This window comes from Mesoplodon mirus, assembly GCF_964341445.2.
Source record: "Mesoplodon mirus genome assembly, chromosome: 11".
Classification (NCBI taxonomy): domain Eukaryota; kingdom Metazoa; phylum Chordata; class Mammalia; order Artiodactyla; family Ziphiidae; genus Mesoplodon; species Mesoplodon mirus.
In genome coordinates, this window is record NC_138987.1 from 70,007,148 (window position 1) to 70,079,236 (window position 72,089).

At 37.5% G+C, this 72,089-nt stretch overlaps 1 protein-coding gene across 1 annotated transcript; it reads left to right on the forward strand.

The window, feature by feature from the left end:
- Nucleotides 1-238: 238 nt before the first annotated feature.
- Nucleotides 239-43,466, forward strand: CAND1 (cullin associated and neddylation dissociated 1). Its single transcript, XM_082635782.1, has 15 exons — nt 239-625; nt 15,623-15,766; nt 24,554-24,708; nt 26,525-26,648; nt 27,954-28,210; nt 28,291-28,396; nt 29,623-29,768; nt 32,961-33,253; nt 34,875-35,016; nt 35,370-36,863; nt 37,976-38,071; nt 40,471-40,640; nt 40,719-40,883; nt 42,015-42,122; nt 42,905-43,466. Exons 1-15 carry the CDS (start codon nt 558-560, stop codon nt 43,127-43,129), a joined length of 3,693 nt encoding a protein of 1,230 aa, XP_082491908.1. The 5' UTR covers nt 239-557; the 3' UTR covers nt 43,130-43,466.
- The last annotated feature ends 28,623 nt before the right edge of the window (nt 43,467-72,089 follow it).

A 72,089-nucleotide genomic window follows, 5' to 3' on the forward strand; every position in this document is an offset into this window, starting at 1 on the left:
TCTCGCGACAACAGCCCCTTTTGGCCGTTGTCATGCCTCCTGAAGGGCGGGTCACGCGAAGATTGATACAGGCTTTAGCCAACAGGGTTGTCCTTTACTAGCGTCTCCGCAGCGTGCGTGGGGAGACTTCCTTGAACCCTGACCTCAGCTTTCCGTAAAGTCCCGCGTTTGCCGCGCCCTCCCCCGGAGCGAAGGAGGCGGGTTTTGGCCTCTTGCCTTAGGGAGCGAGTGCGGAGGGAGTGGGAGTGGGACGGCCCCGAGTGGAAGTGTCTGCTTCTCCGGAGAGAGCCTGCTGTACTCCTCGCTGCTCATGAGTTCGTTTTCCGGTGAGCAGCGCCGTCGTTAGCCCGGCCCCATAGCCTCTGCTTCCCCCGGGACAGGCCCACGCCTCGCCGGGGAGGGGGCAGCCCGTCGAGGCGCCTCCCTTGTCAGCGTCTGCGTCGCGCTGCGACCCTGGAAGCGGGAGCCGCGGCGAGCGAGAGGAGGAGCCCCAACGGCGGCGGCGGCGGCGGGCAGCAGCACGAGCAGCGCCGGCGGGCGGGATCGAGGCCGGCAACATGGCGAGCGCCTCGTACCACATTTCCAATTTGCTGGAAAAAATGACATCCAGCGACAAGGACTTCAGGTGAGGCCGAAATCCGACCCTCAGCTCCCCTCGGGGTCCCCCATCCGCGGCCCTGGCCCTCACACAGGCCTTGCCCCACCCCTTTGGCCTTAACTGGTTGCTCGGCTTTGCGGAGGTCTCCAGGCCACCCTCCGCTCCCCGATTCCGGCAGGTCCCTTTCCTCGCCCACCTTCTAACCCCCTTCCCCCATTCTTTCCTCTAGGCCGTTGCCCGTCTCCGGTCCTAGGCCTCTTCTGCGTCCCCCACCGCATGTTCTGTCCTCCCAGGACGTGACTTTCGCGTCCCAGGTAGCGTGAAGGGGCGAGATCACGCACCATTGTGGGCAACGGAGTCGCTCTAGGCTCGGAGACCCGGAGGCCAGGCCTACCCGCCGGCCTGCCCGAGGCGCTAGGCCGCCCTGCTCCCGGGGCCAGAGCTGCTGCTGCTGCCCACTCGGGGTCCCAGCTGCCGCCTCCTTTCCCGCAGATGTGAGCGGGCCTAGGTGCATTCAGCTCGAACGATTTACTTTCTTTTCCAGCCCTTCGGGGATTGGGCTATAAACTTTTTCTTTGGATTATCCCTTTCGTCAAGGTGGGAAGAAGGTGGAGGGGGAGCCAGGAGGGTGGAAACTTGACTCGTAGGCTTTTCCCGCCAGCATTTCTTGTCATTTTCCCTCGTCAGGCAAAAACCCAAGCAGGATCTCGGGGTTTCAGTCTCATTTCCTTATATCCAAAATTACTGCCAGAAAGGTGAATTGCTGAACCTGAAACAAAAAGGTGCAACAAGCAAATGGGTCTTATTGAAAGGGGTTTTCTAATATGGGGATGGTGAATGTGAAGGTTTGTTATAAAGTTCTGTTCCAGGAGACTTGTACGGTTGTTTCCAAACCTTGGCCACATGCATATTGAAGAATTGTTATATTTTCAGGGGTAATCTTGGTTTCTCTCCCTCTTTTTTTTTTTTTTTTTTTTGCACTACGGTAATTGTTACATTCCTTCCTTCCCGCCTTCTATCCTATCACAAAATCAGTCAACTCCCGATCTAATTAGCTTTTTACGGCTTTGATACTTGTTTTGTTCTCTAGTGGTTTTATTTTCTGTGCATTTTAAAGGGAAGAACAAATAGTCTTCAATTTAAATTGTGGCTGACGGGCTTATTTGTTTGTTTTTTTTTTGTATGAACGGTACGTTTTAACACCCGAAAACACGCCCAAACCTTATGTACTGGGGAAACATTTTTTGATTTGTGAAAGGAGAACCAAGAAAAATGTAATAATCTGTTCCTAATTAAATTAATATGCTGGCATATTAAAATGGCCAATGAAATACATTTTGGTTCTGTGACTTCATAGCCAGAAATGATTCTCAAAAAGTTTTGCTATCTAGGGAGATTTTAAGTATTGTATTCAAAAGTTTTAAAATTAGTTTGCTAATAATAAAGGTTCGAGTGTTCGTTTTTGGAAGAGACGTGTTTATTTTGGGCATTAATATTTTTAGATTTGTGAGTTCTAGGGTCAAAATCAAGATTAAAATAAATAAAAGGTTTTGTTTGTTTTTTAAGGGATTAGAATGCTGTTTACTTCCCTTTGGAACTTTGCTTGCTCCCAATGCAAGCCACTAAAATTCAAATAAATATTTGAATGGAACATACATAAAAAACTTTAAGTAGTGTAGAATGTGTGGTGTGATTTTACCCCCTCCCATTTCTGTCAGTTTGGCTCATTCTGTAAAAGTACTGAGTTTCATTATGATTGTGTTCAGTTTTAGTCTAAAGATAGGACTTTCCCTATAATAGTACAGTTTTGTTCCACTAGTCAGACTTGTGTATGGATAATATGTTTAGAATAAAGAAGTCAAGTCATGTGATAATACTGCATATGTGATTATTGACTGAAGCTTCCTTTCTTAAATTTCTTCTAAAGGAAAAGGTAATACATACATGCTTGAGGAGTTTTTTGTTTTTTCTAATTATATGGAAGAGTAATGCTCTGATGTTAAGGTATACTAGTGTTGAACTTGATAAGGATTATCTACCAATTTGGGCTTGAATAAGTTAAAACATTGCTTGGAGGATTACTCCTAAAAATGTGATACTGATAATATTTTTAATAGTTGGTGAATATTATAGAAGATATGCCTAAGAACAGTAAGTGACTTCCAGTAATTTGTCATTAAGATATTTTTAACAACTAAGTTTTTAAGACTCAATACGCTCAGACCATTCAGTAATAGACAAGTCTTGGGAACCAAAGAACTATATATATTAAATTACTGACATTTAAGATATTAATTAAAATAGCGTTTGCAGTCAAGTGTTTTGAAGATTTTTCCGTATTTGAATACGTGTTCTATTTTTAAATGATGCTTTCTAATTTCTCATTAGAAATTTATTTACTTGTTTATTTTGCTCTAAATATCATAGTTATTGTTACATGTTTTAAAATACCTAGTGCTAGAAGGATCTTGAGGACAAGATTAATTAACATTATAGAAAATCTAACGTGCAGACCACTCTACCTTGTGCTAAGGGGAGAAGATAGTACATCCAAAAGGAAGAAAAAAACATTTTTCTCATGGTGGAATCCAAAGGGAATATGACCTACCAGTTACAAATATGGGTTCTAGTCCTGTAGGTTTCTTTGCTGTGAACTATCTGATATCTTGGGCAGGCTACTTAGTTTGGGATTAAATTCACTTTTGAGAGACTTGTACATGGGTGATTACAAAAGATCCCTTATAGGCCCAAATTTTCAGGTCTCTGAATAACTAAATAGTTTTTTTAATGTAAAGAAGGGAAAGAAATGGATGCAGACTTCAAAATTTTGGAATGTCAACGTTTTAAAAAAAATTTTTTTTGGTAAGACTTAAATTATAGGCTCAATTTATTGGGGGGAAAAAACCTAGGGTCCTTTTTTCTTTCATGTTTTAGTGTTCTGTGTTCTTCGAAGGTAGGATACTATGGTTTAGTGGCAGTAAGTAGTGATTCTGTAGATAACAGAATGAAAACTTTAATGTGTATAAACAAAGTGAATGCTGCACCTATAAATATTAATACTGAATATTCAGTGGGTTGAGGTAACTAATAAGGTTCTGCCTTTATTTTCATATGCTTCATCACCAGCTTTTATTTTCATATGTTTCATCACCAGCTGAATTCCAGTATTCCAAGGAATCAAGAGCTAAAAAAAAACTTTTACCATTCTTTTATTTCTCTGTACATAATTGTTAATGCTTACTGTGGACTTTATACACTTGATCCTTACAACTTTAGTAAAGTGGATACTAGCAATCTCTGTTTCAGCTGAGGAAACTTCAATCTGGTGATGCTGAGTGCTTGCCCAAGGCCGGTTAAACAGTAGTAGATCAGGGATTTCCAGATACCCCCAGAGCATGAACTCTAAACTACTATATTCTACTTTTGCAAGATTTTGACTAGGGGACATTAAGAGTAAGACCTTAAATTTCAGTTCCCTCTAAGTTAGGCTTAGGGAGTATTTTGTGCTAGAAGATTAAATAATTCACTGAGAGGGACTACAAAAAGTTGAAGATAGGGCTTGCCTTCAGTATTCTCTGCATGCTTGTTGAGTGGTTAAGGCATTTGTAAAAACATAAATAACCCAGGGCAGTATGTAGTGTTCAGGCTTAAGTGTCAGAGAAGATGAAAGCAAGGAGATTCGTTCATGTTCAAGGAGTGATCTGAGCTAGGTCTTGAAGTTCTGGGTAGGTGTGAAAGCACACAATACAAACACCACTCTCAGGGGTGGGGATAGGAACGGGTAGGGACCTTGTCTTACTGAACTGAATCCTTCACTTTATTTAGTGCCTTGGCCATGTGGGTTCTCAATAGATAACTTGTTTTAGTTGAATTTGATTTTAATTCCAGAGTTAAAAAAGCATGTAAGGATTGGGGAAGTTTAAGAAGTCATTGTAAAATCTACCAATCTATTTTTTTTAAATACCATTTGATACAATCTTAAAATAACTCACTGCATTGTAGAATTTCCTAGCTTGATTATGGTTTATGTCACCAAATATATTTATGTGTTTTGACTATTGGAAGGCATTTGCCCTTGGAAACTGTTTAAAATGCTAATAAAAATCTCGGGCCTGTTACAGAATCAGTTTTCAGAGTTGGAAGGGAGCTTAGAGATCCTATAACATAGCTGAAAGTACTGTGTGGGCATTTACAATAATGTAACAGGAAAGACTACATTATCTGGACTGCTTGTGCTTGAAGAAAAGTAAGTTTAATCAGAAGAAATAGATTTGTAGAGATTAAGAAGGTGATTTCTGAGCATTTTCTAAGTTCTTTGTGCATTGATGGATGGCATTAAGTTACACGATTTCACTTGTGATTTGGTGGGGAGGGATGCAGGTATAGTACTGCTAACATCATCATCAGCAATGATGAGGGCTCACTACTGAAAAAGAGGAGAAGGGGCCTCACTGAGGACACTGTGAAGAAAGATGACTGAACATTAGTTTTATGTACGTGAACAATATTAAGACTGTCCCACGTTAATTCATAACTCCAAGAGAATAACTGAGAAAAAGCGAGACAGCAGTGGGGTGTGAACAAGATACATGAAGGATAAGTGGTTCACTGGGTGATGCAGTTGGCCGATAGCATTCAGAGTTCTGTTGGAAACAAGGGTAAAATTGCGTTTATATATTAGGGGAAGGGTTTTGGAAACCACTCATTGTGCAGTACAAAGTATCTGTTTCTACCATTAGTTTTGCTTCTCTAATTGGATTTACTAAAGATGAATAAGTTCTCCCCTCAGTGAACTTTCAGTTGCCAAGTGTGTGTGTTGCAGTCTGACTGTCTTGCTCATAACTTTGCAGAGCCTGGCACAGTTTCTAATGATGGTACCCCCAAAATACTTGAATAAATGAATGAGATGGCACTGCCTGTAGGTTAATCCACCTGGGACTCCCATAGAAGTCTGAAAGTTAACATCTTAACTTCCTCCTCTCCCACCTTAAATCTTTTTTATTCTTATTTTGTTGTGTTATATTACCATCCACCAATGTCCCAGTTGGAAAGCTTGATGTCACCCTTTCCTCTTTACCTTAGTTCCCTGATGAGTATTTCTCAAATAAGTCTATCTCAGGCCTCTTTTTAATCCAATCTTTTGTTAATTCTTCCATTAGAATTTTCTCCCTAAATATCACAGCTGATCATTGCCTTCTGCACTAATTCCCATAGACTATGAGATAAACTCTAAACTTAGAGGTTGCCCGCCTAGGCTTACTGAAATTACTCTACCTCAAATCCCTAATAATCTCCAGGTAACTAATTTAGTGGGTGTTTTCTTTGCTCTTTTATTTGATATGTAATGATATGTAATGTAAGCACTGTTTACCACTTTTTTCTTCTTGATATTCTCTTATATGTATAGATGTCCCTCACACAGGTTTGGTTTGTTACCATTTAGTGAGGGAGAACACATACTATGGGATATCTCAGTAAGAGGGTGTTAGAACCTATTTGGGTAATTTTGGGAAGGAAGCAGAGGTTTGCTTTAGATTGGATGTTGTCAGAAAGGGGCAATTCTTTTTAAATTTTTTTATTATTACTTTTTATACAGCACATTCTTATTAGTCATCAATTTTATACACATCAGTGTATACATGTCAATTCCAGTCACCCAATTCAGCACACCACCAGCCCCACCCCCCCGGGATTTTCCCCCCTTGGTGTCCATACGTTTGTTCTCTACATCTGTGTCTCAACTTCTGCCCTGCAAACTGGTTCATCTGTACCATTTTTCTAGGTTCCACATACATGCGTTAATATACGATATTTGTTTTTCTCTTTCTGACTTACTTCCCTCTGTATGACAGTCTCTAGGTCCATCCACTTCTCAACAAATGACTCAGTTTCGTTCCTTTTTATGGCTAGGTAATATTCCATTGTATATATTTACCACATCTTTATCCATTCATCTGTCGATGGGCATTTAGGTTGCTTCCATGACCTGGCTATTGTAAACAGTGCTGCAGTGGACATTGAGGTGCATGTCTCTTTTTGAATTACGGTTTTCTCTGGGTATATGCCCAGTAGTGGTATTGCTGGATCATATGGTAATTCTATTTTTACTTTTTTAAAGAACCTCTGTACTGTTCTCCATAGTGGCTGTATCAATTTACATTCCCACCAACAGTGCAAGAGGGTTCTCTTTTCTCCACACCCTCTCCAGCATTTGTTGTTTGTAGATTTTCTGATGATGCCCATTCTAACTGGTGTGAGGTGGTACCTCATTGTAGTTTTGATTTGCATTTCTCTAATAATTAGTGATGTTGAGCAGCTTTTCATGTGCTTCTTGGCCATCTGTATGTCTTCTTTGGAGAAATGTCTATTTAGGTCTTCTCCCCATTTTTGGATTGGGTTGTTTAGTTTTATATTTTGGAGATTAATCCTTTGTCCGTTGTTTCGTTTGCAAATATTTTCTCCCATTCTGAGGGTTGTCTTTTCATCTTGTTTGTAGTTTCCTTTGCTGTGCAAAAACTTTTAAGTTTCATTAGGTCCCATTTGTTTATTTTTGTTTTTATTTCCATTACTCTAGGAGGTGGATCAAAAAGATCTTGCTGTGATTTATGTCAAAGAGTGTTCTTCCTATGTTTTTCTCTAAGAGTTTTGTAGTGTCTGTTCTTACATTTAGGTCTCTAATCCATTTTGAGTTTATTTTTGTGTATGGTGTTAGGGAGTGTTCTAATTTCATTCATTTACAGATAGCTGTCCAGTTTTCCCAGCACCACTTACTGAAGAGACTGTCTTTTCTCCATTGTATATCCTTGCCTCCTTTGTCATAGATTAGTTGGCCATAGGTGCGTGGGTTTATCTCTGGGCTTTCTATCTTGTTCCACTGATCTATGTTTCTGTTTTTGTTCCAGTACCATATTGTCTTGATTACTGTAACTTTGTAATATAGTCTGAAGTCAGGGAGTCTGATTCCTCCAGCTCTGTTTTATTCCCTCAAGACTGCTTTGGCTATTTGGGGTCTTTTGTATCTCCATACAAATTTTAAGATTATTTGTTTTAGTTCTGTGAAAGATGCCAGTGGTAGCTTGATAGGGATTGAATTGACTCTGTAGATTGCTTTGGGTAGTATAGTCATTTTCACCATATTGATTCTTCCAATTCAAGAACATGGTATATCTTTCCATATCTTGGTATCATCTTTAATTTCTTTCATCACTGTCTTATAGTTTTCTGCATACAGGTCTTTTGTCTCCCTAGGTAGGTTTATTCCTAGGTATTTTATTCTTTTTGTTGCAGTGGTAAATGGGAGTGTTTCCTTAATTTCTCTTTCAGATCTTTCATCATTAGTGTATAGGAATGCAAGAGATTTCTGTGCATTAATTTTGTATCCTGCAACTTTACCAAACTCATTGATTAGCTCTAGTAGTTTTCTAGTGGCATCTTTAGGATTCTCTATGTATAGTATCATATTATCTGCAAACAGTGACAGTTTTACTTCTTCTTTTCCAATTTGGATTCCTTTTATTTCTTTTTCTTCTCTGATTGCCATGGCTAGGACTTCCAAGACTATGTTGAGTAATAGTGGTGAGAGTGGATATCCTTGTCTCGTTCCTGATCTTAGAGGAAAAGCTTTTAGTTTTTCACCATTGAGAATGTTTGCTGTGGGTTTGTTATATATGGCCTTTACTATGTTGAGGTAGGTTCCCTCTATGCCCACTTTCTGGAGAGTTTTTATAAATGGGTGTTGAATTTTGTCAAAAGCTTTTTCTGCATCTTTTGAGATGATCACATGGTTTTTATTCTTCAATTTGTTAATATGGTGTATCACATTGATTTGCGTATGTTGAAGAGTCCCAGTCCTTGCATCCCTGGGATAAATCCCATTTGATCATAGTGTATGATCCTTTTAATGTGTTGTTGGATTCTGTTTGCTAGTATTTTGTTGAGGATTTTTTGGGTTTTTTTTGCAATACACGGGCCTCTCACTGTTGTGGCCTCTCCCGTTGCGGAGCACAGGCTCCGGATGCACAGGCTCAGTGGCCATGGCTCACGGGCCCTGCCTCTCCGCTGCATGTGGGATCTTCCCGGACCGGGGCACAAACCTGTGTCCCTTGCATCGACAAGTGGACTCTCAACCACTGCGCCACCAGGGAAGCCCTTGCTGAGGATTTTTGCATCTATATTCATCAGTGATTTTGGTCTGTGATTTTCTTTTTTTGTAGTATCTTTGTCTGGTTTTGGTATCAGGGTGATGGTGGCCTCATAGAATGAGTTTGGGAGTGTTCCTTCCTCTGCAATTTTTTGGAAGAGTTTGAGAAGGATAGGTGTTAGCTCTTCTCTAAATGTTTGATAGAATTCACCTGTGAAGCCATCTGGTCCTGGACTTTTGTTTGTTGGAAGACTTTTAATCACAGTTTCAATTTCATTACTTGTGATTGGTCTGTTCATATTCTCTATTTCTTCCTGGTTCAGTCTTGGAAGGTTATACCTTTCTAAGAATTTGTCCATTTCTTCCCGGTTGTCCATTTTACTGGCATAGAGTTGCTTGTAGTAGTCTCTTAGGATGCTTTGTATTTCTGCGGTGTCTGTTGTAACTTCTCCTTTTTCATTTCTAATTTTATTGATTTGAGTCCTCTCCCTCTTTTTCTTGATGAGTCTGGCTAATGGTTTATCAATTTTGTTTATCTTCTTAAAGAACCAGCTTTTAGTTTTATTGATCTTTGCTATTGTTTTCTTTGTTTGTATTTCATTTATTTCTGCTCTGATCTTTATGATTTCTTTCCTTCTGCTAACTTTTGGTTTTGTTTGTTCTTCTTTCTCTAGTTCCTTTAGGTGTAAGGTTAGATTTTTTATTTGAGATATTTCTTGTTTCTTGAGGTAGGCTGGTATAGCTATAAACTTCCCTCTTAGAACTGCTTTTGCTGCATCCCATTTGGATCGTTGTGTTTTCATCGTCATTTGTCTCTAGGTGTTTTTTGATTTCCTCTTTGATTTCTTCAGTGATCTCTTGGTTATTTAGTAATGTATTGTTTAGCTTCCATGTGTTTGTGTTTTTTACATTTTTTTCCCTGTAATTCATTTCTAATCTCATAGTGTTGTAGTCAGAACAGATGTTTGATATGATTTCAGTTTTCTTAAATGTACTGAGGCTTGATTTGTGACCCAAGATGTGATCTCTCCTGGACAATGTTCCATGCGCACTTGAGAAGAAAGCGTAATCTGCTGTTTTTGGATGGAATGTCCTATAAATATCAATTCCATCTTGTTCAATGTGTCATTAAAAGCTTGTATTTCCTTATTTATTTTCATTTTGGATGATCTGTCCATTGGTGTAAGAGAAGTGTTAAAGTGTCCCAGTATTATTGTGATACTGTCAATTTCCTCTTTTATAGCTGTTAGCAGTTGCCTTATGTATTGAGGTGCTCCTATGTTGGGTGCATATGTAGTTATAATTGTTATATTTTCTTCTTGGATTGATCCATTGATCATTATATAGTGTCCTTCCTTGTCTCTTGTAACATTCTTTAAAGTCTATTTTATCTGATATGAGTATGGCCACTCCAGCTTTCTTTTGATTTCCATTTGCATGGAATATCTTTTTCCATCCCCTCACTTTCATTCTGTATGTGTCCCTAGGTCTGAAGTGGGTCTCTTGTAGACAGCATATATATGGGTCTTGTTTTTGTATCCATTCAGCAAGCCTGTGTCTTTTGGTTGGAGCATTTAATCCATTCACGTTTAAGGCAGTTATCGATATGTATGTTCCTATGACCATTTTCCTAACTGTTTTGGGTTTGTTTTTGTAGGTCCTTTTCTTCTCTTGTGTTTCCCACTTAGAGAAGTTCCTTTAGCATTTGTTGTAGAGCTGGTTTGGTGGTGCTGAATTCTCTTAGCTTTTGCTTGTCTGTAAAGCTTTTGATTTCTCCATCGAATCTGAATGAGATCCTTGCCGGGTAGAGTAATCTTGGTTGTAGTTTCTTCCCTTTCATCACTTTAAGTCTATCATGCCACTCCCTTCTGGCTTGTAGAGTTTCTGCTGAGAAATCAGCTGTTAATCTTATGGGAGTTCCCTTGTATGTTATTTGTTGTTTTTCCCTTGCTGCTTTTAATAATTTTTCTTTGTCTTTAGTTTTTGCCCATTTGATTACTATGTGTCTTGGCGTGTTTCTCCTTGGGTTTATCCTGTATGGGACCTGCTGCGCTTCCTGGACTTGGGTGGTTATTTCCTTATTATAGTTTTCAACTATAATCTCTTCAAATATTTTCTCTGGTCCTTTCTCTCTCTCTTCTCCTTCTGGGACCCCTATAACGCGAATGTTGTTGCATTTAATGTTGTCCCAGAGGTCTCTTAGGTTGTCTTCATTGCTTTTCATTCTTTTTTCTTTATTCTGTTCTGCAGCAGTGAATTCCACCATTCTGTCTTCCAGGTCACTTATCCGTTCTTCTGCCTCAGTTATTCTGCTATTGATTCCTTCTAGTGTAGTTTTCACTTCAGTTATTGTATTGTTCATCTCTGTTTGTTTGTTCTTTAATTCTTCTAGGTCTTTGTTAAACATTTCTTGCATCTTCTCGATCTTTGCCTCCATTCCTTTTCCGAAGTCCTGGATCATCTTCACTATCATTATTCTGAATTCTTTTTTCTGGAAGGTTGCCTCTCTCCACTTCATTTAGTTGTTTTTCTGGGGTTTTTTCTTGTTCCTTCATCTGGTACATAGCCCTCTGCCTTTTCATCTCGTCTATCTTTCTGTGAATGTCAGAAAGGGGCAATTTTGTCATTAGACATCTTAATAAATGTTATAAGGAGGGCATAGTAAAGCAGAGGAAAAGCTATAATTGGTAAAGAAGTAGCCGTCACTCATTTAGTTAGGAGGATGTTTGGTATTTTATGTTGCTAAGTGAACTTACCTGAAATGGATGTTTTGTGTGTTTATGCCCAGGAAAAAAATATGCTTTCCCTGAAAGCATCAGATCTGTTTGGGTTATTCATTTGGATGTTATCATTGAAGTTTAGGTATGAGCCTCAGAACAGTTCCTGGACTGTAGGGGCTGCTGGGTCACCCCCACCCCCTCGCCAGTCCTTACTTTTGGCCAAGGGCAGACAAAGTTGGTCTGCAGGGCACTAAGTCACGTTGTTGATGTCTTCACTTTGGCTGCGATTTTGCTGATTAGGATCAGAGGAGTGGCCATTCAGTATAGTCTGTAGTTGAACCAGGCTTGTTAAATCTCTCTTCCTGTGTTGTAAGATCAGTGGTTGAACCGTCTAATGTGTGACAGTGGTTATTCAATAATACTAAGACTGGACAGGACGTATACCGACTATAACACCCAAGTCCTGTGGTTTCCCTTCTACTTCTTTGTCCTTTTCCTAACTCATCCTTCACCATCCCCATATCTAATCCATTTCAAAGACCTATAAACTTTAATCGTGTAAATCTCAAATAGGGTTTGTTCTCATTATATTATTCGCAGTAGTTACTTATCTAACATGTATTTTTTCTGGAAGACACATCATGGCCTTCTTGTATTTAGGAACACTAGGTAGCACTTCAGCACCATGCTTGGGGGTCATTTTAAACAGCAAAATTACCAACAGAAAGCACAAACATGCAAAAAAACAAAACAAAAAAACATGTGGCACCAGATAGACTGAGAAGAGGGTGCTTGTTTACAGTATGAGAGCTGAAATAGGCAGAGTGTCACCTGGTGCAGTGTCAGCTGGGAGTGTGTGCAGAATGTGTGCTTTGGGTGATTCAAATATTTCCTGGTTCTTCACATGTCTGCAAATGTCATGAAAGCGCTGGAGAATTGATTTGGGGGTTACAACAAATTTCACTCTGCTAATAATGAGACTTGACTGTGTGTCCATTTTTTCCATCTCCATTTACTGTCATAACCCTACTTCTGGCTGCATCATTTCTCACTTAGACTGCTGCCATAGCTCTCCTAACCGTTCTCTATCCAGTCTGCTAAATGAAGTTTGGTTCTCTCAAACTGTTTTCCACAGTGTAGATGGAGTAATACTTCTGAAATGTAAATCTGATCATTCCATTTACTCCCCATCTCTACCTCAGATGAGTAGCTTTCCATCACTTTTATTTTATTATTATTTTTTAATTTTAAAAAATTGTCTGGCCACGCTGCACAGCATGTGGGATCTTAGTTCCCGGACCAGGGATCGAACCTGCTCCACCTGCATTGGAAGCGTGGAGTGTTAACCACTGGACTGCCAGGGAAGTCCCTCCCATCACTTTTATTTATTTATTTTAAAACATCTTTATTGGAGTATAACTGCTTTACGTTCTTATGTTAGTTTCTGCTGTATAACAAAGTGAATCAGCCATACATATACATATATCCCCTTATCCCCTCCCTCTTGCGTCTCCCTATCCCACCCCTCTAGGTGGTCACAAAGCACCGAGCTGATCTCCCTGTGTATGTGGCTGCTTCCCACTAGCTATCTATTTTACGTTTGGTAGTGTATATATGTCCATGCCACTCTCTCACTTCGTCCCAGCTTATCCTTCCCCCTCCCCATGTCCTCAAGTCCATTCTCTGCGACTGCGTCTTTATTCCTGCCCTGCCCCTAGGTTCTTCAGAACCATCCTCCCATCACTTTTAGAATAAAGACCAGAATCCTAGTAAGATCTTCAAATCTCTTTAATCTTTTGGCCCCTGCCTACTTGGCCATAACCTCTCCACTCCCCACACACAGTTCCTTTTCATGCTTAGGATCTCAGTCTTCCCTGATACACAACTTTCATTCCAGTCTAGGTCATGTTACTTTGTTATCCCATTATCTTTTCTTTGTGCCACATTCCTTTCCTTCATAGCATTTATCTCAGTTCATAACTACATGTGTAAGTACTCATATATGTAGTTTTAAAAAAATCAATATGCCTCTATTCAACTGTTATGTAAGTTCCAAGATAGCAGGAAGCAACTGTGTTTGCTTTTGCCAGCCCTAGTATCCATAGTACCTAGCATAGTACCTGACAAATAAAAGGTTCTCAGTACATAGTGAATGAGTATATATAACCTTTTCCATCTTGACCTCAGCCTACATTTCCATCTTCCTGTTAGGTTTCTATTTCCCTCTGCCTCAGACACACTGAATTGCTTCACTCTGAGGTATTATGCCCCTCACCACCACCACCACCACCACCATGCACACAAATACATTTAAAATCCCGAGCCAGCTTTCCCCATGCAAGCCCTGGTAATCCTTTGAGATCCAAACTAACTATCGGTTCTTTGGTGTGATCATTGCCAAACACCCTTGAGTGTTTTAGAAAATTTGTGTGAGATTCTTCCATTTACCTGTCTGCTGTGTTAGATGAATAAGTTAAGAGGAGGGGACTGAGTAAATTTATCATCTCAGCCCTTAGCCCCATACCTAAAGCAGTAAATGCCTAAGAGACGTTTTACAAATTGACTTTTGAATCTTCCATAGACAGCTTTCAAACTGGTCAAACAACTTCCTTATAAGATTTATAGTGCAAACCTTTTAACACATGAACAGAAGGAACTTTCTGGTTTCAGGGTCACAATTAAAAAGTAGTCCTTCTTAAAACCTCATACTATCTCAGTCCAGGTTTTCTGAGTTTTAAAAATATTATCTATTGCTAATTTTGCCGGTACTCATTTCAACTTTTAAAAAATGTTTAACCGTTAATTATTGATTTTTGAAAGTCAGTAGACTTGTTTATTAGAGTATAAGCTCTCCGAGTCTAGGAGTCAAGACTTAGGTCTTATCTGTTCTTTGCTTATAGTCCAGCCTTCGTAACATCATAACAGGCAGTGAATAAATAAATGGTAAATAAAGGAAGGAATCTGTGTAGCAGTATAGTTACTTCAGAACTATAAAGTAACTTTTTTTTTTTATTGGGATTACATGCTTTTTTACTTAAATTGATGATCACTATGTTTTCTCTTCAACCAGATGATTAACATTTCAGGGGTTCTTAGAGGTCCTAACTGGTATGGTTGTTTAATGGATTTTATCTAAGTAAAATAGTTAAGGTGGTTTTCATGCTTTGTGTGTAGATATGCCTGCATTAGTGTTGTTCTTTTAACTTTCTGGAATATTGTGTGGTTTTAATTTCATTTTGTCATCATATAAAATGGGGAGGGGCTTCCAATTAGGAGAGTGGTGTTAATTTTTAAAAGGCCCATGCTTAATTTACCTTGTATTATCCCAATTTGAACATATGCTTTTCTTTATAAGCAGTTTAATAAGATTTGATAAGAACTGTGCTTGCGCATAGTTTAAAACTTTGTCCTTTGGTAGTGGTTCTTAAGGAAAGGGGGCTTGGATGTCAGTTGGAATAACTTTTGGAATCACCTCTTCATCGTTTTGAAAATACATTTGATCCTGGTGGTGGGAGTTGGGGTGGAGGTGAGAATTTGCATTTTGGAATTTTCCCAGTGATTTGTAATATGTAACCCCCAATCCAACACAACAGTATTACACAGGAAGGTATTCTTAATGTTAAAGACTTCCTAGATAAAATTCAAATCACATGCAATGAAAAAGTAAAGAGGAGCTTTTCTTCCCCTAAAAGCAGTGATGCAATTACAGCTGACCCCTGAACAATGGGTTTGATCTGCACGGGTCCACTTATATGGGAAATTTTTTCAATAAATACGTACTACATGTACTACACTATCTGTGGTCAGTTGAATCTGCAGATGCGGAAGTGCAGATGTGGACGGTGACTGTAAAGTTATACATGGATTTTTAGTGAGGTGGGGGGAGGGTGACCCCCTTGACCCTCACGTTGTTCAGTGGTCAACTTTATTAGAATGAAAGAGCATTCATTGAAGGTCCGGTCAGTAAATTTGAAATCAAGACTAACCCGGGGAAAATAATTTTAGCCAATGATACCTTGTTCAGGAGAGTAGATCAGGACTTAGATATGAATGATAGCATTGGATTTGAAGATACGAATGATAGCATTGGATTTGAAAACTGTGATTTTTTTTAATTAGTGCTTAAAAATTTTTAATTACCAACAAATTTTAATTTTTTGACAGGTTTATGGCTACAAATGATTTGATGACAGAACTGCAGAAAGATTCCATCAAGTTGGATGATGATAGTGAAAGGAAGGTAGTGAAAATGATCTTGAAGTTACTGGAAGATAAAAATGGAGAGGTACAGAATTTAGCTGTCAAATGGTAAGTTGTTTTTTACTTGCTTCCTACCGCCTTCACTTTCCATTAAAAAATTCAGTGTAATAACTGGTAAATTATCTTAGTCTTGTACTATGTCTTTCTGGAGTTTTTCTTTAGAATTTGTAGGTGATTTGGTTTAGTATTTGTTCTTGGTACATGAGACACATTTCCTTATATGTAGTTTCTGTATTGGCTGGACATGTTATTTTAATTCTTATGAAATACGTGTAGGAAACTCCAGAAAGAGTAGTTCTCTTACTTGTTTGGCCAGGTTTTTTAGCTAGGTTAAAAGGCCTATCCATCTCTGTATTAGTTAAAAGGCTTTCCATCTCTATTCCGGGGAGGAGGGTTGGTTTTAAGAACCAATGACAAGGAAGTAAAAAATAAGACTTGATAAAGGATAACAACAGTTAAAACCATAGTTTAATTAACACTGATGATACCGTAGTTACAAAGAATCTTTCCTAAAAATTGAGAATTCCAATTACCTTTGTGTGTACGGTACACTGACAACATCTTGTTAGGTGTGATATTGACAGCTGGACTCTTATTCTTAGTTAAAGGTACAGAATTTGAGTTCTTGGTAGATTGTATTAGTGCATCTATTTAATTTATGCATACCAAATATTAGAAACCCTTAAAAATTTACAAGTAAGTTATTAGTAAGTATAACTTCTGGTTTCATATAAAATTTAAATTATAGAATTTTATGTCATTTTATGTGGCATATAATATCTGGTATCAATTTAAAGTATTGTCTCATTATTACCTTTGTTGGATTTTCTTATAAAGGTTTTACATTTATTTTAGGCTAAGGTTTTACATATCTGCTGTAAAAACAGGCAAAAGTATGAGAAACCATTGGTCAGCATAGAATTTCTAGACATGTAGTACAACTTTCTTTAACTTGGGACATTAGCAAGTTTAAAATCAAACGGGTCTTCAAAAAATGGTAAGTTGCAGAATAATGCGAATGAGTCTAGTTTTACTTAAATAATTATTTTTCATCTTTTGTTTCTTTTGCCATGTGCTTATTAATAAACAAAATTTTTTGGTTCAAATTATGTGCTGAGCAATAAGCAGCCTTTAAAAATGATAATAAAATGTAAGCTTTGTCTCAGATTGAGAGGTGAGAGGTACACAGGTCTTTATTCACTTGAGTATGAATCTTGTTAGAAACCTGAGCGTTTGAGCTTTTGATGATCTTCTATACTTAAAATTTAACAGGTTGGGGGGAAAATGACGTATATTCAGGAAAATTAGAAAGGAATTAAGATATTAACAAAAGTAATATATTAGGTGATAAAACCCAAGAACTGATTCTTGGAGGAGGGAAAATCCTAATAGATAGAAATTGGAAAATTTATCAAAGAACTCATCACCCAAAAGAAACTCATGCCCAGAAATCTTTCACACAACTCTTTGAAACCTCGAAGAGCAGGTAATTCCAGTATAGATAGTTTTTGAACTATTTCAGAACATAAAGTATGAAAACCTTCCAGTCTTTTTTTTAAACCAAATACTGATGATAAATTCTGACTAAATACAACACTAAAAAAGAAAACTACACACCAGTTTCATTTAAATGTTCAAAATAAAATCCAACAATACATTAAGTATAATATACTTTGACCAAGTGAGGTTCATTCATCCCAAGAGTATAAGGACAGTTTAATATTAGGTGCTTTATTAATATTTTTATTCCATCATGTTAATAGATCAGAGGAAGAAAAAAATAATATAAACAATAATTCAATGAAGGAACTGGATGTAAAATTAATGAACAAAAATAAGTAGCCTTCACATAAGCAAATAACCAGTTAGAAGATACGGAAGCAAATGTCCATTTATTATAGTAACAGAAAGGCAAAATGCCTAGCAATAAATGTGACAAAAAATGTTACAGTGGTGACCTTGGGTGAGGGTGTTGCATGGTTTAAGGTAAGGTTACACTTTTCTTTTTAAAAACTTTCTTTTATAGAAGAAAAACTTTACTCTTGACCAATAACAAAAACATACTCGCAGAAAAATGTACTTGGAACCAATGGAAAGACATCTCAGGTCCTTGGATAGGATAACTCAACAGGGTTGTCAGTTCTCTCCGGGTTATTTTAATGCTAACTTAATTCTAAAAATCAGTAAGTTTTTTCCACAGGCTAGACAAGTTGATTCTAAAGTATATTTTGGTGGAAGGGAGAAGAGGGACAGGGTATTTGCTCAAGAGAGACAAAAAATTCCCTGAAAATTTCTGGAGGTGGAGGTGTGTTGGCTAGCCCTACTAGATACGAAAACATACTATTATGTTTATCTAATGAAAGCAGTGAGGTAGTGAGGCATTAATAGACCAGTAGTGTAAAATAGAATGGAAAGTATTCGATACATGATGCAGTTGGTGGCATCATGAGAAAAGCTGGACCTTTTTTCAAAACACTGGATAACCATTTGAAAAAGATAAAATTGTGTCCTTACCTCACAACTTCCCTACTTAAGGTCAACATTGTTCACCTTAAATTGGTTTTATGTTGGATGTATTAGTGTTTTGTGACTTTTTATTACTGATTAGTAGTTCACTGATAGCACAATGATATCTTCCTAGGTTTGGCTATTGTGAATAAAGAGACAGTGAACATTCTTGTGTGAGTCCTTTTCAGGACATGTGTCTTTATTTCTTAGGAAGAGTGAAATTGCTGTTGTCCATTTAGATTTTTAAGAAACTGTGGAATTGTTTGCCAAAGTATTTTTACCATTTTACATGAAAGTACCAGTTGTTCCACATTATCATCAGCAGTTGGTTGTGTCACTCTTCTTTTTTTTTGGGCCGCGGCATGTGGGATCTTAGTTCCCCTACCAGGGGTGGAAGCGTGTAGTCTTGACCACTGGACCACCAAGGAAATTCCGGTTGTGTCACTCCTTAATTTTAGCGATTCCAGTTGGTGTATAGGTGTAGTTTTAATTTACATTACCCTGATGACTAATGATGTCTAATGTTATTTTGTTTATTGGCCATTTATTTATTTTTTGTGGACTTTTCCCTGTTTTTAAAATTGAGGCTGTCTTTTTACTATTGAATTATAGGAGTTCATATATTCTGGATATAGGTCCTTTGGCACATATACGTCTTATAGTATTTTCTCCCAATTTGATGATCTTAAGTTTTTAATTTATTTTAAAATTTAGTTTAGTTTGATTTAATTTATAAATTAATTTCAACTTTTATGGTTATTGCTTTCTGTGCTGAAGAAATCTTTGTTTACTTTATGTTGCAAAGATTTTTCTCTTGTGTTTTCATCTAAAAGCTTTGTAGTTTCAGCTTTTAATTTTAGTCCTGTGATCTAGAATTAATTTTTGTGAAGTAGGAATTGAGCTGCTTTTTTTCCATATGGAAATACAGTTGTTGAAGTACCAATTTATTGAAAACATCTTCGTTTCGATACTGAATTGCTTTGACATCTCTGTCAGAGTCAGTTGACTATAAAAGTGTAAGTCTATTTCTAGACTCTATTCTGTTCCCGCTGATCTATTTGTCTGTTCTAATGCTAGTACCATACAGTTTTATTAGCTTAGCTCAGGCTTTTTCAGGCTTGGCGCTGTTGAGTTTTGGGGCCAGATAATTCTTTGTTATGGCAAGGTATCTTGTGTATTGCGTGTGTTGTTGGATGTTTAGCAGTATCTAAGCCTTACCCACTATTTTTCCCAGTAGCATTCCTTCATCCTCCAGTAGGAACAACCAAAAATGTCTCCAGACTTTGCCAAATGTCTGTTGAAGGGCAAAAGTCACCCCTGGTTGAGAAACGCTGGTGTAGATCTATAGAAGTCTGAAGTAAGGTAGTGTAAGTTCTCTAGCTTCATCCTTTTCTCAAGCGTATTTTGATTTTTTAAGTTCTCTGTATTTCCATGTAAATTTTAGAATGTTAATTTCTGTTTTAAAAGTAAGCTTGCTCAAATTTTGATTGAGATTGTGTTAAACCTATAGAAATATTAGAAGAGAATCAACAATTAACAATACTGAATCTTTTAACTGCAAACTGTAGTATCATAATTATTACAGTAATTTTTGTTGATTCCTCGGGATAGTCTATCTAAACAATCGTCATCAGTGAATATCCCCCTCTTTCGATCCTGATTTTGGTAATTTGTGATTTCTCTTCCCCCCCCCCCCCCGCAATTCATTTAATCAGGGATTTACCAACTTTACTAATCTTATCAAAGAACTGACTTTAGGGTTTGTTATTTTCCCTATTGTCTGTTGCCTTATTTAACTGATTGCTTCTCTTTTATTATTCCTTTCTTTCCACTCATTTTTTTCCTTTCTAATTCTTAAACATTTAAAGGTATATATTCTCTTTCTTAGTAAATTGTGGTTTTTTTATTATCATTCAGTTTGAAATATTTTTAATCTCCATTGTGATTATTTAGAAGCAATTTTCAAATATTTGGAGGCTATCTGGATCTTTATTTTTATTTTTAATGGTTTCTAACTTAATTGCATATGGTCAGAGAACCATACTCTTTAAGGTTTCAGGGAGGTTTATTTGTTTGTTTTGGTTTCTTTTGTCTACTCATTGAGATTGGTTTTATGGTTCAGCATATGATAGGTCTTGGTGGATGTGGATGTTCCCTGTCCACTTGAAAGCGTATTCTACAGTAGTTGGGTATGATATATTATAAATGTTAGGTCAGGGTAGCTGGTAGTGTTGTTCAGATTTATATCCTTTGTGATTTTTTTTTTCTTTTCTTAATATTAAATACTGAGAAAGGAGTGTTAAAATTTCCAACTATAATTGTCAATTTATCTGTTTTTCTCTTCAATGCCAATTTTTGCTTCATGTATTTAAAGTTGTATTGATTAGGGGCATACGCATTTATAATTATGTCTTCCTAATGTTTGATGTTTTTTTTTTTTTTTTTTTTGCGGTACACGGGCCTCTCACTGTTGTGGCCCCTCCCGCCGCGGAGCACAGGCTCCCGACGCACAGGCTCAGCGGCCATGGCTCACGGGCCCAGGCGCTCCGCACATGTGGGATCTTCCCAGACCGGGGCACGAACGCGCGTCCCCTGCATCGGCAGGCAGACTCTCAACCACTGCACCACCAGGGAAGCCCTGTTTGATGTTTTTATGAGTATAAAATGTTTCTTTTTAAATACATTTGAATATATTTTTTCTTGGAATATATTTTTTCTTATGTTCATATAGCTGCTCCAGTTTTCTTTTAAGATTAGTGTATCTTTTTCTATTTCAGCTTTTAATCTGTTTTTATTTGTATTTGTTTATTTTTTGGCTGCATTGGGTCTTTGTTGCTGCTCACGTGGGCTTTCTCTAGTTGAGGCGAGTGGGAGCTACTTTTCGTTGCGGTGCACCGGCTTCTTTCTCATTGCGGTGGCTTCCCTTGTTGCGGAGCACCGGCTCTAGGTGTGTGGGCTTCAGTAGTTGTGGCCCGCGGGCTCAGTAGCTGTGGCTCATGGGCTCTAGAGCACAGGCTCAGTGGTTGTGGCGCACGGGTTTAGTTGCTCCGTGGAATGTGGGATCTTCCCAGACCAGGGATCGAACCCGTGTCCCCTGCATTGGCAGGCTGATTCTTAACCACTGTGCCACCAGGGAAGTCCTGTGTTTTTAAAATTATGCGTCTTGTAGACAGCAGATGGTTAGGTCTTGCTTTTTTTCCTTCTATTCAGTTTCATAATTTCTTCCCTTTGATATGAGTGTTTCAGTCCATTGTTGTTTATTGTAAGTATTGATGTAGTTAGATTTAGGTGTGCCATTTTACTTTTTATTTTTTTCCATTTGTTTCTTTTGTTGTGTGTTTTTTTGGGGGGGTTGTTTTTAATTGTTTCTTTTCATGCCTTCTTTTGGGTTAATCAAATATTTTATAGCAGCAGTTCTCAAAATTTGATTTGGGGGTCCCTAGGACATCTGTGACCACGAAAGTTCAAAACTGTAATATGAGTAACACTAGGTGTTACCCTTTGATACTCATTTTCCCATAAGTATACGGTATAATTTGCTCATTTTCCCATAAGTATACGGTATAATTTCCACAGGCTACATGACATGTTATATCACAAAAAAATTGAATGCAAAAGCAGATGTGAGAATCCAGTTATTTTAAGCCCAAATATTAATTTGCAAAAATGTGAAACAGCTATTTTTCTCATTTTTTGTTTTTTGGAAAATATAGTTATTCCTTTAAAATGTTAAATTTATGTTAACATGTGCCTTTATTATTGTTATTTTTAATTGTTATTGTGGTAAGCATTGACAGATACATACAGCCCACATAAAGAAAAATTCTTTGGGGTCTTCATTGATTTTCAAAGTGTTAAAAGTGTTCCTGAAACCAAAAGTTGGGAAGTGTCTTGTTTTATAATATTTAATTTTGATTTCATCTGTTGACTTTTCAGATACATCATCTTTGTGTTATTTTTAAAATTGTCACTCTAGGCTATGGATTATAAATTGCATCTTAAATTTATCACAGTCTTAAAAGTTAACATTGTACCACTTGATATAAATTATATAAACCTTGAAATAACATTTTTCCATTTACCTTCCTCCTGGCTATGTGCTACTCTTGTTTTTTAAATTTGTGTGTGTGTGTGTCCATAATACAGTATTATTGATAGTTGGGAGAAAAAATATATAGTCTCTTAAATGTAGCCTTTTAGGTATACACACATTTACCATTTCTGGTGATCTTTATTCCTTTCTGTAAATCTGAGTTATCATCTGGTTTAATTTTCCTTTAGCCTAAAGAACTTCCCTTGGCAATTTCTGTAGTATAGGTCTGGTTGCCATGTAGTCTCAGCTTTTATCTGAAGTTGTCTTTAATATAAATTTTTATTTTTCTTCATTTTTAAAGGGTGATTTCACGGAATATGGAATTCTAGGTAGACACCTTTTTCCATCTGTTTTTAGTTCCATCATTATGCATTCAAATTGTTGTTCTCTAAAATACAGTTTTAGAGATTTTGTAATTGTTACCTGCAGGAGGTTTAGTCCAACAAAGCTATTTTGCCATTTTATTGAATGAATGAATGAATGAATGAATGAATTTTTAAAAATAAATTTATTTATATTGTATTTTTGACTGTGTTGGGTCTTCGTTGCTGCGTGCAGGCTTCCTCTAGTTGTGGCCAGCAGGAGTTACTTACTTACTTACTTACTTGCTTACTTGCTTACTTGCTTACTTACTTACTTACTTACTTACTTACGGCTGTGTTGGGTCTTCGTTTCTGTGCGAGGGCTTTCTCTAGTTGCGGCGAGTGGGGGCCACTCTTCATCGTGGTGCACGGGCCTCTCACTATTGCGGCCTCTCTTGTTGCAGAGCACAAGCTCCAGACGCGCAGGCTCAGTAGTTGTGGCTCATGGGCCTAGTTGCTCTGTGGCATGTGGAATCTTCCCAGACCAGGGCTCGAACCTGTGTCCCCTGCATTGGCAGGCAGATTCTCAACCACTGTGCCACCAGAGAAGCCCTATTTTGCCATTTTAGAAGCTAGAAGTCTTTAAATTCATTTTTGGAATTCCTTTTATTTTCAATCCCAATTTGTATTGTTTCACATTAGGTCTCTACATATATGCTGTGTCTCTTATTATCATTTCCATCCATTTGGATTGAGCTGTTCTTGGATTTCTCCAACTTTTCTGTTTATTTCTCTTCTTTCTTAATTCCCCAGATCATACTGCCTACTACATTTCTAGTCAAACAGTCAGTCAGCTGTTATTTATTGAGAATCTGTATGTGAAACATTGATCTGAGCATTTATCAAATTAAATTATTTTCATCATGTCACTAATGATTGAGAAAATGCATTGGCTCCCAACTTTACCATATCACATGTAAATTCATTGGCCTAACTTCAAAGACTCTCCTTAATGTCCCAGGTGTTTGCCTTTCCTATTTTGTGTTTCATCTGCCTTTTGCATCAAGCAATTCTTTTGACTTCTCATTTCTTTCAGCATGTATTCTATTCATTCTAGTCTCTCATTTGAAATGCTCTTTTTTTCTAACTATACCCCATAAATACAAGTACCTAAAAATCTGTCTCCAAGGTGCAGTCTCCTGTCTGTAAATAAATACTAACATTGAATTTAAAAGTTTTTTGTTTTTAATTTTGCAGAGTAGTGAATGCCTGCATAATTTCTAAAGTAGTTATGTGAGTTCCTTACCTCACCAACCAGATGGTAAATTTTTGAAGATAGGGGCCATACTTTTGTTATTCAATACAGTCTTGAATACAGTGGCTCCTCAATGAATAGCCATGCACCAAACATTATCTCCGATGTGCTAAATTCTGTGGAAAGGACACAGTGGAAGAGCTTTTCCCAGTTACTTGATACTTCTAAGATTTAAACAAGAAAATAAAAAGGATAGAAATTTTTTGGTTCATGAGTTGGAGTTGGTGATAGATGGTAGGAAGGAAGGGTCACAGTTGGCAAAATGTGATACACTGGATGGAATTTCTATTGCAGGTAAATCATAGGATCCTTGTTAGGAGCAGACTCCTAATTAGCCTTCTTATTATTAAAAGATGTTGTGTGTATTCGAAGGGTTTGGCGGGAGAGGGTGAAAGCATCTTGAGTTTCATGATACTGTGATGAAAATAAGTGGGAAAAAATTGGAAACTGCAAAGAGCTTATTAAGAATTTTTTAACACTTATTCATATACTGTCTATGTTACAGGCATAGCATTTATTTCGTGTTGACAGTTGCTAGGCAGAAAAGTTAATGTTTTCACTCATCTGTTTTTGTTTATCTAGATTAAAAAAAATGTTTTTTCTTCCTTATGTTACAGTCTTGGCCCTTTAGTGAGTAAAGTGAAAGAATACCAAGTAGAGACAATTGTAGATACCCTCTGCACTAACATGCTTTCTGATAAAGAGCAACTTCGAGATATTTCAAGTATTGGCCTTAAAACAGTAATTGGAGAACTCCCTCCAGCTTCCAGTGGTAAGCAAGAATGCTTTTTCCTATTTCCCTTTTATAAATGGAGGTATTTCTCCTCCACCGTTTTTTTTTTTTTTTTCCCTCCTGACCAGGGAGGGAGAGAGGTATCTATCCCTAAAAGATCTTTGTAAAAAAAATGTCCAGAGTCTTATTTTTGCTTAAAAATATTATTTTGATTGAATTTAAGTATCTCTTTGAAATGAATACCAGTTCTGAAGGATTTTTATGTTGGAGCAAGATTTTATATTGTATTAACTGTGACTTGCAGAATAGAGTTAAGCCAGCCTATGCAATGAGAGAAAAGATAACCAAAATCATGAGTTATTTCTGATTAGGTTTCTATTTTCAGTGTTAATTTTGCTTTGCTTTAGAATTTATGATGTAAAACTTAGCACCATTATGACAGCTGTGAAAGAGTTCAGTTTACTAGTATCTTTAATTAAGGCTGAGCCTTTTATAGCTACTTATAATTTTTAAAAAATTTAAAACTACAATTAATGAATTTGTAAGGTAATTAGCTTTTGACCTCTGACAGATGTTTATGTAATGTAAGTTTTAGAATTTGTCTTGACTGCTAAGCTATAGGCTAAAATTGCAGCCTAAAGTTACTGTCTCATCTGCAAATGGGGTGAAATTACTCTCTTTCATGGAAAGATGTATATTGGTAATAATGTAGTCTTAGTATGTAGTTTTCACTCATTTACTTAATAAATATTTATTATTCTCTATGCTAGGTATCATGCTAGATAGTGCGTGTATATTATTTCACTGTCTAAAAATGTCAGTCATATGGGAGGTCTTAAATGTAGATTGTTGATAAGGGAACTGAAATTCAGAGATTAAGTTAATTCATCCAAAGTTTTGATTACCTGGTTGGATGAAGATTCATACCCATTATCTTTTAATCCAAAGGTGATGGTTTTTTTTCACTATATCATGCCAATGTTACTTTATTTCACCAACTCTGAAGTATGTTATTTGTAGTTGTATTAGCTACATTGATATTTTCCTCATTTTTTCCCTCTCATTGAAACATGTTTGTTTTTAGCTGATTTCTGGCTCTAACAAGAATTCTATTAACCATTCAGATTTTTACTTTCACAGTTTCTTGTTTCCTTTTTTTCCTCCCTGGTCAGTAACAACACAGATCTACTTGAAAATAGTCATAATCTTTATTGATGAGTCTCCTGGAACAACATTTCTAGGTTGTTTGGATTGGAAAGGATCTTATTAGGTTACTAGTAAAGAGGACTTAAATAGAGAAAAATGTCATCGCTGCTTTCCAATCTAGAGGTGTAAGCACTACGGTTACTATTAGCTCCGTAGCTGGCACTGGTGCCAGTGCACAGAAATAGTTGTCCAGTAGAGTTTACTGCATCGATACTGTTTTCCCTGTGTCGTGTACTCCTGCAGCGGGGTCTAATTCTTACTTATGTCTAATAAATTGATTGAAAAACAACCTGTTTTGAAACATATTTTTCTTTTTTAAGATTTTTTTTTGATGTGGACCATTTTTAAAGTCTTTATTGAATTTGTTACAATATTGCTTCTGTTTTATGTTTTGGTTTTTTGGCCTCGAGGCATGTGGGATCTTAACTCCCCAACCAGGAATCGAACCCTCGCCACCTGTGTTGGAAGGCGAAGTCTTAACCACTGGACCGCCAGGGAAGTCCCTTGAAACATACTTTTCTGACATGGATCTCTTGAGTCAGTTTTAAAATCAAGTTTAGAGTTGCTGAATATTTGCTAACTAGCATGAATATAAGGTGGAATTCAACATACTTGCCTTGAAATCATAATGGGTTTCTTATTCATGCAGGCTCTGCATTAGCTGCTAATGTATGTAAAAAGATTACTGGGCGTCTTACCAGTGCAATAGCAAAGCAGGAAGATGTCTCTGTTCAGCTAGAAGCCTTGGATATTATGGCTGATATGTTGAGCAGGTAAACATGACTATTGTTTGTATTACTTATAATACAAATATTTGTGCATTTATTAAGAACCCTTTTGGATAAATATAATAAAACTTGGTCTAAAATTATTCATGTTTAAATTGTGTCTGTTTTATAAATGTGTGTGGTTAGGAGGGAGGGAAGAAAAAAGCTAATTATATTATCATGTAATACTGCATAGCAAGCATATTTCTTGTAGTTTTGAAAAATAATAAAATTTGTGATTTAAACATTTCAGCAGAGTTTTTATATTTTGTTTTACTCTTTGATGTTCTTGAATACAATGAGCTACTTGGATAAGGAGATGTGCTGGTAGGAGTGGCAAGTTTTCCAGTTAAAATAATTCTGGTATTCTTCAGCAGCCATGTTTTTTTAGAGCATGTGTTGTGAGGGTGGAAGGAACTTGGCTTTATATATTTGTTGCTTTTCTACTTTTCCTCTGGAAGTCAAACGTGGGAATATAGAAAGAGATCTAAGCAACTCCAAGGGGGAAGTAACCTTAAAAGACTTGTCAGTTTCAGTTTGTCCCTGATTCTTATAATCATTATATGTCATCATTATTTGTCTGTTATTTATGGCTAATTCACTTGAACTTGAAAATAATCAAGTGCCTTCATGTGGTACAAATATAGTAAAAGTGAAGAGCTATCATCCTAGCCCACAAAGAGCTTATACTTTGCTATAGGAGGTAAGAACACAAATGGCTATAATGTAAGGCAGAATTGGACTAAATATTAACGGAGAGTATAGTGTATTTGGGGGTTTAAAATGGAAGGATCCAAGAAAGTTTGTTATGGAAACAGTGGCGTTTGAATTTAGTTTTGAAAAGTGGGTAGGGCACAGGTATCTGTGCTTAAACATAGAATATATCAGAATATGTAAGTAGTCTTGAGTTGGGAAACACTGTATTCTAATTTTCCAGAATCTAGAATGAATAGAAAAGTGGTAGGAGATCATTTTGATACATTGGAGTCTTGTTGAGGAGGGTGAGGAATTTATGCTTAATTTGATTAAGTAGTGAAAATTCAGTTAGACCTTTTGTCCCATGTGTGACTTGATCACTAGCACTGTCCTGGCAAGACACAGACATTTGACTGCTATTGAGTCATTGAACTGCACATGTGAAATGATTTGAAAGAGAGGGTTGGACCAACAAGATCTTTGAAACTTAGTGTGTAGATTTGTAGAGGAAAGACAATAGGGAGAAGGGGTAATCAAGAGATGGTCAGAGGGCAGACATTTCAGTAGTACTTGGACATTTTGTATTTATTTGTTTTCTTTTTATTTTATTTTAAGGCAAGGAGGACTTCTTGTTAATTTCCATCCTTCAATTCTGACCTGTCTGCTCCCCCAGTTGACCAGCCCTAGACTTGCAGTGAGGAAAAGAACCATTATTGCTCTTGGCCATCTGGTTATGAGCTGTGGAAATATAGTTTTTGTTGATCTTATTGAACATCTGTTGTCAGAGTTGTCCAAAAATGATTCCATGTCAACAACAAGAACCTACATACAATGTATTGCTGCTATTAGTAGGCAAGCTGGTCATAGAATAGGTAAGAAATATTTATGTATTGAAAAGTTTTCTTTAAAAAATATTAACGAATGTTTATAAGAACTAATATGCTTTTCTTAGGTGAATACCTTGAGAAGATAATTCCTTTGGTGGTAAAATTTTGTAATGTAGATGACGATGAATTAAGAGAGTACTGCATTCAAGCCTTTGAATCATTTGTGAGAAGGCAAGTTTTTAAGATCTATATTTTTCAAATAAAATTTTTTCTTAAGAATAGAGTAATAATTAAGATCTAGATTAGGTGGGTGAGGAGAAATGGGTTTTACTGACAGCTGGGATTGAGTTTTGGATTTCAAATGTGTTTTAATTAAGTTTTTATTAAATAATAACTGATAACCAATACAGTATTTGAAGTGCATATCATCTTTATTTTAAGATACAATCCTTACATTTATTTTGAAATGTTTCCTTCTTATTGTTAGGACTTTTCTTAAAGAACTTGGGAAAGGTATTTATAATTGTCTTTCAGTTTACTTTAATGATGTAGTCTTTATCCTGAGAGAGTACCAGGATAAATTAATTATCTGGTCAGAAATGTATACTAGTGAATTTCATCTCCAACAGCTTTTGAGATGTGTTAACAGCCATTTTGCTAGGGCAGTGATTCTCAGTTTTGGAACCTTGGTTCTAATAATAAAAACTGTATTTATGTACAAGAAGGCCATACCTGCAAAGTAGTGAGATTTGGGGTTTTTTTTTTTTTTTTGCTTTTGGCTAGAATTGACAGTGTAGTAGCACAGTGTCTTGAGACTTCACTGTTGTTATTTGCAGTAATTATAAGTAGTTATTTGCCACTCATGGTTTTTGATGAGGAGCTTTTATAGTCATAGCAAATTGTTAAAATCAGAAATTGTGGGATTCATTTCTGTCCTTTTAATTGAGAAATACAAATTATTTCTTTATTGTTGGGCATTTATTATATGTTCTGTCTTTTCTCAACATAAAGTTAGAAGACCAAGCCTAGATGAATGTACACTGGCATTTTCACCAATAATCCTAGTTACTGAAGATACATTTATCTGGGCTTGGTGTTCTAGTCGTGTGTTGAGAAGATAGAGCGTATACAGATTTCTCTGTGTGACCCCACACTAACTACGTCATACCATTTATTATAGGAATCATTTGACTTCAGAGATGTTAAAGTGTGTGTGGGGGTGTGGAGTTCATCTTAAAATTGATTAAATAAGAGTAATTTGAAAAGTAAATCTTTTTTAAAACATGAAGTCAGTGGGAGGGAAAGATGAAGGATCATTGGTGTTGAGGGCTGGAAACCATTTTCCTGTACTATGTTAAAGGGAAGGGGGAAAAATCTGGTAATAAAGCAAAATTGGCAAATACTGAATCAAGGAGAAAAGTATAATTATTCAAGGCAGCTTTTGTTTTCTTCTTCAGATGTCCTAAGGAAGTATATCCTCATGTTTCTACCATTATAAATATATGTCTTAAGTATCTTACTTATGATCCAAATTATAATTATGATGATGAAGATGAAGATGAAAATGCCATGGATGCAGATGGTGGTGATGATGATGACCAAGGTATTTCAAATTAAGTAGAAGGAATTTGTTACATTTTCATGAAAGACCCAGTGTTATAGATGGAGGTGATTCTTACCCATATTGTACTGTGTTTGTTTGTTTATGATAGTGAAAGTGGAAATAACCACAATATTCAACAAGAGCAAATTGATTAAAAAAATTATGGGGCATCCATGTACTGAACTGCTATGCAACATGTTCAAAATCATGTTTTTGTTAAAGCAGTTAATAAGTTGAATGAAAAGTGGGTAGCAAAAATTACTCTGTCCCAGTTTTATTTTTTTAAATATGGTGAAAAAAATGTTACTAGTGTTTTTCTGTTGGCAAGCAATTATAAGTGACTTTTGTTCTTTATTTTTCAAATTTTCTACAAAGTGTTTTTGTAAGGAGGGAAATGAATGTTATTTTAAAAATTGTACCTATCGATAACATATTCATAGCAGTTTGGTTGGTTTCATACATAGTTACTTTAATGAGAAATCCTAAATATTGTTTGAGGCTCCATTTAACTTTCATGAATAATTTAAGCATTTCTGAGGCTCCTATGATTGATGTCATTGTGCTGTGATTTGTGGTATTTACTCTGGAAAGGAGTAGCTCTTCAAGGACACAGGGTTGCTCATGTTTAGTTGTTTCTGCTAGTATTAAAAGAATCATAATAGAAATGTTTAAGTTATTGGGTATATGCATCGGTGGGTTTCCTGTTAATTATACTTTTAAGTTTGATTCTTTGAATGAATTTAGGTAATGACTTTGCTCTAAAGTCTGTAATTTCATCCATCTTTTTTTTTTAAAGGTGGAAAAAACCTCTCTTAATCCCATTTTAGAGTCAAGCAGATACTGCCCAATTTCTCTACACTACAACAGAACTCTTCAAAAGAATGCATGTCCTCCAACTCCTTTTTTTCCTCTTTTTCTCTTAAATCCAGTCTTCCAGTGGTTGCCAGTGACCTCAAATGTTTGAGTCTGCTTATTCTCAGTTCTCAGCAGCATTTCTTTATTTAACTTCCAGGATACCACACCGTCCTATCTTTGTGATTACTCCTTTTCAGTCTCTGTGCTGGTTCCTCTTCATCACCCTGACCACTATACTTTGGAGTATTTCCGGGCTTAGTCCTTGACTTCTCTGTTATGTTCTTATGATCTTGTTGATTTCATCTAGTCTCTTAGCTTTAATATCAATATGCTGAAAAGCCAAATTTTACCTTTATCCCAGACCTTTCCTATGAATTCCAGGTTCATATATGCAACTGCTTAATTGATTTACTGCTTAGATGTCTAAAATATCTTCTCTCCACCCTTCCCCCACTGCCTGCCTGAACCTGTTTCTTCTTTAGACTTCTCCATCTCAGAATGGCACCTCCATTCTTCTTAGTTTTTCAGGCCAAAAACTTTGGGGTTATACCTGATCGCTTCTTTTACACACCCTCCTCATCCAGTCTCCCATCTCAGGGCTTTCCCCTTACTTCATACTCATATCTATCTCCCTTTGCAGCATTTTTATTTTCTTCATTACACCTAATCATTTTCTGATACACTGAAATTATTTTCTACTGTACCAGGATGTAAGCTTCATGAAGGAAGAGATTTTAATTTTAGTCTTCTTTATCAATTGCTTTATCCCAGTGTCTAGGACAGTGCTTGACACACATTAGACACTCAGTAAATGTGTTATATTAATGAAGGGAAACCTTAGCTTATAATAGGAATATCCTTTGAAAAAAGGAGTAGCATTTTATGTTCCAGATTTTTTGATGGTTGGTTTTTTTAGTGTGGTAAGTACCGATGTTGAATAACAAACCAGGTCCTTCGGCTGCTTTATCAGGTACATGGATTATACCTAACAAATATCTTTTTATCATAGTGTTATTATTGTAACTTATAAAACCAACATAATTTTTGTGATTTTATAACCTTTAAGTATATTTCTGTAAAGTAATTCCTATAGTTGGGTTGCCATTGGAAATTTTTCATTTATTTATGTGCTTTAAAATAATCTATTTGGTAGTACCCTATAATTTTTCTTCAAATAGGTATTGGTAAATAAATCAAATGCCTTGGTTTAGCAGTATTTGGTTGGGTTTTACTATAAACTGCTAAGATGAAATTAAGTAAGCCTTCTGGAGATTGGAAAATTTTCCAAGGCATAGTTGGCTACATTTAGCTATCACTAAGCTAATTGGAATATAAGCCAAAGAAGTGATGATATCTTTTTTCCCCCACTGAGGAATCATTTCAGGACTATAGTTCTTATATCTAAGAATAACGAAATTATTGTTAGTAATTTTAGACTGTCCTGAGAACTGCTAATATGTAGGCCATCTTCCTGACTTCATGTTACCCAACTGATTCGGCTTGATAGTGTTAGAAGGAAATAATTTTCAGAGATTTCACACACACAAAAGTTAGCAAGAATAGTAAGTGAGAGAGAATTGTTAATGCTTATGCTTGGAATATTGCTTTAATGTTTAACAGGAGTTTGGAGAAGCTGGTGCTCTGTTATATGGGCAGAATTTTCTTGTTATAATTGAGAAAGTAAAGTTTATTTAAGCTATATTAAGGTAATATCTTGAAAGGTTGAGAATATGCATATTTGTTCCTAATAGCCCATCAACAAATTTAGTGAAAAGCCTTGTAGTCACAAAGAAAGCTGATGTCAGGATTCTTTTTCTCCCCTGAAAAATTAGTTTCACAGCATGACCTGGGATTGGTGATCATTCTTTTTATCACATCATCTATACCACAAATCTGTTTTATAGTTTATCTTATAAACTCCCCAGTTGTTTATTTGATTTTCCTGTAGTGTCAAGTGAATCTTTTGAATTGAACTTCTATTCCCATTATAAAAGGCTGGGACATTTATGATTTCATAAATATTTATGATCTGAAGAAGTTTAATGTGTTAATAAATGATTTTAAAGAGTTAATAAGCAGCTCATTCCTCATAAATGAGAAAATGTTTAACAAATTAAAAACACAATCAGATAATTTTTCTTTAGAGGTTTGTTTATGTGTAAATTTTTATAAGTAAATTCTGCCTCCGATTTAAGTACTAGTTCTTTTTAAACCTATCTATTGCTGTATATCTTAGTGGAAAGTTAGAAAACTATCTTAGTTATGAATATCAGTTCACTTTCTATATTAAACTTTTCTTATGATTAATAGCCTGTTAACATTAAAACTTCTCTTTAGGGAGTGATGATGAATACAGTGACGATGATGACATGAGTTGGAAAGTGAGACGTGCAGCTGCTAAGTGCTTGGATGCTGTAGTTAGCACAAGGCATGAAATGCTTCCAGAATTCTACAAGACCGTCTCTCCTGCACTGATATCCAGATTTAAAGAGCGTGAAGAGAATGTAAAGGCAGATGTTTTTCATGCATACCTTTCTCTTTTGAAGCAAACTCGTCCTGTGCAAAGTTGGCTGTGTGACCCTGATGCAATGGAACAGGGAGAAACACCTTTAACAATGCTTCAGAGTCAGGTCAGTTTAAAAGTGTGTTTTAAAAGTCATGCTAATAAATGTGATCTTTTAAAGTGGTGTTTTTATATGGAAATATGAGTTCCAGAACAGCTTTAGAGAAACAGTTCTGGGATGTGTTTGTATAGTAGTTTATGGATGCTCATTGATATGGACACTGATTGCTGGGTCGCCTTTGAAGATAGATTTGAGGCCTGTCCTGGGAGAAGGGGTTCCTATCCTTGCTTCATTACTTGTAAATAATTTATTCTGATTGAAGTTTTCTTGATTTTTCCTGGCTAAACAATATTAGCTTTAAGATTCAGTGAAGTAGTCTTTATCTTTGATTAATGGAGAAATCTTAGGGCGATGGAATTAGACTACTTGTGTCTTCCCTCCTGATCTAGCTGTGTGATCTTGGACAAGTTATTTAGACATTTTATTAAGCCTCACTTTTCTCATTTGTAGTAAGGGTTTACTTAGAACTGTCGACCCAAGGTAGAGATGATATGATCTATGTAAACATACAATGAAGCCTGCTACATAGTATTTATATATACCAGCTATTGTTATTGATAAAATACATATTTTTTTCACTTGAGGACATCTTTTCTAAGATCCTAAATGTTAGCTCTATATAGCCCCCATTTGTTGAGCATTTATTACATGCTAGGTATTTTCCTATCTTATATGCAGTCTCTAGAGCAGCCCTATGGGGTACATATTTGTCCATTTTTGTAGATTACAAAACAGATCTTGAGAGAGACTAAACAACTAAACCAGAGGAGAAGATATACATGCCATATCTATCTTGTTTTCAAGTAGTAAAAATTGTAAAATTTGTGATGAACTTAAAGGTGAACACTAAAGATTAATTGTAGAGGAAAAAGATAAAGTGTATGGAGGACATAAGCAATTGACTAAGTATATGGAAAGCAGATAAAAATCACAGGAAATTTTGATGATGCTGTGGTGAATTAATTAGATAGATGTTTTCTTTTGCCTCTAGTTCTCTCACATCATTGTTCGATAATGGTATGTGTCTGTATCCTGGCATCCATAAGATTTATTGGTAAATTCCCTGTTTAGGTTTTACTGACTGACATTAGGAAGTTTAGAAGCAGATGTCTTTGAATCTTATTCCTGCTGCTTGTAACTACATTGGAAGTGAGGTTGATTTCATTGTAACAGCCAACAAAAAGCAAACACAAGGACCCACTTAATGGTTTCTTTTCTATAATTTGTCTTTTTTCTTTAATTGCTTCTATGTGCTATTTCAGTTTCAAAAACCATTTATAAATTATGCTCCTAAAGTTTTGGTTGAAAATTATTTTATTGTTTAGATCTCTGTTTAGTCTTATGCATTTCATAAGTAAAATTAATCAAGGAAGACTTTTGTTGCTCTGTAGAAAGCTAATGATAGCTTTTCTCTGCTCTCTTATTTATCAGTATCAAGCAAATACAGTTTCAAGAGAACATATATAGTAGATGCAACAAAGTTTGTATTGTACAAACTGTTGACAGTGGAATTAGGAATTTGACCCAAAAAAATTCTTCCATTTGTCCCCAGCCCCTGTAATTTGTGTTAAGTGTACTGAGGAAGTACCAATAGCTGAACCAGCTAATGAGCACTTGATAATTACAGGTTCCCAACATTGTTAAAGCTCTGCACAAACAGATGAAAGAAAAAAGTGTGAAGACCCGACAGTGTTGTTTTAACATGTTGACTGAACTGGTAAATGTATTACCTGGGGCCCTAACACAACACATTCCTGTACTTGTACCAGGTATGAAAGAAATAGTAAATCACTTTTGGGACTTATTATAGACTTTATTAAGACTTGGATAAGCTTAAATAACTTTTTCCTTGAAAAGGATAATTTGTGACAACTTTGCACATGGAACTAACTTTTTTATAGAACCATTGAATATCTAAAGTTAAAAGTTTAAAATCGTACCCTAAAATTTTTTACTTTAATGTTTATCGTAGCTTGTGGAATTTTGACTGCTTTAGAGATAATATATAGTGGGAACTTTAGCAATCTTTTAGGGATTCGTTTTAAATTTTAAAACTAGCTTTAAATTCATAAAGGTGCCATGGATAAAAATACTGGATTTTTCTTTTTTGGTTGGGTTTTAGGAATCATTTTCTCACTGAATGATAAATCAAGCTCATCAAATTTGAAGATTGATGCTTTGTCCTGTCTATATGTAATCCTCTGTAACCACTCTCCTCAAGTCTTCCATCCTCATGTTCAAGCTTTGGTCCCTCCAGTGGTGGCTTGTGTTGGAGATCCATTTTACAAGATTACATCTGAAGCGCTTCTTGTTACTCAACAGCTTGTCAAAGTAATTCGTCCTTTAGATCAGCCGTCCTCGTTTGATGCAACTCCTTACATCAAAGATCTATTTACCTGTACCATTAAGAGGTTAAAAGCAGCTGACATTGATCAGGAAGTCAAGGAAAGGGCTATTTCCTGTATGGGACAAATTATTTGCAACCTTGGAGACAATTTGGGCTCTGACTTGCCTAACACCCTTCAGATTTTCTTGGAGAGACTGAAGAATGAGATTACGCGGTTAACTACAGTGAAGGCGTTGACACTGATTGCTGGGTCGCCTTTGAAGATAGATTTGAGGCCTGTCCTGGGAGAAGGGGTTCCTATCCTTGCTTCATTTCTCAGGAAAAACCAGAGAGCTTTGAAACTGGGAACCCTTTCTGCTCTAGATATTCTAATTAAAAACTATAGTGATAGCCTGACAGCTGCCATGATTGATGCAGTTCTAGATGAGCTCCCACCTCTTATCAGTGAAAGTGATATGCATGTTTCACAGATGGCTATCAGTTTTCTTACCACACTGGCAAAAGTGTATCCCTCCTCCCTTTCAAAGATAAGTGGATCCATTCTCAATGAACTTATTGGACTTGTTAGATCACCTTTATTGCAAGGGGGAGCTCTTAGCGCCATGCTAGACTTTTTCCAAGCTCTGGTTGTCACTGGAACAAATAATCTAGGATACATGGATTTGTTGCGCATGCTGACCGGTCCAGTTTATTCTCAGAGCACAGCTCTTACTCATAAGCAGTCTTATTATTCCATTGCCAAATGTGTAGCTGCTCTTACTCGAGCATGCCCTAAAGAAGGACCAGCTGTAGTGGGTCAGTTTATTCAAGATGTCAAGAACTCAAGGTCTACAGATTCTATTCGCCTCTTAGCTCTACTTTCTCTTGGAGAAGTTGGGCATCATATTGACTTAAGTGGGCAGCTGGAACTAAAATCTGTCATATTAGAAGCCTTCTCATCTCCTAGTGAAGAAGTCAAATCAGCTGCATCCTATGCATTAGGCAGCATTAGTGTGGGCAACCTTCCTGAATATCTACCATTTGTCTTACAAGAAATAACCAGTCAACCCAAAAGGCAGTATCTACTGCTTCATTCCTTGAAGGAAATTATTAGCTCTGCATCAGTGGTGGGCCTTAAACCATATGTTGAAAACATCTGGGCCTTATTGCTAAAGCACTGTGAGTGTGCAGAAGAAGGAACCAGAAATGTTGTTGCTGAATGTCTAGGCAAACTCACGCTAATTGATCCAGAAACTCTCCTTCCACGACTTAAGGGGTATTTAATATCAGGTGGGTACCTAGATTTTCTTATCTAAAAAAATTTTTGTTTATTAGCAGTTATTGCCTGGAAAGATGGCTAATGCAGAAGTTAAAACATTTCTGTATCTTGTTATATGTAGAACCTATTGCCTTATGTTACGATATGGAGCCATATTCAAATGACACCTTGTTGTTTAAAAGGATAAAGAGAGTATAGTTAGATAATGATTAAATAAATCTGTTGCAGTTTCTAGTGTTTAATGTATTTTAATGTTACTCTTGTCTTAATGTGGGACAGATGTCTCTTGAATTAATATAGCCAGAGGAGCTTGCTAGAATTAATTACAGTACTAAAATTGGTGAACTAACCTGGTTCAAATGAAAGATTCTAGAAGAGTTTTCACATTACCAGTATCAACCCCTGTTGTCCAAGGAGAAGGTAATAAAGGCCATTCATTCTTAGAAATTGCTTTCGTTTTTAGTAAAAAATCTTGACAGTCATACAGTGGTTTAACCAGTTCCCTTTTGTGAGGGATAGATCCTCCACTGCTGGTCTCGCAGGCCGCCTCCTTCCTGGAAGAAATTGTTCCTTTTGAAATCTAATGGGATTATGTTTTATAAAATGAGTAAACTTTGCTTCATTAGTATCCTGGAAGTAATAAGAAATACCCCTCTTGACCAGAGAGAGGTTTTTTTTGTTTTTTATTATTTTTGGCTGTGTTGGATCTTCATTGCTGTGCGTGGGCTTTCTCTAGTTGTGGCGAGCGGGAGCTACTCTTCGTTGTGGTGTGCGGGCTTCTCATTGCGGCGGCTCCTCTTGTTGCGGAGCACGGGCTCTAGGCACGCGGGCTTCAGTAGTTGTGGCACATGGGATCAGTAGCTGTGGCTCGCAGGCTCTAGAGCTCAGTAGTTGTGGCGCACGGGTTTGGTTGCTCCACGGCATGTGGGATCTTCCCAGACCAGGGCTCGAACCCGTGTCCCCTGCACTGGCAGGCAGGTTCTTAACCACTGCACCACCAGGGGAGCCCGACCAAAGAGAGTTTTAAGGAATTTGTTATTTGAAGTGGTTTGAAAATGATAAAGGTGTCCATGGATTTTAGTTGACTTAAATATCAATAGACTTAAAATTTATTTTTAATTAGGCTCATCGTATGCCCGAAGCTCAGTGGTTACAGCTGTGAAGTTTACTATTTCTGATCATCCACAGCCTATTGATCCACTATTAAAGAACTGCATAGGTAAGTGGAAATGAAGATGAACATACTGAATAACTAGTTAATAGTTAACTGTCAAAAAACAAATCATTTCAATAGCTAAATATATCACCAAGGGACTAAAATGCTTTTAAGGGTCTGGTAATTCTTTCATTAAAAAAATAACTTTGCAAATAGCTAAAATTTAGTAAATATGCTAGGATGTCTTTAAAGTCAAGTACACATTTGATAATCATATTTTGGGAATGACCTAAAGTAAACTAATGGGTAAAAGATACATGATCTATCTGACTAATCTGAAGTTCTTCCCAGTTGTAAATGAATCTCATTTGAGCTTGTGATGGCCCCACTTCTTCGTTATTACTTGTATGCCTCCAGCTCCCAAGGGGATCTTTGGAGGCTTTTAAATTTAAGGTAGAAATTTAAGAATAAAAAAGATAATTCTTGTGGTAATCAGTTCTACCAACCTAAGAGGAGCTATCCAAGAAAGAAAAGGGCCATCTCTTTCTGTGAAGACAAGAATTAGCTTTTAGTGTTATTTTTCATGATTTTATAACTTCCCTGTGTTGTTTTCATCATCAGTTTTCCTAGAGCTTTTAGTAACTAAACTCTCTGGTGTTTTCTTGAAGACAGAAGAATGGGGATACCAGCAGAGAGGATAGAGGGATATGGCAAAGAAGCTTTGCAGTTTCATGCCATGTAAAAAACAGTCTAAAAGAAAAGAACTACAGAAAGGGATTACCAATTCAGAGTAAGGGGGACATGGGGGATAAATGGGTTCCAACGCTGAGACCTAGAATTAATTCAAAGAAAGTCTCAATCAGAAGAGTCTTGCCTTTGTTCCCCTCGCCTCTTTTTGCTTTGATATATTTATTCACATTTTTGTCATTGTACAAGATACAGCAAAGGAAGACACCTGTGCCAGATCTTTAGAGACATCTTTCTAGGTTGACAACAGTCAACCAGTGTGCATCGTTGGTATAGTTATTCAATCAGATGATTATCATTCTGTTTGTTTAAAATTGAAATTCCTAGACCAAGTTGTTGGGGACCACTGATCCTAGACCACGTCACCATTTGTCTATCATAATAGTAATACTTTTTGTGTTTTACTGAAAGCAATTCACCATGATAGTAATTCTAAGCAAACAGAGGTGAGGAGGTTTAGTCTGGTACATTTAAATTCTTTTTGAACCCAAGCTACCTCTTAACCTTTTTTGTAGTCAGAACTTTCCTGGGTGGTCAACCTTGAGTTTACCAACCTATGGTGTCTGAAGTATTTTTTTTTCCCCTCCCATTTCTTCAAGTTGCTGTTGTGATACATTTAAGTCTTCTCATACCTTTTTTCCCCTGTGTATTCTAAAAGATTACTTATGGTAGGGTTGAGATTACATAATGATGAGTAGCTCTATGTGAATACCACATGTGTACCAGACACTGAGTTCAGTAATGTACATATAAAATTCTCGTTTTATAAACTGGGAAACTGAAGCTCTTGCCTCCAGTAACTTGCCAGAAGTCGGTCATACAGTTGACAAGTGAAGCAGTGTGGATCACCGTCTGTATGACTCCAAAGATCTTTGCACTATAATTTATTTCCCCTGTGTGGAAGAACAACCAGACTTATATCTGTGTTTAAAGTGGCTAGGTGCTTTCTTTAGCTTTTTGTCCTATGGTAGGTTTCAGTTTCCTCCTTTTTGTATTCTTAGACCTCTTATCTATTTCTTGTTAAAGATAAAAATAGGCTTTTGGAGGCACATTTCTCCATCATCTGATAAATTATATACTTGTTAACAGTATTCCATCTTTATCAAGCAGTGGATCTGTCTCCACCTTGCTTATCTTTTGAACTCAGGTTTTTAAATTTCACTTTTGGAATTTAAAATTTAAAGTAAATATAATGTAAACTTCATCTGAGCATAAATTTATTTGACTTGTCCACAGCTGTATCCCCACTGCTTCATGCCATAAATGCTCAATAAATGTTTTTTGAATGAGTGAAAAAAAAAATTCCACTTTTGTTGGTGCTTTTTTAGTGTGAGTACTAATTTTGAATTTTAAGGAGAATCATTCAAGTTACTAGTTCTTGTGGTTGCTGGCTCCATCACTTTTCTATGTCACCCACCTGTTAAATATCTGTAAAAGTAATGGGGAGCTTTTGGGGCTCTCACTCCTTACCTTTTGCATTTAAAGGTACTGAGAATAGGTTTATCAATTAAGTCCACTCACATTCAGACATAATAGTTTACCTGTTGTCAAAAGAAATTATATAGCTCACTTAGGATTTCATCATATTCCATGACCCACATTGAAGAAGTAACAATAATACCAACAATAATAAACTATCAATTTAGGAAAATAATATAATGCATATTTTATTTGAAGCTTACCATAACTCTGTTGCTTCTCTTTCAATTTTTCAGGTGATTTCCTAAAAACTTTGGAAGACCCAGATTTGAATGTAAGAAGAGTGGCCTTGGTCACATTCAACTCAGCAGCACATAATAAGCCATCATTAATAAGGGATCTTCTAGATACTGTTCTTCCACATCTTTATAATGAAACAAAAGTTAGAAAGGAGCTTATAAGAGAGGTAAGTTAGATTGCACTGTTTACCTAAGCTTGTCTTTTACTTTCTAGTGTATCTATGTATTCTGTTTTATTTCAACAGGTAGAAATGGGTCCATTTAAGCATACAGTTGATGACGGCCTGGATATTAGAAAGGCAGCTTTTGAGTGTATGTACACACTTCTAGACAGTTGTCTGGATAGACTTGATATTTTTGAATTTCTAAATCATGTTGAAGATGGTTTGAAGGACCATTATGATATTAAGGTAAGATGTTTGTGCCTGTTTATAGAATGTTTTAGAAGAAGACTTTGCTAGTGACTTTCACCTTTGTAATTTACTCTTGCTATTAAGTGAGAACGATTGGTTTGCTTGTCATGATTTTAGTGTGTTTAAACTAATATGCAAAAGTAATAGCGATGCAATGTGACCTCAGTTGACATACAGGAAAAATCCAGAAACCTTTTCATTGGAGGAGGAAGTCAATATCAAGAGTTTTGTTAAAGGATAAGAGGAAGAACTGTTTTCAGATACACAAAGCAATCTGTAGAAGCAACCATAGAGAAATTATACTTCATGCTTCTTAGGTTTAGAGCATGAACTTTGCTCATAACTGCTTTTTGTTTTCCTATTTGCTTAAATCCGTTTAAAATGTGAACTATAAAAGGGTGATTTGAAAAATCTTTTTCTTCTACTCAGGACCTTTGGTCAAGCAGGGCAAAAGTGGTAGTTGAGCAGTAATTCATCCATACTATCAGAACTCCAGCTTTCATGTTTCCATAATGTAATGTGGAATAACCTGACCCCTCCGGAACTCAATGAAAAGAGCCCTGAAAGAATAGGATCCTTTTGTTTCTACAGTTTATGGTCTAAGAGAAAAGATTATGGGTTACTGGACTTTATATGGATTAATCTGAATAAGCAGGCTTTTTGTTTTGTTTTTTTAAGTGAAATTTGCAAAGACAGTAGAAACTTCTTATAAAGCTTTTCTTCTAGTTCAATTATTTTCTTATTCACTGATTGTTCCATCTGGTGCACATGAGCTTTTTAAAAAATACTGAGTCTGTGGCCCTATCCCGATGAGTGAAGTAAAAATAGGTATATTTGTTAAGCTCCCCAGCTGTAATGTGCGGTCAAGATTGAGAACCACTTTTTTAGTTCTGTACTCTAGGACTGTGACCATCTATCATGATAGATAAGGTAACTCTAGTACTTGTAGGTAAAATTCCTTAGACAAGATTTGAGGCAATTCTGTGTGATTCCAATGGCAGATTACATTAAAATGAAACTTAATGGTACAGGTTAGTCATTTTCCTTTCAAAAAGCTTTGCCAGAATTTGGGCTTTGTCTTTAGAAAATAATGCAAAATCTAAATTTTGTCTCTCTTATTCATAATAGATGCTAACATTTTTAATGTTGGTGAGACTCTCTACCCTTTGTCCAAGTGCAGTACTGCAGAGGTTGGACCGACTTGTTGAGCCATTACGTGCTACATGTACAACTAAGGTAATATTGATGTCATTGATTTAGGCCAGACTTAGTATGTTCAGGATCCCTAGTTGATTCTATACTGTGGTTTTCCAAATTTAACTATGTTAGCACCCTTATGTAGCAGTTTGTTGCAAAAGTTAACTTATTATTCCTATTCCTCACTTCCTTCAAATGTGGATGTTTTAGAAAGCTTAGCACTGTTAAATGCTATTCTTAAAAGTTTGTTATAACAATCTGACACGTATTTTTAAAGTACTGATATGGGTTAAAGTGTGATAGGGCCACAAAAGAGGAGGAAATGTTTAATTCTGGTGGAGGAGTGGGTGGGGGTCACAGAAGGCTTCATATGCACATGACAGCATTTAAAATGCACCTTGAGAAGTCAGGATTGTTTTAGGTCCAGAAGGTGAAACAGGACTTTTCATACAAAAATAATTATATGAATTAAGGCACAGAGATGTCAGTACATGACATGTTTGAAGAATAATGAATAAACAAGGTAGCTAGAGGGGTAGTTTCTTGATAGAGGACAAAGTAGGACTTGCTAATAAGCAGATCCTACTCTTGGTTTTTATAATGGGCCTTGTATAGAATGTTCCCTTAAAAGGAGATACATAGCTACTACTAAAAAGAAGTTTCAGAGCAACTCTGCTTGAAGAATAATGTGCCTTTTGGATCTATGAAAGAGTAGCTTTGCTTTATTTATATGTGCTTGAATTTCTTTATATGTGCTTAAATTTTGTTTGTATAAGAACTGCCTTTTATAGCATGTAATGTAAATTTACTCATTGTTACAGGTGAAAGCAAACTCAGTAAAGCAGGAGTTTGAAAAGCAAGATGAACTAAAGCGATCTGCCATGAGAGCAGTAGCAGCACTGCTGACCATTCCAGAAGCAGAGAAGAGTCCACTGATGAGTGAATTCCAGTCACAGATCAGTTCTAACCCTGAGCTGGCAGCCATCTTTGAAAGTATCCAAAAAGATTCATCGTCCACTAACTTGGAATCAATGGACACTAGTTAGATGTTGGTTCAGCCTGGGGACCATTACATTGACCATATGATGCACTGAATTGACAGGTTAATCACGAGACATGGAAAGAGAAGTAAAGCTTCAAAATGTTCCACTTTTTGTTTTTCCTTCGTGGAGGCAGTTTGACTTTCTTCCATTGTTGTTTTTGTAGCATTTATTTCAGAAATACGTATTTCCATAATCCAGAGGTTGTAAAACCACTAAAGTTTTAGTGGTTAGGGCAACATTTAAAATGACATCTAAAAGTTAGGATTGATGGAGATAGATAGGGTCCAGTATCTATTTACCCTGTAATGTTTAGGATTAAAATGTTAAAATTTTGTGACAATGAATTTTCTTTCTTTTATAAATTTTCTCTTATTTAAAAATCAAAAATTCTGCAAGACAAAAACTATGTTTCTTTTTCTTGTATAACTTTTTGTTTCAGCAACACAAATTGATTTCTAGCTGTGGCAGACAAGAATATCTGTGTAAGATTTGTTACATTTCGGAGGGGTTGGCAGTTTAAAAGAGATAATATCATTTTTTTAGATATGGGGATTAACAGTATCCCTGTTGCGCACACTAATTTTGCATGAGCAAGTTTACAAATATGTATTGTCTGTAAAGCAGCATGTGCAGATTATTCATAATACAAAAGTAAAAATAAGTATTATTGTATTAGTGCAATTTTCAGATATTTATTTTTGCACAGAAAACATATCTGGAGAGAAAGAGAGAGGAGTAAATTTTTGAAACTTTGGTTTTCTTAATGCCAGTGTGAATTTGCAGATATTTTCAGCAAATCAAGTCATAATAACAATTTGCCACTTCTTTTTCTATTATAAATTTTCGTATACATTTAAACTTTGAATATTTAAGTACTCAGTTTTTCTCAGTTACCCATTTGTGTGCGTGTGTTTCCACTTAGAAATTCTTAAAGCCAGATTTTTCTTTCATTTCCTTTGTATCTCTACATTCCTTATCGAAAGAGTCAAATAACTATGCTTTTGAATTTTACTTTTAGGAAAATTCTGAAGCTGGCTATCACAAGTTTGTTAGCGAATAATAGTATTTTCTTTTAGTTGAGTTAGATTTTCCCCCTTTCTTGTAGAGCTAATTTACATATTGTATTCGGTAAGCGTTGACTACTTTTCCTGATTAAAGGGTCTCTGCTTGGGGGAAACAGTACCTTATATTGTAGTTAAGATTTTATTTAACATATCCTTCAGTGAGCTCATTTCACACTGTAGCCTCTTCCTTCAAATTTGTGGTGCTCCTGTAACAGTAAGAACTAATTTCTGAAATAAAAGACATCTCCTAATGCTGTGCAAACATAGTTTACATGTATTGAAGGAGGCAGTTGTTAAATTGAGTGACCAATTTTAAGCATTCAGATATTTGAAAACTGCACCCTTTATTTTTGAAACTGTGAATTAGAAATATTTTTCCTGCTGTATTAACCTGCTTTAACATCCAAATATGCAGTGATTTTAATTGGTAACATACTGTGGTTATTAGATCAACAGCTTGACTTCAGATATTCAGATGATAATGCATAAGACATCATTACCAGTAACGATTTTGATTAGGACATGGACCATTACATGAAGTTGGTGCCATTTCAGAATGTGGCAGGTGATAATCATACCATAATTTGCATAAAACTGTAATAGAAATTTATTTTGAGATGTTGGTATATTATGTACTATGCATTACCGTGATATAGATGTTGTGGATATATTTAAGTATTTGGTTACATGGTTTCACAATAAATTACAATACTGCAGGCTCTAGGACCATATAGGAGACTGACATGCATATGTTGTGTGAATGTCTTAGTTAAGTGTCTGAAGTTAAATCCAAATACTTTTCATGTATTGGATTTCTCCATTCTTTAACTTCTAAAATGCTTACAGTTTTTGTTTTTCTTGAGTCTTGCAAAATGGCTAACTTTTCTAATATAGCTGAAATTCTGTCTAACAAAAGAAAGATTCTGCTCTTTTCTAGTAGTAGATATGGTTTTAGTGTTTATATATATATATAATATATATTATATGTATATATTCACATATATAACAAAATTAGTAAAAGTAGAATACTCAGATTTTAAATGCTGAGTCATACTGATTAACTTCATACTTCTAGTGGTAATGTCCTGATATTGGAACGGAAGTGGCAAGGTGTGGCGTTCAGTCATAATCTGCCACTCATACTGCTTACTGGTCTTTTAAATATTATTAGGAAGTTCTGCTTAGCAATTCTGCATATGTAGGTTCCTCAGGAGATCTACAATAGTAGGAGAACAGCTGCTCTCTGATTTTCTTGAGAACATTTAAATTGTTTAGATCTACCCAATTTCTTTTTAAAGAAAGCTCAGTATGGGGTTGTGTTTTTAGGTTAGGTTATTTTATGAAACTAAGGCAGAAAGGAAATTTGGTATGGCAAAGCCTAAACTAAAAATTTAAAATCAGTAGCACTGAATGATTTTTTAAATGTGGTCATGTATTCATTAATGATATCTAAATCTGCTTAACCCCTGGGAATTAGAATTCTTAAAAAATTGGAGTATGGAGATTTCAACAAATGTTTGAATATATATATAATTTTTATGTAACCATAAGTAACCAAATCATTTTTTTTTACACTTTTTGTTGGGTAAATGGTAAAGAAATAACATATGGGCATATCTAATTTAACCAGTTTTAAGGGATGTTCTGATATCTTTATATCTAGCTCAGTCTCAGATATATGAATATGACTATATAGGCATGACTGAAGTTTAAAATGATGAAATATACAAAATCCTCAGTCACTGAAAAATTCAGTTAACTGGTTAACTAATAAACCTTGTAAGGTGTGTTTAGCCACATGTCAAATACTTGACAATTTTTTAGAAGTGGAAATAATTTTCTGCCCAAATCAAACATTTTACCAAAAATTTCAATTGTTAAAATTAACTGCCAATCTCTAGATATATTACGGTTAGTAAATAGTTTGATATTAAAGAGCTTACATTTTCAGTACCTGTTGATTCTAGCTCTGCCTTAAATATCGAATCCCAGTCTTCAAACTACTGCTACCCCAGATTCACGTCTGTGTTTGAAAGCTTAATCAGTCCTCTGTGAAATGGAAAACGGACAATAACAACAACAGTTCATTTTACCGTTGGGGAAAAGGATATTCTGGTTTTAATTGATTTTTTTTTTCCAGTTAATAAGTAAAACTCCTCTGATGCCTTTGGCTGCAAAATGCAACACATTGGAAGTATTACGTGGCAAGCTGCCAAAATCTCACCAGATATGGCCATTTTCTTCAGAAACATGTACAATGAAATTACATATTTTCCCTTTACAATACAGTAAGTTGCTTATTTTCCTATTAATACTAGAAAAATAGGACTTTGTGAACACCTACACTGTAATTTAGGACAAGGGTTAACCAGCAACATGTTTTTGGCTCTTTGTAACAACTTTGAAAGCACTTTTCATAAAAACCAACTTCAATTAAAACTAAGGGGAGTATTGCAGATAATTTTACTTTGTTAGACTCTGTAATGTTAATGTGTCAGAATGCTTTTTTAGTAGAGGGAGTCTTAATACCCTGACCCCTTTGTACTTTAGTTCTGATGTTAAGTGATTATCAGTGATTTTGGCAAATTGAATTGTTTCACTTAAGTCTTAGATGAGAAAGAGCTATCTGTGAACTGAAATTCTTTCTAGATTAGGATGTATTGGAATTAGTGTATTTAGCTGTTATCAGTAAATAATGGCTGATGCACACTGAGTGATTTTATTCTAGAATGCTCTCTCACTCACAAGAAAAATCTGAAGAATTGTATTTTAGAACTGGTTAATGTATGATAACCACGATAACCTCATGATTTAGTAGCCCGTAACAATCCTGTTACTTTGAAAAACTATTTTACTTGTTTCATAGACATTTCACTTTTAATATAAACCCAACTGCTTACTTAGGCAAGAGCAGCTAAATGTGTGTGATGGTATTTTACTGTAATCCTAATGTAGTATTTTTAAGACACCAAATGTGTACTTTACTTGGAATCCTTACCATCCATGAACTAAATCAGGCTTTCCTAAAAGGTCTGGAAATAAACACCTAGTTTCTTGTTCTAGAAATAAAACCCATGCTTTCCTCCAGACTTTAGACTTAAGTAGAAAAATGCATGTTCTTTTTAGATCAGGATTTCTCAACCTAGCACTATGACATTTTGGACTGAATAATTCTGTGTCATGGCGGCTGCCCTGTGCATTGTAATATAACAACATCCCTCGCCTCTACCCACTTAGGTACCATTAGTACCATCACCACCCCCAGTTGTGACAACCAAAATTGTCTCCAGATATTGCCAAATGTCCCCTATGGAGTAGGGGAAGAGGGGGAGAGTGCAAAATTGCCCCAGTTAAGAACCACTCCTCTAGAGAGCTTTTTCTTGTTTCTTGTTAGTAGGTAAGACCAACTGAGATTCTATACATGCAGAAGTTTTCAGACATTCTTAGTGTCAGTTCTTCATCTTCCTAACTAAATATAAGTACTGTTTTTAACCTATTTTGTTCCACCAGTTAGAACTATCATGATTTAGTGAAAATAGGTTTCTATTCTATATATTACCTCCTCTTGATTTAAATGGATGGTCTTTATTAAATCCCTTAACATTTTTTTTTTCTGGCTATAAAATGTTTCTCTTACTTAAAGAAATATGCGTATAAAGGGAGCTTCTACTACACAGGGGAATATGAGGCAATGTGAGTGCTTTGCAACTGGTGTGCTGTATAAAAAGGCAACTAGTACATTTTACTTGAATTCTTGAAAAAGAAGTGGATTTTCAAAATTACTCATTTACATTCTCTTCGAGAACAGTTTGTTCATTAATTTACTTTCTTGAACTAAAGACTTGCTTTCAGTACAGGTAATTTCCTGTTTAGCTGTAATATTTAAAGACATGCCAAATAGTGATGGTGGGGTATTAGGTATTATTTCAAAACTATATATTTGAAAGTAAATTGTAAAAGTAAAGGTGACTCTAGCAGATTTTTGCTATTTTTCTAGGATTAGTTGATGTTTAGAGACAATAAAATCCTTCTTATGAATCTTGATAACCACCCGAGACTTTAAAGACTGAATGGTGGTAGGCAAGTGGCAGGAAAACTTATCACAAATCAAATTGCTTACTCTTTGAAACGAGACCATTGAATGAGTCATCTTTCAAGCTTCTGAACCATTTTAGTCCCACTTAGCAGAATTGGCATAAACAAAAAGGTTAATTTCCTTTTACATGATGATGTTTTTTGAAGTATTAATGAGGCTGATTGGTCAGCAGTTTTAGTAAGTTCAGAATGCTGAGTTTGGAAACCTTGAAAAATCATAGTCTTTAAAACCTGCATTTAAAAGACTTTGAAATTTGTTTCAGCATCAGTTGCCCTCTGAAGCAGAGTCAAGCATTGTCAGATGACCATGTGTGTATGAGAGGCCCCACTGCTGATCTGCATTGCTGTAGCCCCTGCTCACCGTGCTCTACATGTCAAGCTTTACGTAAAACTTACTGCCATGCCTCCATCCTTGTAAATGGATCAAAGGCAAAGCTAATTACCTTTTTCCCTCCTTCCTTTGGTGCCTCTCTACTCTTTAGTACTATGTGCTTAACACTGGGGACAGTATGGGGGAAACACTACATAATTACTGTTAAGTAGTGTTTCAACAGGGGAAATACTCTTAGGGCTCTGTATGATGTGTGGCACAGATTCCTGGTCTGGGGATCAGGACAAGCCTAAGCCAAGGGTGCCGTGTACTCCATGTAGTGGGAATAGAATTAGCAAAAGCATAGAGACAGGAGGTCATGCTGTATTCAGAAGCTGAATATGGCTGTAGTCTGGAATATGAGGGAGCACAGTAAGAAGCTAGGAAGGGCAGATTATAGAGGGCCTTGTAAACATTTTGGATTTAATTTCAGGGATGGTGGCAAGCCTAGAAATACTTAAAAGCCAGTCATGTGATCAGATTTGTTATTGTTTGTTTGTTTTTTGCGGAACGCGGGCCTCTCACTGTTGTGGCCTCTCCTGTTGCGGAGCACAGGCTCACGGGCCCAGCCGCTCCGCGGCATGTGGGATCTTCCCGGACCGGGACACGAACCCGCGTCCCCTGCATCGGCAGGCGGACCCCCAACCACTGCGCCACCAGGGAAGCCCCCAGATTTGTAATTTTGAAAGATTAGCTGCCGTATAGCGAATGGACTGGAAGGAAGGAAAGACATTCGTTGATGAGTTAGGATATTAATGGATAATATATGTGGAAGGGAATGTTGTGCTGAACCAGTCAGGGTGTTTGAGATAAAACTGACAGGACAACAATTGATTGGATGTTGGAAATATGAACAGTTATGCTGCAATACATACAGTCCCCCAAATAGGTGGTTTAGAATACATTATCCTACATAGCTATGGTGGATAGCGGTGGGGGGGGGGTCTGCTTCCCACCTCACTGGGACCCTGGCTAACGAAGCTGCCACTGGGAATGTGGTCAGTTGCTGTGGCAGAGGGAAAGTGAGAAGTGAGTCACGTCTGTCACACAGTGCTTTTGCTTGACAATGACACACACCACTGCTGATCACATTTTGGTGGCCAAGAAGTCTTATGGTCATACCTAAGAGCTGAACACTCATTCACCAGGCATTGGTAAGAACAGCTCAGTTGAGCTGTGGAGTGGTCCTTTTTTGAGAGGCGAAATGTGGGCAGAAGAGTTAGGTCACATTGCACACCCCACTGCAAACAACTCAAAATTAGACGTTCCCACCAATTCTTACAAGTTCTTTTCAACCACCCTGCCACTGAGTTTCTCCTAAGCTCCTTCTCCACTCACTGTCTGGCTCCTCTCCTTCCTTGATCTCTTCTTTCTTCCATACCCTCCTACAACCATCCTCACACCTTCCAGAGTAGCAATCAAATTTTGTTAGCAACTTTTTAAGCTGTGGCACCCAGGGCCATGGGAAGTGGCTCCTCTACCTGAAGCCTTTCCCCCCACCCAGAGTTCAGCTGTACTTTTTCCAAACAAAAACAGTCTCCTAAAAGTGCCAGCAATTTTGATATTTTCTGAAATGTACTTACGTAGGTATTCAAAATTCCAACCCTATAATTCTTGCTTTTATCAACCTTTCTCTCTGCTATTTCGACCAACCACTCTGAAGGCTACAAGCTAAGATATTTTCATCCAGAGCTGTTGGAAACTCTAATATCCTACTCTAACTATAACATCAAGTTCTGCCCTCACTTGCTGTAAACTGATTTTTGACCTCACAGGGTCTTGTGATCGATATTTCCCACCATTTTCTCTCAGTTTCTTTTAGCCTTCTGTCATTACCTAATCTGGATCTCCCGGTTTTTGTAAATGATTTTTTTTTTTTTTTTTTTTTTGCGGTACGCGGGCCTCTCACTGTTGTGGCCTCTCCCGTTGCGGAGCACAGGCTCCGGATGCACAGGCTCAGCGGCCATGGCTCACGGGCCCAGCCGCTCTGCAGCATATGGGATCCTCCCAGACCGGGGCACGAACCCGTATCCCCCTGCATCGGCAGGCGGACTCCCAACCACTGTGCCACCAGGGAGGCCCTGTAAATGATTTATTCATAAAATTACTTGTCCTTTTACTGCATCTAGGGATGCCCCCTCTCCCACTCCCTAAATCTTCCTTTAAGTGTTACACTTAACCCTGCCTCCATACTCAGTGGACTACCATTAACATCATTTTATCAATAAAATTAAGGCCATTATTCTTGGCCCTCCACCTAAGAATCTCATATCCATTCCCATCCTCATGTCCTCCTCTCAGAGGCTGAGTTGGTTGTTCTTTGCTCAAGTCCAACCTTTCTCCCAGAGCCCAGCTTCCTCTAGCCTTTCCCAGGTTTTGGTTAAATCGGTCCTCCGTCTCTTCCCTTTATCCTCAATACCACTTCCCCTAGTTCCATCTGCTGGACTCTTAAAAATGCACTGAAGTCTCGTCTAAAAAGACAAAAAAAAATTTTATTGCATCTTCCACAGGATGTCATCTCTCTGTAGAGAATTAGATATGCTTTCCCAATTTCTTGCCTTCTTTTCACTTCTTAACCTGTTCTAATCTGGCTTTCATCCCTCTGTAGGTGGTCATAGCAAACCAATTTCAGTGAAGTCCTTTATGCCAAAATGGCCTTCAGTCTTTCTCTTACTTGAACTCATTGATATCAATACTGCTGATCACTCCCCCTCCATGAGACTACCTGTTGCTTCTAGGATGTTACCGTCTAGGGGTTTCCTTATACCTGTGAGACCACTGCATCTTAGTTTCCCTTAAATATTGTTCACTAGGGCCTTCAGTTCACATGTCTTCTCATTTATCATCCTTCCTGGATCATCTCATCAATTTCTCATGGTTTACATGTTGATTTCTAAATCTGTGTACCCAGCTCAGTCCTGTATTTCAGACTATTGTATCAAACCACTTGCTGGACACACTATAAATATATCCCAAACACAGCATAGCTAGAGCTGAACTCAGCATATTCCCCTGGTTTTTCCCTGTCTTTATGTCTTTGCCGATGGCACCCCATTTACCCAATCACTCAAGTTGGAAATCTTAACACAAATTTGGAGGCAGAAAGTGTGAATAACAACATATGTCTGCTGCCAGACATCGTCTGGGTTTGAATCTCTGCTCAATATTAGCTAGTTGACTTGGGTAAATTACTTAGCCTCAGTTTCTTCATCTAAAACATGGGGATAAACGTAGTAGCTACCTCATAGGATAATTGTGAGGGTTAAATAGGAATACTTGTAAAGCACTTAAAACTGCCTGGTACATAGTTTGTGCTATATAATTGTTAGCTCTTGTTAGCATTCTGCCCATTTTATTTCCTAAATATTTCTCATGTCCATCTCCAATACTCTTCTGGTTCAAGACCTCATTTCCTTGCCTATTGATTGGACTACTACAAATGCCTCCTAACTAGTATTTAGGTTCATTCATCCAGGAAGCTAATTTATTAAGTACTTTGCTAGGTCCTGCCAGACCTGCAAAGCCAGGTGAGAGGCCATACCTGACATAAAGAAGTGTGCTGGTTACCAGGAGAGACCTGACATAGGAAGCACCATAGAGTTCTACTGTATGAGAAGTGTATTCAGGAGACAGAGTAGGTGACAATGGAGTATATGATCCATTCTACACTGGTGGGGCAGGAAAGGTTCTTGGAAGAGGTGAAATGTCTTGAGATAAGAGGTATTCTACCTTAGAAGAGTTGTTTTCAAATGCGTGTGCAGGGCCCAATAATCGCTTTTTTTTTTTTTTTTTAAACGTTCCCAGGTCCTGATGTCTTCCCAGACCACACTTTGGGACCCGCTGCCTTAAGATACCCAGAGAGCATGCATTCCCAGGTCCTCTCAACTGCCAAAACGATGGTCTTGACCATTTCATATTCTTGCACTACATCGTTCAATTGCTCCTTTTTGCCTTATAGGGCAAGTACAAGCTCTAGATCTGGCTACTGTTTGCTCCTCTAGCCTCAGCATCTGTCACACCTAAGACTGACCTTTATCCTCAGGCAAGAGTGAAGTATTTTCCTCAGCCACCATGCTGCTCCTAACCTTTATACCTTTGCTCAGGTTATACATTTTGCCTGGAATATCTTGCTTTTTCTTCCCTTTATGTAGCTGGCTGCTATCTTGTAAGCTGAGTCAAGGATTTCAAAAGCCTCCCATGATGCCAGATGACAAGAAGGACATAATCTAGGGGCCAACTCCCATCTTTAAAGCCTGTCCCCTTTTCATGCATGTAATATAGTCCAATTTCTTTAAAAAGTACCTCTCTGTTAACATTGTACAGATATTGCTGAGTGGGGGAGGGTAGGTGGGAAGAGCTGACTGGTCCAGCTGTTCACAGACAGCCCTTTAAGTAAAACTGAGTACTGCCAGCAACCCTGTCCCTCTGTACCTAATGTCTCACAGGTTGGAGTCCTTTCTGGGGCTTGGCTGGACTAAAAGGATCCCTGCTTTTCTGGTTTGTGACTTCTCTAATGCCTCCTGCTTCTTGTCTTCTAGGAATTTGTCAGAATTTTTGAACTACGTGGGCCTTCCCTTCTGCTCTCTATATTATTTTGGATTTATTTCCATTAATAGATGTTTACTGTCATTTCAGTAAAATTTGGAGACTGAATAAATAGCACACTAAATTTGTCTGCCATCTTGGAGCTTCTGTTATTTTTTGATCTTCTCTAATGCCTTAATGAGAAACATTATAATATGGTTGTTAAGAGTTCAGGCTCTAAACCTGGGTTCAATCCTACCACTTCTCAGTTGTGGGACTTTGGGCAAATTGTTAATGTCTTTAGATCTGTTCTCTCATCTGTAAAATGCAGTTATATATTACCAGCCTCAAAGAATTAAGAAGGTTAACACATACACACACATACACACAATAAAGAGGATGGTACATAGTAAGCACTCAAATATATCTGGAAAAATATATTAATTCATGAATGACTGACTATAGGAGCTTAATAGTCTACTCAGATTTTTCTTATGTTATTCTCGATGATTTATTTGGCTTTTTCTAGAGGGGAGAGAGGGATGTTATGAAATGTACATTGAGAGAAACTTTTTACCCTATATTTTGAGAATGCTAGGATGACTCAATGTTATAAACTATCAGCATAAACTTACATTAGTAAACTAAAATAGTAAAACTATGAAGAAGGGTTATCAAAAACCAATAAATAGTATCCTAAATGGTGAAACATTAAGCTAATTTGGTTTAAAGCCAGATGCTAGACTGCCAGCATTATTATATACCATGTCTTGGAAGTTTTCAAAAAACAAAACAAAAAGTAATGAATGACATGAATTAGAAGCGGTACAGGAGGGCAGTCCAAGATGGCAACACAAGAAAATCATGGACTTAGCTCCTCCCACTGACACGCCAAGTCTACAGCTACCTATGGAACAATTTCCTCTGAAAAATACCTGAAAACTAGCGGAGCAGCTCCTTCACATGGGTAAATGAGAAAAGGGTCACGTTGAGGTGGGTAGGAGAGGCTGAGACGTCTAGCCATCAACCCTAACCCTGGTATGGTAACCTACAGTGCGGAGGGAACTCAAACCTGGAGCTCTTCCCTGGGCCACCCCACATCAGGCACCCCAACTTTTAAAGACCTGCACCTGAGACAAGCCCCCAAAACACCTGGCTTTGAAAACCAAAGGGGCTTCACGAGACACAGGGCTGTCATGAACAGAATCACTGCCCCGGGACCCAGCGAAAAAGCAGCTGTTTGAAAGTGCCTAAACTTTATGTGAAAGAGAATCATTAGCTAATCTTAAAGCAACCACCAGAGGGACAGGGGCCTGCAGGGATACTTTTCCAGGGACAGAGGCCCTGGCAGGTGCCTTTTTTTTTTTTTTTTTCTTTTTCCTCAGTGGGTGCCATCCTCGCCTTCTCCCTCTGGCCCGCTCCATGGCACCAGTATCTCCCAGAAGGGAGCCTTTACACATGCCTGGTGCCCCAGTTTTTGTGGCTGGAACCCAGAGAATGCCCTTGATTACCTGGCTCTGGAGGCCAGGGTGGGGCTTGCATTCCTGAGTCCCATGAGACTGTGACAATCGAAGAGACAGTTCTTGGAAAACTACCATCCCCAGGGCACTCTGCAGACCGAAAAACACCCTGTCTTTCTGAGAAAGAGCCCCAAGGGGCAGGCTTCTGGGCTGACACTTCTAGAGGCCAAAGAGGTGTTCTCAGGGAACAGGCTGGTAGACCCAATCTTTGTGCTTTACCTTGGCCTTGCTTCAGTTCCCAAAATTCAGCTTAGAACCTTATCTGGTGCCCTCATTTTTGCAGCTGCTGCCCTGGGACACCTCTGCAAGGCCCGGCTCTGGTGGCCAGCAGGGCTTATGCTCGTAGGTCCCACAGGACGGTAACAGAGAATTCTTCAAAAGCTACCATCCTCATGGCACAGCATGAAGCAAAGGATCCAGGGGTTCAGTCTTTCTGTGAAGGAGGCCTATAAGCTAATCATCATGACTGCGGCCTGCAGGGCAGGCTTCTAATTAAACACAAATCAAAGGGCTGACTGTAAAGCTTTCCTGAGACTTTGGAAGGTGAGCGCTATCTTTGTACTCTCCCTCTGCCCGGCTCCAGAGCACAAGCATCTCTTGGAGGGGAGTGCTCACACATGTCTGATGCCCTGGTTTTTATGGCAGGGGCCTGGTTTGTGTGGCTGCCGCCCAGGAGCCACCCTTTGAACAGCTAGATCTGGTGGGCAAGGGGGTTTGTATTCCTGGGTCTCATGTGGACTGTACAATCAGAGAGATAGTGCTTGTCAGAGCACTGCACAGATGGCAGACTGAAACACACCCCTAGGCTTTCTGTGAAAGGGGCCTATTGGCTTGTCCTAGAGTTTTGACCTGAGGGGCAGACTTCAGGTTTGACAGACATCTAGAGGTCTACAGAGGTGCTCTCAGGGAACGTAGGGTGGGGGATGCCATCTTTGCACTCTCCCTCTGTTTTGCTACAGCTCACCAGTATCTCTCAGAAAGACGCTTATCTACTCACCTGGGACCCCAATTTAGGCGACTGTAGCCCAGGGCACACTTCCAGATTGCCTGGTCTTGTGGCCAGGAGGGCTTACACTTGTGGTCTCACAGGACTGTATTTATTTGCATACTTTAAAAGCTGCTGCCTGAGTGTCTGGCTTCCAGTCAGCCTGAATCTAGGTGCTGACTGAGAACCCTACCCTTTTAACACATCCACAAGTGGCAGTGATTAAAAATAAAATAGACTGCTTGGACAATCACAAAGGTTCTAGAGACAACCAAGAGCTAAAGTGAGGTTGAATAAGTTCAACTAATACATATGACCACTCCTTCAAGATTGGGAGAGATGGCTGTTTCATCTAATACATAGAAACCAACACAGAGACTCAAGAAAAATGAGGACATAGAGGAATACGTTCTAAATGAAATAACAAGATAAAACCTGGGTGGGGGGGAACCCTTATGATACAGAGATAAGTAATTTACCTGATAAAGAGTTTAAAGAAATGGTCATAAATATGCTCACTGAACATGGGAGAAAAATGGATGAACACAGTGAGAAATTCAGCAAAAGACAGAAAATAAGTATCAAAGGGAACTCACAGAGCTGAAGAATACAATAACTGAACTGAAAAATATGCTAGAGGGGTCCAATACAGGCTAGCTGAAGCAGAGGAAAGGATTAGTCAACTTGAAAACTGGGCATTGGAATTTACCTAATCAGAGAAGCAAAAGGAAAAAAAGAATGAAAAAGTGAAGGTAGCTTAAGGAACTTATGGGACAACATTAAATGGACTAATATTCATATTATAATGGCCCCAGAATGAGAAGAGAGAAAAGGACAGAAAACTTATTTGAAAAAATAATGGCTGAAAGCTTCCCTGACCTGGGGAAGGAAACAGACATCTAGATCCAGGAAGCCCAGAGATTTCCAAATAAGATGAACCTAAAGAAACTCACATCAATACACATTATAATTAAAATGTCAAAAAATTAAAGACAAGGAGAAAATATTAAACTGCAAGAGAAAAACTACTTGTTACATACAAGGAACCCCTCATAACAATGAGCAGATTTTTCACCAGAAACTTTGTAGGCCATAAGGAATTGACATGATATACTCAAAGTGCTTAAAGAAAAAAACCCTTCTAAGCAAGAATACTCTATCCCACAAAGTTATAATTCAGAAGTGAAGGAGAGAGTTTTTCAGACAAGTAAGGGCAAAGGAATTCATCACCACTAAACCAACCTTATCATAAATGTTAAAGGGACTTTAAGCTGAAGAGCACTAATTAATAACAAGCAAACATATGAGAGTATAAATTTCACTGATAAAGGTAAATAAATATATAAAGCTAGCATGAAGCTTAAAAGACAAAAGTAGTAAAATAACTATAATTACAAAATCAGATAAGGAATACACAAGATAAAATAATGTAAAATGTAACATTGAAAACAAAATGTGGAGGGGGAATAAAAATGTAGAGCTTTAGAATGCATTCAAACTTAAAACAGACTGTTTTAAATACAGGTTATATGTAAGCCTCATGTAATCACAAAGCAAAAACCTATGGCAGATACGCAAAAGAGAAAGGAATCTAAGCATACCACTAAAGAAAGTCATCAAACCACAAAAGAAGAGAGCAGGAGAAGAACAAAGGAACAGAGAGGAATTACAAAACACCCAGAAAACAGTTATTAACAAAATGGGTATAAGCACATACCATCAATAATTAAATATAAGTGAACTAAATTCTTCAAAAGATAAAGCAGCTGAATGGATTTTTTTTTTTTTTTTTTTTTGTGGTACATGGGCCTCTCACTGTGGTGGCCTCTCCCGTCGCAGAGCACAGGCTCCGGACGCACAGGCTCAGTGGCCATGGCTCACGGGCCCAGCTGCTCTGCGGCATGTGGGATCCTCCCGGACCGGGGCACAAACCCATCTCCCCTGCATCGGCGGGCAGACTCTCAACCACTGCACCACCAGGGAAGCCCTGAATGGATTTTTTAAAAACCTGTCTACATGCTGCCTCCAATAGATTCACTTCAGATTTAACAACATACACAGACTGAAAGTGAAGAAATAGAAAAAGGTGTTCCATGCAAACGGAAACCAAAAGAAAGCTGAGGTAGCTAGAATTATCAGACAAAATAGACTTTAAAACAAAGACTCTAATAAGAGACAAAGAAGGGCATTATATAATGATAAAGTGTCAATCCAGCAAGAGGATATAAAATTTGGAATATTTATGCACCCAACCTAGGAGCACCTAAATATATGAAGCAAATACTAACAGACCTAAAGAGAGAAAAAGGCAATAATGGTAGGGAACTTTAATGTTCCATTTATATCAATGGATAGGTCATTGAGCTATAAAATCATAAGGAAACATCAGCCTGAAATGACATATTAGACCAGGTGACCAGGTTAGACCAGGTTTCTATGTATGTATTTTCTTGCCAGACATAGAAAATCCCACCCCAAAGCAGCAGAATACACATTTTTCTCAAGTGCACATGGAATATTTTCCAAGATAGATTATATGTTAAGCCACAAAAAGTCTAAATAAATTTAAGAATATTGAAATAATATCAGACATCTTTTTCAACCACAATGGTATGAAAGTAGAAATTACACAAAGGAAACTAGAAAATTAACAAGTGGAGATTAAACTACATGCTCTTGAACAACCAATGGGTCAAAGAAGAAATACGAAATTTAAATACTTTAAGGCAAATGAAAATGGAACTAAAACATACCAAAATTTATGGGATACAGCAAAAGCAGTTCTAAGAGGGAAGTTCATAGCAATAAATGTCTACCTCAAGAAACAAGTCTCAAATAAACAATATAGTTTTACACCTCAAGAAACTAGAAAAAGAAGAAAAAATGAAACCCAAAGTTAGTAGAAGGAAGGAAATAAAGCTTAGAGCAGAAATAAATGACATAGAGACTAAAAAGACAATAGAAAGGCTCAGTGAAACTAAGAGCTGTTTCTTTGAAAATAGAAAAACAAAACTGACAAACCTTTAGCTAGACTAACCAAGAAAAAAAGAACTCAAAATCAGAATTGAAAGAGATGTTACAATGGATACTACAGAAATACAAAGAACCATAAGAGACTACTATGAACAATTATATGCCAATAAATTGGACAACCCAGGAGAAATAAATTCCTAGAAACATACAATGTCTAAAGACTAAATCATGATGAAATAGGAAATCTGAATCAACTGATAGTAAGGAGACTGAATCAGTAATCAAAAACCTACCAGTAAACACAAGTCCAGGACCAGATAGCTTCCTTGGTAAATTCTACAAAACATTCAAAGAATTAATACAAATTCCTCTCAAACTCTTCCCCCCACTCCAAAAAAAAGAAGAGGGAACTCTTCCAAACTCATTTTATGAGGCCAGAATTACCCTGGATCCAAAACCAGACAAGGATGCCTCAAGGAAAGAAAATTACAGGCCAATATTCCTGATGAACATAGATTTAAAAACTCTCAGCAAAATATTAGCAAACCAAATTTGACAGTACATTAAAAGGATCATACACCATGATCAACTGGGATTTATCCCAGGGATACAACAATGGTTCTACATCAGCAAATCAGTCAATGTGATACGCCACATTAACAAAATGAAAGATAAAAGTCAGATGATCATCTCAATAGATGCAGAAAAAGTATTTAACAAAATTCAACATCCATTTATGATAAAAAACTCTCAACAAAACGGGTGTAGAGGGAATGTACCTCAACATAATAAAGGCCATATATAACAAGACCATAGCTAACATCATATTCAGCAACAAAAAGCTGAAAGTTTTTCCTCTAAGATCAGGAACAAGACAAGGATGCTCACTCTCTCCACTTTTACTCAACACAGTATTGGAATTCCTAGCCAGGGTAATTAGGCACAAAAAATAAAAGGCATCCAAATTGGAAAGGAAAAAGTAAAACTGCACTATTTGCAGATGACACGATATAATATGTAGAAACCATAAAGACTCCACCAAAAAACTGTTAGAATAAACATATTCAATAAAATTGCAGAATATAAAAATCAACACTTAAATAAGTTACATTTTTATATACTAATAACAACTATCAGGAAGACAAATTAAGAAAACAATATCATTTACAGTTGCATCAAAAACAATAAAATACCTAGGAATGAATTTAACCAAGGAGGTGAAAGACCTGTATATATCGAAAAGTACAAGACATTAAGGAAAGAAATTGAGGAAGACACAAATAAATGGGAAGATATTCTATGCTCATGGATTGGAAGAATTAATATTGTTAAAATGTCCATAATATTCAAAGCAAACTATAGATTCAATGTAATCCTTATCAAAATTCCAATGGTATTTTTCACATAAATGGAACAAATAATCCTAAAATTTGTCTGGAACCATAGCCAAAACTCTGAATAGCCAAAACAATCTTGAGAAAGAAGAATAAAACTGGAGGCATTATGCCCCCTGATTTCAAACTATATTACAAACCTATAACATTTAAAACTGTGAGGTATTGACATAAAAACAGACACATAGATCTTGAAACAGAATAGAGAACCCAGAAATAAACCCACACATATATATCAATTAATATTTTACAAAGTAGTCAAGAATATATAATGGAGAAAATACAGTCTCTTCAACAAATGATGCTGGGAAAATTAGACAGCCACATGCAAAAGAATGAAACTGGACCACTATTTTACACCATACACAAAAATTAACTCAAAATGTATTAAAGACGTGAATGCAAGACCTGAAACCATAAAACTCCTAGAACAAAACATAGGCAGTGGACTTCCTGGTGGTGCAGTGGTTAAGAATCTGCCTGCCAATGCAGGGGACACAGGTTCAAGCCCTGTTCCAGGAAGATCCCATATGCTGCAGAGCAACTAAGCCCGGGCGCACAAATACTGAGCCTGTGCTCTAGAGAGCCCATGTGCTGCAACTACTGAAGCCCACATGCCTTCTCCTGTACTCCGCAACAAGAGAAGCCACTGCAATGAGAAGCCTGAGCACCGCAATGAAGAGTAGCTCCCGCTCACCACAACTAGAGAAAGCCCATTCACAACAGCAAAGATCCAATGCAGCCAAAAATGAATAAATAAAATTAAAAAAAAACATAGGCAGTAAGCTCCTTGACATAGGTCTTTGTGATGATTTTTTGAACCTAAAAAAGCAAAGGAAAGTCAACAAAAGAAAACAAAAAACGAAGAAGTGGTACCACATCAAATTAAAAAGCTTCTGCACAGCCAGGAATCCATCAACAAAATGAGAAAGTAACCCACGGAATGGGAGAAAATATTTGCAAATCATATATGACAAGGGGTTAATTTCCAAAATGTATAGAGAACTCATATAAATCAACAGTAAAAAAAAATCTGATTAAAAATAGGCAGAAGAGGGCTTCCCTGGTGGTGCAGACGTTAGGAATCTGCCTGCCAATGCAGGAGACACAGGTTCAAGCCCTGGTCCAGGAAGATCCCACATGCCGTGGAGAAACTAAGCCTGTGTGCCACAACTACTGAGCCTGTGCTCTAGGGCCCGTGAGCCACAACTACTGAAGCCCATGTGCCTAGAGCCCGTGCTCCGCAACAAGAGAAGCCACCACAATGAGAAGCCTGTGCACCACAACGAAGAGTAGCCCCCACTTGCCACAACCAGAGAAAAGCCCACGTTCAGCAATGAAGACCCAATGCAGCCAAAAATTTTTTTTAAAAAGGCACAAGATGTGAATAGACATTTTTTCATAGAAGACATACAGATGGCCAACAGGCACATGAAGAGATGCTCAATGTCACTAATCATCAGGGAAATTCAAATCAAAACCACAATGAGATATCACCTCACACCTGTTAGAATGGCTATTATCAAAAATATAAGAAATAAGTGTCGACAAGGATGTGGAGAAAACGGAATCCCTGTGCACTGGTGGGAATGTAAATTGGTACAGCCACTATGGAAAGCAGTATGGAGGTTCCTCAAAAAATTAAAAATAGAACTACCATGTGATCCAGCAATACTATTTCTGGGTATTTCTCAGAAGAAAATGAAAACACTAAACAAAATATATATACCCCATGTTGAATGCAGCATTACTTATAACAGTCAAGATATGGAAACAACTTAAGTGTCCACTGATGGATGAAATACACACACACAGAGAAATATTATTCTGCATTTAAAAAGAATGAAGGACTTCCCTAGTGGCACAGTGGTTAAGAATCTGCCTACCAATGCAGGGGACACAGGTTTGAACCCTGGTCTGGGAAGATCCCACATGCCGCGGAGCAACTAAGCCCGTGTGCCACAACTACTGAGCCTATATGCCACAACTACTGAAGCCTGCACGCCTAGAGCCCATGCTCTGCAACAAGAGAAGGCACTGCGATGAGAAGCCCGTGCACCGCAACGAAGAGTAGCCCCCGCTTGCTGCAACTAGAGAAAGCCCGCGCAGCAATGAAGACCTAACGCAGCCAAACATACATACATACATACATACATACATACATACATACATACATACATAAATAAATAAATAGAATGAAATCTTGCCATTTGCAACAACATGGATGGACCTTAAAAGCATTATGCTAAGTGCAATAAGTCAGACAGAGAAAGACAAATGTTGTATACTATCTCTGATATATAAAACAAAACAAAATAAAGTAAACCAGGCACATAGATACAGAAAACAGAGTTGTGGTTGCCAGAGGTTAGGGAGTGGGAGAAATGGGTGAACTGTTTTTTTTTTCTTTTTTTTTGTAATTTGTAAATGAGATGTTCTTTTCTTTCTTTTTTGGTTTGTTTTGACCACATTAAAATGTTCCCATGATAAGTACAAGATATTTAGCATTAACTCCTCGTCAGCTACCATCTCTAGGGTTTGAATCAGGATCAGTATGGGTCAGATGGTCTCTGCGATTTCCCTGTTAGTACTTAAGCTCCTTCCTTACTATGGTCTCTCTGCCCCCCAGTGCTCAAATGGTCTACTCTGCCTCACCAGGGAGCTATCCTTCAGGCGAGCTGTATAACCAGGTGGTTACTGCACTGTCGACCACCATTCTAGACAAATTGTCTGCACATTCTTTTATCTTGAACTTTTTGCAAATTACCTTAGTTCTCTTTTAAACTAACTAATGTGCATTTTTACTAATGAGTCACTGCTTAATGAAACATTCTGTTTTTAATCTGAAAATCATGATGCTGGATTCTAGGTTCTAGGAGTCATGATTATATTATTGTTGAACTTCTTACACCCTGAGGGTGAGAAGTTGGGGGCTGGATCTCTGGAGCACAATATGATCCCTTATTCTCAAGTCTGGATGGCACAGGCAATCCTCAGATTTCTAAGAGATGCCTTGTTTCTCTAAGCTATAAGCCTGCTTTATAGTTAAGATTCAAAAACTCATTTAAAATTGTGTTATGGGAAAGAACTGTGACATGCTTGGAGGCTAACTCAGCTTTAACAGACCTAAAATATAATATATACTTTATAACGGTAATGACACATACTGTAAAAAATATCCAGACAATAGAGACTGAAGGAAAATAAAAGTCTCCTATAGTCAGGGTTGAGTAAATGCATGCAGTAAAAAGTCAGCTATGCCTGTTTTGCATATTATTATATTTGAAAACCCAGAGATTTATGTTTTTGATGGGGCTACTTTGATTCAGGTGTGGCAAAATGGACTGGTCTGTCAGCATTTTATTTTGGTGACTGCAATAACAGCTTTAGGTGTAGGGATATGAGAATAACTAAACAATTCTAATTAACTATGGAGGAACTGAAGTGATTAATGGGGATAGAAAGGAGTTTTCTCTAGAAATAAACATCAGAAATAGTTTATGCCACCCAATGTGATATTAAACTCTTGGAATTCATATGTTTAACATAGTAATGAAAAATGGAAAAAGAATATGGTTTATTATGTGATATTTAAAAGTTAAAATGAAGTATTTTCTAGATTAAAGGAATTCTAGAACATGATAATTATATGATATTGGTATAATGTTTCAAAACCTGGAAAATCTTAAGTCTATTTCAGAATGCTTACAGACTTCTTAAAATTATTTTAGAGATCTTTAACAATAAGTTTTTGCTTATTGAGGTTAATTTTTCCTTTAAGGAAATGATAGTGAAAATGTATATATATATATATATATATATACATATTTTATAAATTTATTTATTTATTTTTGGTTGCATTGGGTCTTTGTTGCTGCGAGTGGTCTTTCTCTAGTTGTGGCACATGGGCTCAGTACCTGTGGCTCGCGGGCTCTAGAGCGCAGGCTCAGTAGTTGTGGCGCACGGGCTTAGTTGCTCCACAGCATGTGGGATCTTCCCGGACCAGGGCTCGAACCCATGTCCCCTGCATTGGCAGGCGGATTCTTAACCAGTGTGCCACCAGGGAAGCCCTGAAAATGTATATTTAATATTAGGCTTTAAAATACTTATAGGAAAAGAAATGACTTACAATATTGCTTATATTTAAAATTCTATAATTCCATAAGATAAATAGGGCTAAAAATATCTAACTGAAACAAAAGTATGCTGAGGAGGATGATATCCTATGTTATTTATTTCATTAAACCATTTAAATGACATTTGAAAATTATTTATCAACTTTTGATTAGAAGTCGCCATAAACACCTACATGTAAAAGAATGAAATTAGAACGTTTTCTCACCCCATATACAAAAATAAACTCAAAGTGGGTTAAAGACCAATGTAAGACCAGAAACCATAAAACTCCTAGAAGAAAACATAGGCAGAATACTCTTTGACACAAATCGTAGCAATATTTTTTGGGGTCTCCTAAGGCAAAGGAAATTAAAGCAAAAATAAAAAAATGGGACCTAATTAGACTTAAAGCTTTTGCACAAAAGAAACTGTCAACAAAACAAAAAGAGCCTACTGAATGGGAGAAAATATTTGCAAACGACTGATAAGGGATTAATATTCAAAATATATAAACAACTCATACAACTAAATATCAAAAAAGAAAGCCAAAACCAAAAACAAAACAAACAACCCAATTAAAAAATGGGCAGAAGGGCTTTCCTGGTGGCACAGTGGTTAAGAATCCACCTGCCAGTGCAGGGGACACGATTTCGATCCCTGGCCAGGGAAGATCCCACATGCTGCAGAGCAACTACGCCCGTGTGCCACAACTACTGAGCCTGCACTCTAGAGCCCGTGCTTTGCAACAAGAGAAGCCACGACAGTACGAAGCCCGTGCACCGCAACAAAGAGTAGCCCTTGCTTGCCTCAACTAGAGAAAGCCCATGTGCAGCAACGAAGACCCAACACGGCCACAAAAAAAACCCCAAACAAAATAAATAAATTTATTTTTTTAAAAAAAGGCAGAAAATACTTTTCCAAAGAAGACATACAAATGGCCATCAGGCACTTAAAAAGATACTGAACATCACTAATCAGAGAAATGCAAGTTAAAACCACAATGAGATGTCACCTCACACCTGTCAGAATGACTATCATCAAAAAGAGCACAAATAACAAATGATGTGGAAAAAAGGGAACCCTTGTACACTGTAGGTGAGAATGTAAGTTGGTGCAGCCATTGTGGAAAACAGTAAGGAGGTTCCTCAAAAAACTAAAAATAGAACTACCATATGACCCAGCAATTCCACCCCTGGGTATATATTCGAAGAAACAAAAACACTAATTCAAAAACATACATGCACCCCAATGTTCATAGCAGCATTATTTACAACAGCCAAGGTATGAAAACAACCTAAGTGTCCATGAACAGATGCATGGAGAAAGATGTGGTATAAATAACACATACATATATATATACACACACATGATAGAATACTACTCAACCATAAAAAAGAACAAAATCTTGCCATTTGCAACAACATGCATGAACCTGGAGGGCATTATGCTTAGTGAAATAGGTCAGACAGAGAAAGGCAAATACATTATGTTATCACTTACATGTGAAATCTAAAAAATAAAACAAATGAATGAATAAAACAAAGCAGAAACAGACTCACAGATACAGAGAACAAACTAGTGGTTGCCAGTGGGGAGAGAGAAGGGGGGATGGGCAAGACAGGGGTAGGGGATTAAGAAGCACAAACTACTAGGCATAAAATAAGCTATAAGAATACACTGTACAGCACAGGGAATATAGCCAATACTTTATAATAACTTTAAATGGAGTGTAATCTATAAAAATGTTGAATCACTATGTTGTACACCTGAAACTAATATTGTAAATGAACTATACCTTAGTTTAAAAAAGTTGCCATGAAAGTTCATTGTTTTTATTTGATAAAACTATTAAATGTTTTAATATAACAAAGCAGCTTCATTATCACAATGCTCAGAAGATTTTATTTAATGGTTTGAGGCAAGTGTAGTCTAAAATAATGTTTTTATTCTAAATATACTAATGTCACTGAAATTTTAAAAATACAAACAAAAAAAATTTTTAATTTGATCCCTTAAAATAAGTTATTGTGGTGAATCTGTCCAGAATTTTCTGTGAATAGATTTCTTATACAATTGTCAACAGTGTAAACAATTTTAAACTGTACTTTTTACATTTACCATTATATAGTAATAATTTTCTCATTCATTAAAACCTATTTTTTAATTTAATTTTAGTAGATCATGGAATGGATGTCCCACTGTTTACTTACTGATTCTCTTAGTTTGGTTAATTATATTGTTTCAATTTACTCTTGTATACATGAAAAATATCTGTCATCACTCTATCTAGTTATGGTTATAATGTGCATGTTTCAGGTTTTGCTGTTAGAATAAACTTCCATAAAATTACTGGGTCAAAATGGTTTAATAGTTTATACCACCAGCAACCACACAATGATACCGACTATAGATCAAAATGCTTCTAAATTTGGCTTGTAGAGACTAAACTCATAAGCAAAGACTATATCTTCAGTTTTATGATCCATATATCAATTTCAAACATTTGTCTTCATTTCAGTGCAAAGAATAAAGATGATTGTGTTATCCTACAAAAAAAACTGGTATTCATTTGCTATTATTGCTTTCTTATGAATATGGGAGATTTTGATATTTTACCCACTAAATCACTTTCATTGTTTCTAGAAAATTTTATACTTTCTAAATCTTGGAAGTTTTTCAAAGGGACCAGAGCTAATCCTGTAGCAGAGACCAAACATTTGTGCTCCTCCTTCTACATTGTGGAATTGACATTGGGAAGCAGTTGCCATGTACTACATTTCAGTCCTGTCTTCATCCAGGTATGGCTGTGGATGAGTTCCCGCCAGGAGAATGTGATCAGAGTGGACTATGCCCTTTGGGCCTCTTTGGTTTTATAAGAGGCAGATATGCCTTCTCTTGGCCCCTTTCTCCATCTTCCATGAGAAATCTGAGTAGTTGCAGCTGTGCACTCACCCCACACCTCTCTGCTTAGTGCTCCTTCATCCTGGGAGCAAGACCCTGGGCAGACCCACTAATTTTTTCCTTCCTCTCTCCTGGGGCTTGACAACGATACTCTCACATCAGTCCTTGAGTGCCACTCAGAGTGTTCCTGTAATGAGGGAAATGTGGGAGGAAGTTTTGTCCCTCTTGTGGCTAGCCTCATACTATGGTCCTTCCTCTGCCTTTGTGGGGCAGAACTGTGACACCGAGGACTGCCAAAATTCAGATGCGAAGATGGGCCCCATCACCCTACTCTCAGATCCCCCGATGTAAGAGGGAGTCTACCTGCAGTATTCAGCCCACGGAGGATAGGCAGCTGGCAGTCGAATCCACGTTCCATCTTTCTTGAATCCTCTCTTCTTCCTTTCAGCCCGAAGGCTTTTCTTGAAGGGACAGGAAAAGAGCTGCTTTGGCCACCTCATATCCATTTCCAAATCTTCACTTTCTCATTCCTAAAACTTTCCTTTTTGAGCTTAGAACATTTTCTTGTCTTAACTTCTTTTTGTGTATTGATGGCCCAGCATTTTAGACTGAGTGGGAGATAGTCACAGGGGTGGGTAATTGATATTTCCAATCAGTATTCTACTTCACTTTTTCTTCAAGAAAATAGCACTAGACTGTACCTCTGTTCTTAATGTGTCGTATCTTTCCTAAAATGTCAAAAATTCCTTGTCATTAACACATATACATCTCTATTTTCACTGTAATATCTTTATTGAAATTGGTTATCTGAGTGAAGTCTACTACATTGAAAATAATCTACATGTTTTTATTGTTGGATATTTAGGTTATTTCCAGTATTCCTTTTGATAAATACCCTTGGATGTGCATGTAATAAATATTTGCGCATTTGCACAGTCCCTGAAAGTGGAATTGCTAGAGAAATGCTTATGTACATATGAAGGCTTCCTAACACATATGGTCAAAATGGCCACAAAGGCTCAACAAATTTGCACTTGAACCTGCAATCTGGAGAGTATCCATTTCCCTCCACTCCCACTAACATTGGGTATTATCATGAATAACTCCTGAATAACAGGATGCTACTAGGTATAAATTGATTGAAAAGGCAAATCTTGATGCCAGGATAACATTTAATAGTGTTCTGCCAGGAGTGTGATTCCCATGTATATACAGGGGATTGATTTCCATCAACTCCAAACAGGAAGTTAATCCTTCCAATAAAAGTGTTTTAAAATCCCTCCCATCAGCAGTTGGTCAAGATGGCAGAGTAGAAAGACCCTGAGCTCACCTCCCCTCACGGGCACACCAAAATTGCCACTGTTTGCATAGCAGCTACTGATGAGAAAGACCAGACTACCAGAAAAGATCTTTTACAAAGATATAAAGAAGGAACCACCATGAGCCATCATTGTGAAGGGGCTGAGTCACCATATAGTCAAGACCCCTACCCCTGGCTGGGTGATCCACAAACAGGAGGATAATTACAATCGCAGAGGTTCTCCCCAAGAACTGAGGAGTCTGAGCCCCACATCAAGCTCCCCAGTCTGGGGGTCTGGCACCAGGAAGAGGAGCCCCCAGAACATTTGGCTTTGAAGGCCAACAGGGCTTAATCTTGGGAGATCTAGAAAGCTGTGGGAAATAGACTCCACTCTTATAGGGCACACACAAAATCTCACATGATCTAGCACCCAGGACAGAAGCAGTAATTTGATAAGAGCCTGGGTCAGACCTACCTGCTGATCTTGAAGATTCTTCCAGAAAGGCAGGAACAATTGGAGCTTACCCTGGGGACACAGACACTGGTGGCAGCCATTTGGGGAGCTAGTTCTACCACGTGGATACTGCTGCTGCCATTTTGGAGTCCTCTTATAAGCCTTGGGACCCAGTCCCTGCCCACCAGCCTGTAGACACCAGTACTAGAATGCCTCAGACCAAGCAAGTAACTGGGTGGAACATGGCCTTACCCACCAGAGGCAGGTTGTCTTAAGACCCCCTAAGCCCTCAGGCATGACTGGATATAGCCCTGTCCACCAGAAGGCCCAGGACCTGGTCTCACAAACCAGTGTGCAGGCACTAGATCTGGGACCCCCAGGGTCCTGCAGCCAGTGATTCTAGGACCCAGCTCTACCAACTCATGGGCAGGCACCAGCCCCAGAACACCCTGGGCCCTGACTCTGCCCACCAGCAAGCCAGCTCTAGACTTGGGACCAGCCTCACCCCCCAGTGAACAAGCACCAGCCTTAGGACACCCTGGGTCCTGGTCCTGCCCACCCTCAGACGGATATCAGCCCCAGGACAAATGCAACCCTGCAGCTACCCTGGCAGGACCCAGCCCACCCACAGCAGGTCAACACCAGCTCTAAGACACCATGGGCCCTGCAACCAGGTGTGTCAGGAAATGGCCCCACCCACAAGCAGTTTGACACCAGCTCTGGGACCCATGGGACCTGCAGCCAGAGACCCCCCCCTAGGACCTGGCTCTGCCTGTGAGTGGGCTGGCACTAGCCCCAGGATCTGGCTTCACCCCCAGGGGTTGGACACCAGCCCCAGGACCATTGCAAACCTTCATCCTGCATTGTCAGGACCCAGCAAACACGCCCACCCCAGGCCTGCCCTACCCGCTAGCAGGCAAATACCAGCTCTGAGATACCTTGGACTCCTCAGCCAACTACCCTGGAATACAGTCCCACTCATCAGCACCAGCTTTGGGACACATCAAAACCAGGAACCAGCACACCCACCACTAGGCTGACACTAGATCAGAGAACCCTGTCCATGCAATGACCCACCCCAGAACCCAGCTCTGCCCACTAGAGAACCAGAACTAGTCCCAGGACCCACCAGAGTTCTGCAGCCAACTGCCTCATGACCTAGGCCTGCCAACCAGTAATTGGCAGCCTTGGCACAAGGCAGGGCCCGGCAACCAACTGGACTGGGGGCCAGCCATGCCTTCCAGATGGTGCACCGTAGTCTGCCCACCGCAACAGAAGGACGCATGCAACCCACAGAGGGGCCCCCCGTAGAGCATACAGCTCTGGTGACCAGAGGGGAGTGCACTACTGGGACACACAGGATATCTCCTACAAAAGGTCACTTCTCTAAGGTTGGGGAACATATCCAACTTACCAGATATAGAAATAAAAGCAGTAAATGAGGCAAATTTAGGTGACAGAGGAACATGTTCTAAATGAAGGAACAAGATAAAACACCAGAAGAACTAAGTGAAGTGGAGATAGGCAATCTACCCAATACAGAGTTCAAGGTAATGATTGTAAACATGATCAAAGAATTCAGGAACAGAATGGATGTACAGAGTAAGAAGTTGAAGCTTTCAACAAAGAGTTAGAAATATAAAGAAGAACCTAACAGAGATGAAGAATACAATATGTGAAATGGAAAATACACTAGAAGGGGGCTTCCCTGGTGGCGCAGTGGTTAAGAATCCACCTGCCAATGCAGGGGACACAGGTTCGGGCCCTGGTCCGGGAAGATCCCACATGCCGCGGAGCAACTAAGCCCGTGAGCCAAAACTACTGAGCCTGTGCTCTAGAGCCTGCGAGCCACAACTTCTGAAGCCTATGTGCCTAGAGCCTGTGCTCTGCAACAAGAGAAGCTACCACAATGAGAAGCCCGAGCACTGCAACAAAGAGTAGCCCTCGCTCGCCACAACTAGAGAAAGCCTTTGCACAGCAACAAAGTCCCAACTCAGACAAAAATAAATAAATAAATAAATAAATATATTTATTTAAAAAAATACACTAGAAGGAATCAATATATACACAGTGGAATACTACTCAGCTGTAAAAAAAAAAGAATGAAAAAATACCATTTGCAGCAACATGGATGAACCTGGAGATTATCATACTAAGTGAAGTAAATCAGACAGAGAAAGACAAACATTATATGATACCGCTTATACATTGAATCTAAAAAAATGATACAAATGAACTTATTTACAAAACAGAAACAAATTCAGACGTAGAAAACAAACTTATGGTTACCAAAGGGGAAGTGTGGGGGGAGGGATAAATTAGGTGTTTGGGGTTAGCATATGCAAACTATTATATATAGAATGGATAAACAACAAGGTCCTACTGTATAGCACAGGGAATTACAACTATATTCAATGCTTTTTAATGAACTACGATGGAAAAGAATCTGAAAAAGAATACATATATATGTATAACTGAATCACTTTGGTGTACACCTAAAATTAATATAACATTGTAAATCAACTATACTTCAATTAAAAAAAAAAGCACAAGGAACATTCTCCAGGATTGATCACATGGGAGGCCACAAAACAAGTGTCAGTGAATTTAAGAAAATTGAAATCATATCAAGTATCTTTTCCAGCCACAATGCTATGAGACTAGAAATCAAGTATAAGGAAAAAACATGCAAAACCCACAAACATGTGAAGGCTAAAGACTATGTTACTAAACAACCAATGGATCACTGAAGAAATCAAAAAGGAAATTTAAAAAGTACCTAGAGACAAATGAAAACAAAAACATGGCCATCCAAAATCTATGGGAGGCAGCAAAAGCAGTTCTAAGAGGGAAGTTTATAGCGATACAAACCTAACTCAGAAACCAAAAAAAATCTCAAATAAACAACCTAGCCTTATACCTAAAGAAACTAGAGAAAGAACAAACAAAACCCAAAGTTAGTAGAAGGAAAGAAATCATAAAGATCAGAACAAACATAAATGAAATAGAGACTAAAAAAAAATAGAAAAGATGAAACTAAGTGGTGGTTCTTTGAAAAGATAAAACAGAATTGATAAATCTTTAGCTAGACTAATCAAGAAAAAAAAGAAGACCCACATCAATAAAATTAGAAATGAAAAAGGAAAATTTACAACTGATACCACAGAAACACAAAGTTTCAATATCTGCAAATCAATATCATACACCACATTAACAAATAATAAAAATCATATGATGATCTCAATAGATGAAGAAAAATTTGGCAAA

Bases quoted from the DNA above. Each gene is read 5' to 3' on its own strand.
- CAND1 (XM_082635782.1), top strand. From the start codon at position 558: ATGGCGAGCGCCTCGTACCACATTTCCAATTTGCTGGAAAAAATGACA. The intron at 33,254-34,874 runs GTCAGTTTAAAA...TGATAATTACAG, and splicing joins TAACAATGCTTCAGAGTCAG to GTTCCCAACATTGTTAAAGC. The intron at 35,017-35,369 runs GTATGAAAGAAA...GTTGGGTTTTAG, and splicing joins CATTCCTGTACTTGTACCAG to GAATCATTTTCTCACTGAAT.